This window comes from Anser brachyrhynchus (genome assembly GCF_964034855.1).
Source record: "Anser brachyrhynchus genome assembly, chromosome: 2".
Classification (NCBI taxonomy): Eukaryota; Metazoa; Chordata; class Aves; order Anseriformes; family Anatidae; genus Anser; species Anser brachyrhynchus.
The window spans coordinates 117,818,466-117,890,554 of NC_137695.1; the positions used below are offsets into that span (position 1 = coordinate 117,818,466).

At 38.8% G+C, this 72,089-nt stretch overlaps 1 protein-coding gene and 1 long non-coding RNA gene across 2 annotated transcripts; one reads left to right on the forward strand and one right to left on the reverse strand.

Annotated features, from left to right (window-relative positions):
• The first annotated feature begins 14,443 nt into the window (after nt 1–14,443).
• Nucleotides 14,444–37,041, forward strand: LOC308189931. The gene is made up of 5 exons (XR_013946739.1): nt 14,444–16,163; nt 22,851–22,959; nt 27,514–27,621; nt 31,117–31,301; nt 34,445–37,041. It is a non-coding gene; the product is annotated as an uncharacterized lncRNA (long non-coding RNA).
• Nucleotides 37,042–44,238: 7,197 nt separating this feature from the next.
• SNAI2 (snail family transcriptional repressor 2) lies at nt 44,239–47,888 on the reverse strand. The gene is made up of 3 exons (XM_080583622.1): nt 47,558–47,888; nt 46,450–46,995; nt 44,239–45,512 (listed from the first exon to the last, which is right to left on the reverse strand). Exons 1-3 carry the CDS (start codon nt 47,634–47,636, stop codon nt 45,331–45,333), a joined length of 807 nt encoding a protein of 268 aa, XP_080439748.1. The 5' UTR covers nt 47,637–47,888; the 3' UTR covers nt 44,239–45,330.
• Between the last annotated feature and the right edge of the window lie 24,201 nt (nt 47,889–72,089).

Sequence of the window (72,089 nt, forward strand, 5' to 3'; positions counted from 1 at the left end):
GTCATTATTCAGAGTCTCTGTCCAAAAATGGGAGAGATGGTTGCACTATCAAATTTACATTCCTCTTGAACATGATCTGAATTTGACTTTCCTTTCAAGGACTGTGCAGGGATCAAGGACATGGGAGGCCTAGAAAGTGGGCTGAATCACTCCTTGCTTTCTGAAATCTAGGCACAAGAATCTACTGAAGGGACCACTATGTCATGGTGCTTCCTCACAAGTTTAGACAGTCCTCAATCCTCTGGGCTATAGAAAAATCACTGGAGAAGAAGCAGGTAGAAATTCCTTGCCACAGATCCCATTGATTCACATAGTTCTCACTGAAGGACTGGGATATAATCACGTGTGTTTCTTATGTCAATAATGTATCTCCTGCCCTGTAAGACCCTTTAGTTTACTTTGAACTTTCATTATATAAGATTTTTTTTTTTCAAGTGATAATTAAAACAGTAAGTACCTGTATCTGGATTTAACTTTGGTGGAATTATTTTCAAAGAGATACAAATTACATCCCCCGTTTCTAAAAATAGCATTGGTGGAAAAAGACCTCATATAGTCTCTGTCTAGTATTATGAGGTCTATACAGCAAGCTTTGATTTCCTCATATAGAGGAATAACTTGGTAAAATTCAAGGGATATACAGTCACTGACTGGAGGAATTTCTAAGGCATTTGCCTCTCACTTACTGAAATGTGTTAGTCCTTGAACGTGGTTCCTTCTTTGAATGTGGTAATACTTAGAGCCTTGTGTTGCCTTTGATCACATACTTTAATCATAGAAATTAGAGATGGAGCAGGCATATTCATTCATCTAGTCCATTTCCTGCCGCTGCAGGATTGGTCTGCAGCTTATTTTTGAGGGCTTTCTAGTGCTCTCGTTTCTCCCTGAGATCAATGGGAGCTCCTCACCCAGATCAAGGGCAATGAATGGCTCATAACTTGTGAAACTCATACTGAATTTTATTTTGTATGATGTTATGTTGCATAAGTGGTGGAATAGTGGAGAATTCGTCTCTTACAGCTCAAAGCAAAGCATCTGCTAGAGGACTAGGCAGGTATTAGTTCAGAAATGAAAGAATATCATGGTTATTTTTCCGTGCATTCACCTTTCTAAACACAAGTGGCTTTTTGTATGTATCATGTCTTCTCTGTGCAGAATTTTCAGTCAGCTTTTCATTCTTCCTCAGTATTTTTTGCTACACAAAGATGATCATTTTTTTCCTTTCTCTCTCTCTCTTTTTATTTTTAAATAAAAAAGCTAGATTAGTGTTGCTGTAAGAGAAAAAAGTATTTTTTTCTTTATTTTTAACCAGCTAAACTGGTTTCATTGTATTCCTGACATGTTAGCATTTCAGAAAGGACAGACATAAAGTTTTGCATGTGCTATGGTGAATTTTAAGTTTTGGTCTTTGAGTAAATTGCTAATGATTTGCCTACCATCTATATTAGGGAAATTAAGATAAAAGTTTTACCTTGGGGTTTCTGGTAAAACAATATTGTCTAGGGCAATGATCATGCAGTAGGGGCTGTTTACACTTTTTTTTATTACCGAATTTGTTATAATCCCTGAATCTTTCCTCCACCCAACATTCCCCTCATTAATTGTTGTTTCACCTCAGAAGGTTCTGATGATTTCCAATATTCCCCTGGCTTCCATGATACAGTCTATCTGGCATTTCCTTTCTAGTACAGTACTCTTCAAAGTAATTAAAATATAAGCCACAACATGAAAAAGCCTGAATTCAGCTGTCAGGCATGTCTGCATATCATGGCACTGGTCCGACCATAAGCTTCTTAAACGACGCCCTGCCACAGAGTTCCACAAAATGGAAGATTGCCAAACAGTTTTTAATTCATATAATTTAAACTCAGTGGCATGAATAACTGCAAAATGCAGAAAACTGTCAAAAGAAGTCCAAATACTTTCTGAGCTACAAAATCAAATGTGACTTTTCAGCTTCCTCTGTGGTTTGTAGTTAGCGTTCATTATTGTGTAACAAAACACAGCATCTCTAGTAACTGCTGCTTATTTAATACCTGTAGCAATGAAGCCCTTGCCCTGATCCAAAGCAGTGGCAACAGTGCAGTTTCTCAAACAGCAGCAGAAAAATTGTAGTACATAATTGCAAACATGGAACTGCCCTTGCCCTAAATATATTTTAAGTGGGCATCTAATGAGCAGGACCAAAGGAATTCCATGGAGGAGGAAGTCTTAAAATAGTATGGTTGTGAGTTGAGCTGTACGAGGTATTTGGCTGGCTCTCAACCCGCAGAAGGCAGTGTCACACAACAGCCCAGTGTTGCTGGGGGCAGGTCATTGTTAGTCCCCGCAGGAAAGGGATTAACTAGACAATTGCTTTTCTGCAGAGCAGAAACAAACTTCCCCATTAATTGCTACCAGCCTCTTCCTGCTCCAGTAGGTTACTCTGGCTTCTTTCACTGCTCGGCCTTTGCCATCAGAGCAGACAGTACCTATAGTACAGGATGCCCTTCTCCATTAACTCTTTCTGTGTTTGTTCTGCACTGCAGCCTGCTGCAACACTTGCCTCATAGAGATGACAAAGTATTTTAAGATTTACCATGGAGATTTAGTCATACAAAATCATTTATTATTGTTATGCACTGTGCATCACTATTACAGCTGTAATATAGCATAAACCTATGTGCACCTCCACGTGTAAGAAAAGGCCTTTTATCACACCTTACAAGAAAAAAAAATTAAATAAATGTCTGATATTTAGATTAATTTTCTCCACCTTAGCTTGAATTGCAGTTACAGGAATTGCCATCCTGAAGCAGTCCAGTAAGTTAGCTAAAGTGTATTACTCTCCCTCCAGCTACAGTCTGGGCTAGATGCTTTGCAGGACGGTGAGGCTGCATGCCTGCAGGAATGCATACTTTCTACCTTTTAGCTTGTTGATTATTTGCAGACAGAACACTATGCTCTACCTATGTGCCAAGATAGAATAATCTTGTAGATTAGGTTAATACTATATTATTGCTGCTGAAGAACTGGCATGTGGGCACAGAGGATTTTTGTCTTGTTCCTGTGTTAAACAAACTAACGATGCACATTTGTCTCCATCTGAGGTTGGGGAAGGGGCACCATCCAGTCTAATCTTGTTTACTTTCTTGATTTTTCTCCGTATTCACTTTGGTATAACTGAGTATGTCTGAAACTGATATTATTATTGACATCTTTTCTCTTGCTATCACTTCCTGCAAAACTTCTAGTTACTCAGGCTGGTATCTGGAGTATTTAAATATTTACCTTTTCTGTCCCCTCTCCTACGTCCTTGATATGCACTTATAGGTTTTTGCAAACCCTAAGACTTGTTCTTGTGTAGATGTGTAAAAATATTAGATTTCCCCTTCATCCTCTTATTAAAATTTTCCCTTTCATGGATCCAGGGATTTCCTGCATTTTTGGCTACTTACTGTCATTCTGAGAAGGTTTTTGGTGACAATATCACTCCTCTGCTGCAATGCTACACTTTTTGAATCTCTCCTTTCACACCTTCAGAGATCCTCTTAGCTTTTTTCAATCTTCATGGCAGCCTTTTTCACTAATGCTTATGGTTTTTTACTAACGTTTATGCCCCTTCCTCAGTGTGCATCAGATCTCACTCCTCATTTTCATACATCTCTGTACATCATCTGTGCTCATTCACAGCCTGGAGAAATGTATCTTCCTATTCCAAGAGCATAAATGATGTGATCACAATTACACCTTTGGGGAAGCTCTCCTGGTATTATTTATCAAGTACCTTTCCTTCCTTCTCTCAGAAACACACAACCCACCAAAGCTGCTGGTGTGCCATTCCCTTCCTACTGAACTTATTACTACGAAGGACAATATGAAATAGGAAAAAACGAAAACCCATAGAAAGCTCCTTGCTGAGACTCATTGTACACCAGTCAGACACTGCAAAGTACCAACTTTTTACCTGAAATGCTAATAATAGGTTCAGTAAAGAACACAAAACCTTGACTGTCTCCCAAAAGTGCATGTGTTGCCTGAATTGTGTACACTCAACCTGATATTTCAGAGGATGAAAAATATCCCATTTCAGCACATGTTCGATTATGCAGTGCTGAAAACATTAGGGTATATTTCTTGTTACACTACTATCTATTATTACATTACAGTTCTCTCTGGTAGCAGTGCATATCTCATTTTTAAACCAGTTAGAAAATACATGATAATCATTTTTAAAAAATTAATTAATTACTTAAAATATGAAGTCTGGATGTCTGATAACGCTTTAACTTTCTTGGATTTTTTTCCTCTCAAAATAAGGCCTGCATATATAACTAATATTTTTTCTTTATCTACTTTTCCTTCAGAAACTTTTAACATTTTTAGCTTTTACTTATGACCACATGATCTTCTGAATGCTCCATTTTCTAAGCATGAAATTGATTTTCTACATGTATGCTAGCATGAAGCATGATGCAGACGGAATCTAAACCAATGAGTTAAAAATAATTTGTGAGTTAAGTTTCTGTATCATAACAGCTTTGCCAGTTTAGGGAACATTAGTACAAAAGGCCCAGCACAATTAAGAAATTGTTTTTTCTGCTTTACAGCACCACATATCAAATAATCAAAAAACCCTAATAATTTATTTCAGGTTGTATTTTTTCTTGAAAGATGAAACTGTTCCTAGGTCTACTTATAAATAATGAAATTATTTAATTAGAATAGATATTTAGCTGCTGCTGTGATTTTTCCCCAAGCCATAATTAATTGATTTATTGATTTTAGACATTATACATTTGCAAAGAATAAGAATATAACACTACACTTTGTCACAGGACTTTCAGTGCTAGACTGAGCTATAAATCCTTTCATTCTTTGCTCAAATTTCAAGCACTGGATGACAACATAGGTGTGTCAAGGGCCTGCCAGTTGCCCCAAGCAGAGACTTTATTTCTGGCCTGTCTTGAGGAACTATTAGTCTTGTTCCTATTACTATGGGCAAAATGCTGTAATATCCTTTCATTTATTGTCCAGGATATCCTAGTGTTGAATTCCACATACAACTATGTATCTGAATACATACATACATAAACGTGCACTTATGCATACACATACACATACATATATACATATATTTCTGTTGCTGCTGGAGCAGTAGAAACATGAAATAACACGCACTCCTGAAATGCTTTTTGGAAAATGGCTTTGGATGAACAACTGTGAAAAGACATACACCTCGTGTAGTTGCTGAAAATGTACAGAGGTAAGAATACTTGGTGAACGTGAATGTCATAGGCCTTTCTTCTCTTCCCCAGAACATCAGCTGTAGTCAATTAGACTGTGGGAAAGAGAAAGACACTGTGTGTACGTAGTTGATTTGCAGGGCAGAATTACTCTTCAGACACACATGCAACTGTAGAGAAGCCAGTGTCTTCTCAGTACCCTGTCCTGTCCACTCCAGATGCCATATAAGAATATATATATTTGGGGTTTGTGTGTGTGTGTGTGCCCACGTGCAATGTTCTTGGGTCTCAAGAAATCCCTGTGGTCAGGGCTCTGTAACCTTCAACTTGACCAAGACCACCAAATAAATGCCTTCCACTGAAAGGATGTCCAATTGTCTGATCTTTACTTCTAAGTTCTCACAAGAAAGAAGTGTATGAAAGTAAACAAAAAGATAGTATGAGCTATAAGTGAACTTTTGTTAAAGCATTTGATACACTAGGTCATGAGCCATTTCTGTTGAGATAAGTTCATATTAGCTTATATAAGGAAATTATCACGCGGGTAAGAAACAAGTCTAAAGCAAAATGTGGTAAAGTTTCTAATACTGGTACAGAACAGTTTAAAGTCTGGTTTTCATTTTCAGCTTTATTAACGGATCAGTAGAGAGGCCAAAGAGAAACCATTAAATGCGTTGGAGAAAACTGTGTGAATGTTATTGAGGACAGAGATAGAAAAAAAATCAAACAATGCAAAAAGCCTTCCTTGAACAATAATTGATTACTGGGCTATTTAAATTGATTGTTAAAATGAAGTCAGGAAGGCGGCATTTTTTTTTCTTTTCTTTTTTTGCTGGATCAGATTAAGGGAAAGCTTGGGGTGAGCCTTTGTTTTTTTCTTTTTTATTTCATTTGAACTGTGGGAGTCTGTCAGCTCCTAAGAACTTCCTGTACCAACTTCGCTCCTCTTGTAGGGGACCGAAACAACACAAAACATTCTAGAAATTGTTTTTCATATTTACAATTAGTTTAAAGTTTGTTAGAAGGCAATGAAGCTATTTTATGGCCTATAGGATAAGGGGAATGGGATATGGTATCAGCATTCCGTGGACTTTCCTAAATGAAACAGCTTGGACTACAGAAGGCAGAAATCAGTGCCCCTTGTGACCCTTGTGAGTCTTATGTTCCCATTTCTAACCCAACAAGTCTTACCTTACTGGTAAAGTAAGAAGGTATATTTGCTTTGGGTTAAAATGAAAGTGAGACTTTTTTACTTAAGGGAGTCTTTCCAGCATTAATTAATCTAACAAATTGATTCTACATTTTGGCAAACTTTGAAGCATGTCACAATTTCCTGATTATCTAAGCCATGAGATTCAAAATGAAATAATAGACTTTTGTTCTAATCAAGTCTTATGGAGAATTGTGCATGACCAGCAGGCAGATATTATGTGTCTCGTTCCAGATGTGAGAGAGCTCAGAAAACTCTCAGAAACTGAGCCTATGTTACCACAACCCTAGAACCGCAATTCACCAGACATAACCTTGGACATTGCAGGGCAGAGAGGGAAAGGAGGGGGCAGGAAACTGGCAGAAAGAGTGTGTGGGCACCAGCCTTTCACCACCACTTTCTGTGGCTGCCTTGAAAACTGGAAGGGACAATTTCTGATCTGAATGTACATTTTGTCCTAGACATCTGGCACCAAGAAATCACTAACTTGAGAGAGGATGCTGTCAGCTCCTACCTACATTTCCTATTTGGCTCAGAAGACTGCTAACAAGAGCACTGTCCTGGACTTGCTGAGTCCTGCAGGATAGTGCAAGACCCAGCAGATGCCTGGCACTCTTCGCTGATCATCATTTGTACAACTGTGATGATCTATTATGGTAGTGTACCTCATGACTTTTGATTCTGAGAGTTTATCTGATTAATACCAGGAATTGTGGCCATTCCAACGATGACAAACTTCAGATATATTGAATGTGGTAATAATACTGTATTGCAGTCAGTTAAACCTGCGTAAATATTACAAATATTAAATTCTGAATTCAAACCATTCCACTGCTGAATTTTCTCCATGTAGGTTGCACAGTCTACCATTTTATCTAATGTTTATACACAGGATACAGGACGTTGGAATAAAATTACTGCTTTTTCTGAGGTCTTCCCTCTGTTACAGAGCTTATTGTGGGCACATTCTCAGCACAATCTTTGCTAAGTACTACATTTAAGTACTTCATGTCAAAAGTCAGTACAGCGTACTAACTTCAGTGTTACACTCAAAGCTAACTAAAGGGAATGGGGGGCAGCCAGCAAATTAAAGATGTCTAAACCAAGTTGATTGCTTAAAATATGTTCTTGATACATGTCTAAGTAACAAGAAAAGCTTTGGGATCTTATAAGAGATAATTTAAAATGCCTAGAGGAAATTTAAAATTGTAATGAATAAACCATACTGTATGTATGCTAGTACTTTGACAGGACTGATCTTCTTTAGAAATAATAAAAGGGTTTGATATAGTCATTTGAAATTATTAATGTTATGTGTTGAAAAGTGCTGCCTCTGCCAAGATGCGCTCATCTTTTCTCTCTCTCTCTCTTTTTTTTTTTTCCTAGATAACAGTAAATTCTACCTAGATTCTTCTCCTAGCTAGTCTCCTAAAGTTCACCCTTCATTCTTTTTTTTCCCTCAGAAGTCCCAACAGAGCTTTTAAAGCCTACTTGGAGGGCTAGATTATGATGTCCTTACTCATAGTGACTAATTCTCAATTTGTTACTTTCAAATTCTAGCCTGAGTCTACACCCTGAGGTGTGTGTATAAGGGAGCTATTCAGTATGAATTAGCAGTTTCCAAAATGACTGGGGTTTTACAGAAAATATGCCAATTCAGGTTATCGAAATTCATCAGCTTGGAACACTTACAATTCCAATTGTAGTAAAGAATACTAACAATAAATAGCAAGACACAACAGCATGGAAATTACTATTCAGTGCTTCAAAGGTAGTAAGCTGTGAGGCACCGTGCCAAAGATCAAGGAAGAGTGGGTTTTCTGAGCGTGAATTATTGCACCATAATTCATGGTCTGGTATACAATGTAGAACTTGTAACATCATTAGGGAAATGAGCTTTTAAATATTTCTAAATCAAATGCTGATTTGATAATGTAGCATGGTGCATTAAGATTCCTTCTCCTCCCCTTCAATTTATAGAAAAAACATAGCTTTACTGACAGTATAGCATGATTTTTGGCATCTGGACTTGCATGGTTTAATAGAAGTTGAGTTTAGGTGAAACCTTCAGGCTGTAGAGACTTCTGGAGGATGGAAACTTTGGAAGTCTATTCTAAATTTAGTAATTTGACATCCTTAACATACAAATCCTATAGGCTTTCAGGCTTATATGTAAACAAAAAACTGACAGTGGACAGCTGTCATGGACACTTTATAATTTCAACAATGCAATAGTAGCTGGACTGTTTTTAAAAGGTCCTTTTGGTCTTAGGTTCAAAAGTCTTGAAACCTTCTTCACAGCTGAGCTCTATAGCTTTTATCAATGGAAACATAAGCAAGGGGGTACCAAACCTGTGCCTGCAGTCATATGAGAGAATCTTCTTCTCACTCTGTTGAAGCAAATTCAGACTGTATTTCCCTGCATGATTCTAGCTGGTATTTCAGAGTGTAAGTCAGCAGTGATGTCCCACCTCAACAGATAAAACCTCCACCTGTTGCAGATTAAGTATGTTTACATTGCATATTGTATCAGTGTTTAGGCATAAAAGCCTAGTTTCTGCACAGGCGTGTAATTTCTCACAAAATTAAGCACTGGTACTCTAGAGCTTATGTTTTTCAGTATTTAAGTACTAAAACTGCTGAACCAGGGGCAACATAAAGCTTTGTTAGTGTTTTACTTCACTGTAACTGATCCAGTCTTTAACTGTAGCTTTTATATTGTGGAGATCAAATTTGAATTATATTAAAGAAGAACTCACTTCTTAAAGCAAGGTTCTTGAAGAGGTGGTTATATAAAGACATCATTTTCTCCTGAAAAGATCCTTCTCCTTTAGCTGTTCATGCTGGTAAGATTTTGCCCACATTTCTTTGTGTTAACTTTTCTCACTAAAGCATCCAACAAAGGAGCTCTCAGTGCAATTGGCAACAGAATGACCACACTGTTTGAAATGCAGTATACAGCATCACTGATATAAAACTCATATTTTTGGGTCACATATGTCCTTGCCCAATTGAATGATGTGGACTAAAGTTTTGAACACTCACAGAGCAAGGGGCCATTTTTCAGAGCTGAGGTACCTCTACTTGATTAAATTTAAACGTTTGCATGTGGAAAATAAATGGGTACACGAAGCAATATTTTAATTGTCTTATTCACCTTCTAATTATCTTCTTTCAGAGTTAAAGAGACTGGCAGAAACATTCCTCTTCCCTTCCTTTTCAAAGGGTTTGTGTTTGCCAGAAAAAACAGTATTTGACATTTTACCAATGTAACTGAGGGAGAAAATGGCAAAATTAAAACAAGGCAAGGTTCACTCAGAGGCTACACTGATACTTCAGGGCAAAGAAAAAACTTATTCAACAGGAACTTGAAATACATAAAACAATAAGCCTGAGGTCCTTACCAAAGGCTTCTGGCACTGACAGAGTGTAAATAGTAAAGATTAATAAATGTGATTAATTAAATCAGACCAGATTTTTCTAGAGGACACTGATGTGTTCAGAAAAATTTCTCTGTCCCCTCTTACAAAGTTTTATTGTAGAAATTGAAGCACCTGTATTATTTCAATAACTGAAATATGGATATAGTCAAGCAGGACATTCCACTAATTAAGGCATCTTCTGGGGAACCATGAGACATTTAGACCTGTCCAACTGTTAGCGATAAGAAAGTGAGTATAAAATTGTAGGAGTGATTTAGGTCACTAAATCAGTTTCCTTGTGAAAATTGTTGCCTATAGCATTGTTCACAGTCTTGAGAGAAAATCTGGGTTTCTCACCTCCACAGGTCATTTTCTTCCTTGTTATAGTTAGTATAATTCCTAAAATGATTACAATTGGTATACATACAACTCACTTGTTGAAAGCATAATCTAAAATGCCTTCATGTAGTATCTGTTTCTTCTTTCCTCACTTTTAAGGAAGAGGTAACTGAACTAGCAGCCACTGTAACATTACTGAGTATCAGGGACACTGGGAGGAAAGTGATGTCCCAGAGGACCAGAGGAGGAAAAATATAATGTCTGTCTTTAAACGCAGAGAGAAAGAAGACTTGAAAAATTAAGTCCAGCTGGCCTAATATCAATACTGGGAAAGATACTGAAACAATTTACTAAGAAGACAGTTTATAAGTACTTAAGGATGATAAGAAAAAGCCAATACAGATTTATCAGGAAAAAGAATGCCAAGTCATTCTAATTACTTTCTTTGACAAGGTAACTGGACTTGTGAATAAAACGATGTGGCAAATATGATATATACCAATCCCGCATTTTAACCCATTCTCATAAAACATAGCCATAAGCAAATTAAAGAAAAATGACCTAAATGAAAGTATTATGAAGTGGCTGAAAATCCATGGTTGAGAACAGGTGTGAGTAGTTCACTATTAAAGTGGGTTGTTGGTAAATCTATTTTGGTCAGCATCAGACTGTGCAAACTCTCATTACAAAATCTGATGTTTCCCGAGAGTGGGAGAGATTGTAAACAGTTTCTAAAGTGTAAGTCAATTTAAAAATGATTGTTAAAAATTGGAAGAATGATCTGAAACCACTGAAATGAGATTCAATAAAGATTAGTGTGAAGTGTTGTTTCCAGGGAGGGACAATCACACACTTACATACAGAGCAGAGAGTAAATGGCCAGACAACAGTGCTGCAGAGAAGTAGTCAAGGGTGATAGTGGAGCACAGACCAAGTATGACTCAAGAACATAATGTCTTTTTTGGAACAGCAACATTATTCTGCGGTAAAATAAAAGAAAATGCCTTCTGTCAGACGGAAGTAGGAATTCCATCCTGCTTGGCACTTTGAGCTCTCAGCTGGGGAACTCGACCCAATTTTGGGCACCACTTTTTCAGAAAGATGTAGACAAATTGGCAAGTGTCCAGAAGAGAGCAACAGGAACGATAAGCGGTTTAGAAAACATGACCTATGAGGAAAGACTGAAGGAATTGGGTTTGTTTAGTCTACAACAGAAGAGCCTGAGAGGGACATGATAACAGTCTTCAAGTATGTAAAAGGTTGTTGTAAAGAGGACAGTGATCAATTATACTCCAAGTCCACTGACAAAACACAGAAAAAGTGATTGCTTTAATTTGAGGTAAAGAAGGTTTAGGTTAGATATTAAAAAAAAATAAATCCATAAAAATAAAATCCTTTTTACTACTCTGAGGAAAACTAAGCACTTAAGCAGTTTTCAGGCATTTTAAAATAATTAAGGAATAAAATAAATATGGGCCAGAGAAAACAGAGGTATTTTCAAAGCACAGGGGTGAACTAGGTAAATTACTGGGGTTCCTTTCTTGTTCTGTATTTCTGGTTTCTATGAAATATGTGCATTAGAGTTTTCTTTAATTTGCTCTGCAAACAAGCTACCTGGCCCTGAGCTTCAGGAATGCCAGAATTAATGAGTTTCCTAATTTATACTAGAGTCATTTACTTTATTTTCATTTCTAAATTTGTCTTCTCTTCTTGTTTTTGAAAAGGGGAATACAGTGATTTGAAAGAGTTGCGGGTACTTAGCTAAAAAACAACCACACATGATTGTGTGTAATAGGCATTGCAACTATTGTTATCAAAAGTTTTTATAAAGTTTTTGTTTTACTGAGACATTTGAAGTCTAAAGTTAATCTCTTAAAGAACAAAGGGCATCAGTGACCTAGTGGGTGTCTTTATTTCCCAGAGAGCATGAACTTACTGTTCTGTTTCTGATATGCTTGTAACTATGGAATTATCTGTATACAGAAGTAAATATGAAAGAGACATTATCGTCTTCTGATCTTTGCAGCTCCTTAGCAAGGAAAATACTAGAGAAGGTGAGTTAACTTAAACCCATGGTCTGTATATTGCAGAGACCAACAGGCAGATATATTATTCATTTCTGCTGGTTTTGCTTTGAAATTGATAATTTGCATCAGAGAAATGGCAGGACAGGTGAGGGAAGATAGCAACTGAAACCACCACAGGAAGATCTGCTGGGGTTAAGCTTTCAAAAGCTTATAGCTAAATTCTTGCCATAGGTTCAGGTAGTGTAAAACAAGGTGCTTAATTCTTGTCTACTGCTATTTTTACACCATTTGGTGCAGTTATTTGTGATTTATAATATTGGTGTTACTTTTAACTCAGGTAAGCTGGTGGAAAGGAGATGCTAAAATTGTTGCAAGGTAATACCTACACTTGTGACTGAAAGAGACCTCCTAGGTCACAGAATCCATCCCCCTATTCCTACAAATTATCAGATCATATAACCCTCATCTATTTAATTAAAGTTGCCTTAAAAGTCAGTATGAACAATTTAAGAAGCTGAGCCAGGCACATGTCTTGTATTTTCAACTGGAATTGTTGGTCAAAAATAGGAAAGGAAGTGTAAAAAAATCAGCAATTTACATGTTAGTGGGGCATAGTTACAGTCTATCCATAGCAAAAGAGCACAATGATATTTTATGCTTAATCCGGAGCCACAGCCTTAAATTTTGCTCATTTTAGACTACAAACTCCACAGAAACTGTCTACATTTACCTAATATATTACAGAGTGTTGTAAAGCTAGTACTCATTGCATTACCAGAAAAGCTGGCTTTTCAGCAATATGTAAATCAACACACGACATCATGATCCTAACATACCACACTGGTGAACTGAATAGGTGTTCTGGTGAACTTTCAGCTCTCACCTCTCTGACCCTGATTGAAACCCCTCATCGGCTCAATTATTTCATTTCTTTTCATCACCAGTTCCTATCCTACAGCCCCCCTTCTCTGCATGTCTTTATTTTTCATTGATCACTTCCCTAGTAGGTACTTTGTGCTCCCTCCCAGTTTAGCTGGTTATTCCTTACCTCCACATGGACTGCAAAACACTTCTTCCTTTAAAGAGACAGCAACATATCCCATAGCTAGATCTGCTAGACCTCATCAGATGACGTGGTGAATGTCTAGGCATCAGAGTTATTACTGATATTCTCCTTTTACAATGCTGTCTCTCATGTTATAATCTCCTCCTCTCCAAGAAATAGCCAGAATGTCAAGTATCTGAGATGGCATAGATACACTCAAGCTGATAAATAAAGCATGGACAAGTACTGTTCTCTTGTACGTGTTGTACAGCATTGTGGTGCTACATTTCCGCTAAGCAAGTGGTTTCCCAGTGGATCTGAGATGTAATTATTACTTTGTGTTCTTTTCAGGTACGTTCAGTAGCATGAGGGCTATGTTTCTGCCTGTCAGAATCAGGTTTTCATAACATGAAAACTGTGGGGTTGTGTTGTGTTCCTTGGTGCAAAGGTGTATTTGAGATGTGTGAATGCACAAAGCATATGGGATAGTATTACAGGACAATACAAACTCTAATCTGTTGTGGTCTCACTCATATAGCCTGCTGGGTGAGCTCCCTGCCTCATGTGCTCTCCCATCAGTCATGCCTGGGCATTATTATTGAAAACTGTTAGTCAGCACAGGCCAAAACTGTGACAGAAAAGGTATTAATAACTAAGCAAAATGAATGTTCATAGTCCTGTAATCAAGTTCACTCCCTGGCCCTGTTTTATTTGGCAGTGTAGATATAGCCCATGCTTTGGACATGCTGTGCAAAGTATTATCTGTTTTATTTTTGCTGTAATGCACTAAGGCAATGTGTAACATATCAGATGCTTCCATTTTTGAAGATATTTTCAGCCATGAGATTTCTTTTAATGGCAATAATAACAATAATTAAGAATTGAGTGCCAAAAAGTAGTTCATGTTTTGCATGTTATAGCTATTCTCTGAAACAAATGTCCTGTGCTAGGAAATAAGAAGCAAAGGGTGGCAGAGTTCATGGACAGTAACTCTTGCTTTGAGCTGGAGACCTCTCTTCAGACATGTTTATTATCATTTTGTACTGATTCAACTGCAGGTTTAGCAGCAAAATGAAAAGCTGTCTTGTTTAAAGGAAGATGTAACTCATTTTATGACCAAGAACTGCAAACAGCTGCTTCCATATGTTGCTACTATCTGGACAAATTCTTTGTTAAATGGCATCTTTAAGATTAAACTGGTGCTGAAAATAAACACAACAAAAGCGTGAGATGATTGAGGAGAACAGTGACCCATTCCAGGAGAAAATACACTTTGTTTCAGCTGATGATGAATCTGCATGACCCAGACAGAGCGTTCTAACGTTGACTATCGCTGCATTCTGCATTACTTTGACATATAATATAAATGTCTGTGATAAGGGGTAAAAAGCACTTTGGCCCATCTGTGCTAGTTTTAAACCTGTTTGTCCAAATTTACTTTGGGATGTTCTTCCTTTCTTTCTTTCTTTTTTCTTTTTTTTCCTTTTTTTAAAATTTTCTTGTTATTTTTTTATTTTTTAAGTGAAATTTTAACATAGTTTGGGCCTACTTCTGCTTTCTGCAGTATCTCTATTAGAAAATATTTTAAGTGCAAACCTCTGCTATCCAGATTGAAACACAATTTGCAAAGGTGTCATCGTGCTCTCTTTGAAGTTGAAGGGAGACACATCTGCCTTCAATGAGAGCAGGATCAAATCACCTAAGCAAATGGTTAACTATTCAAAAAGTCCCTTGGAAGCTAAGTATGGTTTGAAGCCCTCTGTAAAGGAGACAGAATTCTGACTTTAGTTTTAATGATGAAGTATTTTCCCTTTGTGACAGCTAAAATGTGAATCTCCTGCCATCGTCTTCATGCCCCCGGATTTACACTTAATCTTATGGATCTTTCTTTTCCAACAAATCCATAGAGAAAAGTGAGATTTGCAGGTCCTGTCAGGGACTTCTCTTGTTCTGGAAGTCTCCTCCCAGGAAGGCCTACCTCTAATCACCTGCTTCTTGCTATACTTTCCTTCTTTGAATTTCTATTTTTTGCTTCAAAGTGTTTTCTTAACAGAGCCTAAGGAAGCATATATGTTTGGCAAATAATGTGATATCACTTATAGATCATTAAATATCCTTTATATGCACATATTTTACACACTTTGTTTCAGAAGGGATGCTTGAAAATTAATTGAAGAAGGTGTGGAAAGGGGAGTATACGATTGTGGATACTTGTCTAAAAACACACACGTGTCAGGTAAGTAAGTTCCAAGTTTTTTTTTTCTAGACCCTTTTGAAAGAGAATTAAGCTTGTTTTTGCATTACTATTTTGCAATATTTTCACTATATAAATAACATTTTTTCACTTTGGAAGGCATATATTTACTTTTTGTTGTCATGGATGAAGGGGAAATCTTGAAAAGATGAGCCACCTACTGACAGTGCAGAGAGTCTGAATTAATAGCTCTCATGGGTCTGGGCTCCCATTTCGGCATCAAATTGATTCCTATGGCCTAGCCTATCTCAGCGCAGTGCTGGATGATTTCTGCAGGTCCCACCCAACCATGTATTTCTATGCATCTGGGATTTCAGAAATGACTATGGCCACAGCTTGTCACTGAGTTATAGGAAAACCCTTCATGGGTGTGTTTAAGGCACTACCCTGCAGCCATTAGGCTTTACCCAAAGAATTCAATCATTTTTTCTAAGATGATCACAAACAGCATATTAATTACTGTGGACTATGTCATCTGTTGTCTTCTGTTTTGCAGGAATTTTTCTTAATCATGTCAGTCTTTCTGCTTGTCATATTTCTGCAATCAAACGCATGTCATTTACACTCATCCTATCTGAATTGAGAACACACATTTCAGGCTTCTATGTATTCAAGCAAAGTGAGCAGAGGAAAAGCCAAATGTTAGTAACTACTGCTTTCTGTGTCTCATGTGGAAGACTTATCTTGATGTACAGTTCTGTGCTGGTTTAAACAGGGAAGTGACATTTAAAAAAAATCCACTTTGGGGGATGTTATTGAAAGAACTTAAATGCATGTTATGATTAACTTGCCAAAGCTACTAGAAGTAAACACATCCTTAATGTAGACTAGAACGTCTTCACATAAAACTCTTTCCCACATCCCCCTCCCTCCCCTTCACCTCCCAAGTTTCATCCTACCCTAAGGCAGTAAAATCTGTAGGGTGGGGGTTTCCTTAAACACATTGTATATGAGAGTATGTGACTTATCATCTCTGTGCCTCATTTACAGTGAGACTTAGCAGCTGCTTCGCAACCATGTGATACATTGAGCTTTGTATAATAGTTCACTTGAAGGTCTTTGCACAGTTCAGGCATGTCAGCTGAGTACCTTCAAGCAGTGCAGGGACTTGTAATTAGAGTGGCCCGAGGCTGCTCGCCTTTCTGAGGGGCTTTGTCTTCCCCGTGGATCCCCGTGGCATCCTGTTTCCAGAGGCTTGCCATCCGAGTGCTCCAGCGCAGGCTCAGCAGGCAGTGGGGGGGATCCGAGGTATGTCAGGAACTGCAAACAGGTATGAGAGTTCAAGCCTAGACAAAGGTCTTGTTAGTCATTTTAACACAAAGCATGCAGCACCTTGCCCCTCCGCTGGATTCAGCAGCAGGTAAAGAGAGAACCACCCTGTGCTTTACCTCAGAGGAGTTATGCCCCAGTCCCTTTCCAAAATAAACAATCCACTGTGTTTATCTGTAATGACTTTTGTCACTTGAAGCAAGTTGGCTGATGCAGACATTCCTGGGAGGATGTCAAAAGAAGAAACATACTGTTTTTCCAAGTCATCCTTTTAAATGACTACATCACTTCTGCAGCACTCTGAGCACTTTATACCCTGCCTGCAACTTCCCATCCATTTTTCCCTGAGCATTTTTGGAAGGAGAAATTGAGCAGTTTGGAAGAGATAGGCTTGAACTTCCTATTTCTGCCTTTCCATTTCTGCCATGCCCTAGGACAGAGAGAAAAAAAAAAAAAAAAAAAAAAAAAGAGAGAGAATGAAAGAAAACGAGAGTTTTATACAGAAGAGTACACTTTTGGCCACTCCTGCTTGCAAAAGCACTCTGTAACACGGAGGTTTTCAAACAGCAAAACAACAAGGCATTGCTGCTCCAGGTAATGGATAATTTGGTTTTACCTCACAAAAGGGTTACTTCTGATGACTGTGGTTGCAGGAAATGTTCCTCAGAAGGTAGCACACTTTTCATCTGGCTCTGTAGAAAGTAAAAATCAATGTATAAGAAATGACAGGCACGTGGGTGACCCCCTTTTTAAATAAAATTTAAGAGCTGCCATTTCTGATGAATGGAGAACAGGTACCTTGTCCCAGGACTCTCCTCCTTCTGTCTCCCTAGCAGAGCAGGGCTGAGGACATGCTCACATCCACCACAGCATATAGCTATATAGTAGCTATACCCAGTAGCTATATATTACTCTAAATAAAAGAGGGCCATGGGCCACCCTCTGGCTCCAGGCCTACTCAGGCTCAGCTGTCCCCAGAGCAGCAGAGCCTGTCACTGGCAGGCCGTAGCTCTCCTAGTAAATTAAATGGTTGGAATAAAGACAAGTGGAGTGGCTGCGCTGCCACACTGTGAGGCTGGTTCTTGGCTCTGAGTGGTGCCAGAGATGGTCCAGAGGTCAGCATGGCCCCGAAACCGTTCCCAGTAAGCCAGCTGAGCCAGCCCCCACCTTCTGGTGGGAGTCTTCCAGCCAGCTGGCCTGGGAGCCTGAGGCCAGGCCCTGGCATGCCTCATGACCAGCCTAGCTGGAGTTTGCACCCCCATGACGATGAGAACAGATCCATGTTTCCTCTGGGCTGTGGGGTATCCCTAAAAGAGAATTACCATGTCACTCAGTTCAAAGCATCTGAAGCAGTTGAGGGCTGTGTGACAGGCAAAACAAGCATTTCTCACCTGAGACAAGACTTACACTGCTGTTTTATGCTGAAGCACATGTCTAGCACTCAGAATAACTGCTAGGTTTGCTTCCACTCCTAAGATCCTTGCAGCCAATGATGAATTGCTTGCTAACATAAAGCTCACAGGTTTCTTGTTAATTTTTGTCTGCATTGTGTTTTAGTCATGGCAGTCTAGGTAGACATGGGAAAGATTCAATGAGCCTCCATGGGTTTTTCTTCTGCCTCTAGAAATAGCAGACTAGAAACAGCCCAAATACTGGGACTGTTTAGCTAGACCTGGGGTTTGGATACTGTGATTCACTGATGCTAATACTGTTACTTATACCTGCCAATTATACTCAGTAATACTGAATAGATTTTGGCCTGGTAGGTCCTTTGTATGTTCAGAAACAGGGAAGCCTGATGAAGAGATTTCCCTGTCTGTCCCTCTGGGTTTGTAAGTAAAAGTTATGACTTCAGGCTTTATATTCTCTCTAGCATTTTGAAATCAGTATCTCATTTTATTAACCTGAATGTTCTGGAGCTTACCTAATTACCTATGACATAATAATATTGTCACTTGGCCAGTTTTTCTTTTAGAGATAATATTTTATGAAGTTCTACATATGCATCGCTGAATTGCTTCATGCGTTTCAGTGCTCTTGGAAATGAGCACTGTATGAAATTCATCACAGAGTTAAACTTGCAAGTTCCCATGCACAGGGCTCATCCAGCAAGCTTGCATTCAACTCATGTTAGTTTAACACTGAACATGTCTGTGATTGTGCTTTGGCTGGTGTCAGTGACAAAGTCCCATTGATTTAAAGGAAAGTAGGATGGGGCCCAAAATGCTAATTCTGTTGACTTTCTTAATGGGCTTTGGTTTAACCCTACAGCACTGAAGACTGTTTCGTTTCCTATGGCCCAACTTTATCTCTTCATCTCAATACTCCAAGTTTACATGACTCCCTTTTTCATCCCATCAACAAAGAATTATGCTGAATTACGGCTTTGTTACTAAAGAGGAATTGTGTGTTTGAGGTATATTTTTCACGAGGCATTTTGGCCAAGTGGATGAGGTATTAATATGAGAAACTATAAACAAATCTCGGTTTTTTAAACTGCAGATAGAGTGATTGGCTTAATTTGTTTCTATACACTGCCATCTTGAAAACTAAACTGAAGCATCCAAATTAAACAGGAGATGTAAATATTAGCCAGATGTTCCCTGGTGTCAGAACTCTTTTTTGTTTCTTTAATTCTATTAAATGGGTACACTTTTTTACATCTAACATAATGACCTATGTTTTAGGTTTTGGTCCTGGCCTAATGGCTTTTTATCATATGATTATGATATCATCCAATCATGTAAGCGTCATGAGATGCTGTTCAGCTTTGCTGAAGCACATGAGTGTCAAACTGCTTAGTTTAGGCTGAACCATTTGTCTGACTGTCTTAATGTGGGGAGTGAATGTGCTGTTAATTTAGGAAATGCCAGCTGAGGCTGAGGGCTTAGTGAGCCAAGCAAAACAGAACACTGACCACAGATTGAAACATTACAGAGTTCCTTAATGGTTCTGTCAAAAAGAAATATAACACTTTTTTTTTTCTTTTTCTTTTTTTTTTTCTTCCCCCTACAGAAGTTGCAATAGTGTTCTTGTGCAAGTAGCAACCAGTAGGGCTTTAGCATTGACAAACATGGATGGAAAAGACAGGCACTTGACTTAGGTTTTGGTTCATGCTTTTTCCTAAAGGCATTTGTTTGAGTTTGAAGATAGTGAAGCTTTTTATTCTATTCTTCACTTTTGGTATTACCTGGCAAATTGCTGCAACTACCGGTCAGCAAGAATTTAGCAGATACAGAAGGAAGATTTATAAAGTGATTAAAATTGTAGCACTCACCTGTTGGGTTTGATGCAAATGAACAAATCAAAATGACATCTCTTTATTTTTTTTCTGTTACCTCAAGAACTTTGCTCAGAAATATGGTCTTCTTCAGTTTCCCTCAGTGTAGGTCTGGATTTATGAGATACTAAGAATGCTTGAAGATTGTTGAATATCCTGCTAAGCACTGACAGTTAAGCACTATGAAAACTTCCCTGTATTGGCCCTAGAGCTCGAACAGTTATGAATTCTGCTGAGAAAGTTTGCTTCAACAATCCTTACTATAAGACCCTTTTGTTCCTGAGCTGCACATCTGCTAGGGCCCTTGTCCTCGCCTGTCTTTTGTTTTATTGTTATTTTTTCTTTACTGATCTCTTTTTAACGTTGCTGGTCTTGGTTGGGACAAGAACTTTATGATGGCTACTTAGCACCCTAAGTACTTTGGTGGGTAAAAGAGAGAAAGCTTGATAAAAATATTGTTATTATTCTTTATCTATTCAGAGCTTTGTTAGAGGAGAGAGGGCTGCCTGTGAACTCTCCTCTGCAGAAATTCTCATCACTTAGGCCCTTTAAAAATAGACTGGACAAAGCACTAGGGAACACTCTGCAGAGGGCAAGTCTGCAGTGTTAGTGAGGGGGACTAGATGACTTTCCCATATCTATGTTTTTTATTGTAGCAAGGTAATATTTTAGCAGTGTCCTCTAAGGCAACAAAACAGAATAGATTAATCTCAAATGCACATCTGCCCTGGGGTTTCCACCACAGTCAAGCAACTACAGTGAAAATTTCAGCTGTAAATGACTGAGTAAGAATAACTATTCTTTTGCTGTTGAATTTCAAGATATCCTTCACAGTAAACAACATGAGTGTTTCAAAGTAAGGCTCTGAGGGTCCTTCCAACTCATGGGAAAGCACTTTTCAGATCATCCTTGTGAAAATAATGTAGATGTTCTCTTTTTCCCCTCTCTGATGAAAGGTGTGAGTTGCCTCCAGTGACATCGTTTCCATCTGTCTTGCTGCTATGTGAAGTACCCAGTCCTGTAAGACAAAGGAGGTGGAGGCCACTTACACTCCCAGAAGGCTCTCATCACATTGCAATATTGGGCTTTATTTTGGTTTATTAGTTTATTATCTGGAGAATGTGAAAGAAATTGGGCTGTGTTTCTCACAGAGGAAAGGCTATATCTGTTGAAACAAGTGCACCAGAATGAATGGATCAAAATCTAGAGAGGCCTTTCATTTCAGTTACTGAAGCCACTTTCTATTCTGTAAAGTATGTTTTATAGCATTTTAAATAAGCAGAGAGAGCCTCTAAAATCTTCATGTTTGTTTGGTCTCATATGTAAGCCAAAAGCCTATCAGTGTATTTTGTGAAGCTCTTAATACTGCTGATTGCAAATACAGTTGATATACATCCATAACGATGATTTAACAGTTCTTAACATGTATATATATATTATGAATATAACAATTTCCAGAGATGCAAGATGTAAAACACCATAGCTGAATTCATGACGTGCACATGATAGAGATGAATAACTTATCACCTCTCACCACCTCCCTCTCTTTGTTCTCATAATTTGTATTTATTTGATGTCTAAAATGATATTTTAATACCTTCATGACTTGGGCCCACCTCTTTATATGCCCCAAAAGATTTTCACTCCATTACTGGGGACTATTAAGTAGCAGATCCCAGATCCTCAGTATGTCAAGAACTGTCATTCATTGGCTGACCAGAAGCATTCATAATTCATATTTAAACTTTGTTTATGGTATCTAGAGAATGTTTTCTGATATACCATGTTGCATCTTCTAAACCTGGAGTCCCCAGCAACCCAAAATATAGCCTCCAGTCAGAATGTGTTTTGTCCTGGTTTTGTTAAAAAATGCATACAGAGTATGAAGTACTTGGTTTTGTCTTGCATGTAAAGGCAGAGTATTTTTTTTCTTACTCTGCATTGTCTGTCCAACATAATTCTTTTGGTTAAATATTTTGTGGTTCTTTAGTCATTCAGAAATACTTCAAGAATCTTCTTGTGATTAAAGTGAGATGAGAATTTTTGTTTAACTGTGTCTCTAGTCTATCCTTATTTCTGCAATGGTAATTTTTTTAAATGATAGCACTTCTACTATCCCAGGTTTGTAATCACAGTGGTTGTATATCAGTGTTTCACTTAAGTGTTATTAGTAAAGAATTGCTGCTATCAACAGAACCTTGTGATAACAGAAGTTCTGCTACAGTATCACTACTTCCACACTAAAGCATTTACAACTCAAAGATAAACTACTGGGTGGGAAAAACAAAACTGAACAAATCAAGCAAAAAACCCACCCACCCAACAAAATAAAACAAACACATAAGAAATGCAGGTCCTGTGAGAAAAATTGCATGGATACGAGATGGATTTAACACTGACCCTCATAACAATGACAGAACACTTGTGCATATCACCTTGGGTGGCTTCACAACTGCCTAGAGTAGAAGATGTAAAGCAGTCTCACTTACACATCTCCCAGGAGTGCCCTGAAGCTGAAATGAGTACTGTCTGGGCTATTTTCTGAACCTATTCAAGATAGGAGTTGAAATTTATGCATGTGCAAAAGGCCATAACCACTTCAATCAAGATTTTTGCATTCTCCTGGCAGCATTTCTTCCATGTGCTGAGTGGTTCTAGGTATGAATGCTGCAAAGGAGACAAAGGCCACAAGGAGGACTGTGAGCTTGTGACTTACCTTTATCTTCTAGTTTCAACATGTTGGAGAAATGGTATGAATTATCTACTGTTTTTATTCCAGACAGAAGCTGCGTTGCTTCCCACTGTTGCAGTCATAGCTTGGAGACTGGATTTCAGAGGATTCTAAGTGTTTTGGGAACAATGTCCTGGAATGGCCTTCCAAGCAGGTGGTGAGTAGAAAAGACTAAAACATTGCTAAGAGTAGAGCTTTTCATGTTTAGAGAAAAGACAGTTCAGGACTGAAAAGTGAAAGCTCGGAAGTAGGTGATTTATTGGTATTTCCAAGGGGGTGTGTGATTTCTGTTTGTTGATCGTTTGTTTTATACCATATTTATACTGGCCAGGAAGGAATTCCCACTTCCTTGACTGCCTTGATGTATACCTTGGCCTCTAGGTTGTTTATTTGTTTGCATTCCTTTGAAGACTGGCCGTGGCTAAAGACAGGTGAATGGGTGCAGTAATAACAGCTTCCAGGTGCTTGTGTGGCTTCTGTTCCTCACACACCATCAAACCCACGTGCTGATCTGGCATCAAAAAACACTGCCCTCTTCCCACAGGTTGCACTGGCATGGCATTTTCAATTTTTATGTTTTGCTTTTCTCTGTAATGGATTTAACCCTACAAATCACCTACTGTGACGAGGACTACGGACAATAGCAATGCCTTTGTTTGACCTCCTCATTCCCTTGTCACATTAATCATCATGACTTTCAGTCCTTTTCTGTTGGTCTTAAGTTTGCTATAGAGTTATAAGAATTATTCAGAAAGGATGAAAACATAAAAAGGCCTTTTGTTCGGCTGCAGCTTCTGTAACCACTTTATGTTTTATGACCATGAAATCTGTACAAGAAATCCTTGTCATTTGACTTCTTTATCTTAGAGCCTGCATCACAGTATCTCCAAATAAAGTATAAACCTTTTCCATTTTTAATAAAGGAAACTTAAATGTATTTGAAAAAATAAAAAAAGAAAACAAAAACCACCCAACAAAGTCTCTGAGAATCTCTACTAGTCTGTTAGTCTGTTAGAGCACAATTCATGAATTCATTATTACTACTGATTTGGCTGTCTTACAAAAATATAACAAACACCATTGACCTTAAAGCCAAAATGAGTTCAGTATGAGATACAGCAAACTAGGAAAAACTGAAAATGTTTTGTTAGATTTGCATTATATAATATCATTGATCATATCATTGATCATGGCTGCCTAACATGGAGAAACATCATGGTCTCCTAACATGATCTCTACCTGGAACTGCAGTGTCAATCTTCATGACGGGGGGGCTGCAAAAAAATCCTTCTAAGAATAGCTGGGGTGAGTAGAAATAGTATCATCATCTCACAGAGAGGGATACATAGTCTCAGAAAGTTTACAATTACATTAGCCAAGTTCACAGAGACCCCATGTAACAGGGCCACAAATAGACCCACAGAGCTCCCAGATTCCATTTGCCTGCTACAGCCAGAAAACTACACTTCCTCTGACTTAAGCCAATAATTACATCAAGGATATGTTTATCAGCAAGAGTTAGTCAAGGCTTTTGTGAGTTTATGTCTCTGTAGCTACTAACCAACATTTAGAGAATTTCTGTGGTCAGTTGCTGTTAGGATTTCATTGAAAAAAAAACAAAAACTTTAAAAAGTATGTACTAATAGGCACATGTATGCACATTAAGGTAAAACAAAAAAATCCTTTTGCAAGAAAGAAGTGAGGAGCTTTAATTTATGTTAACTGAAGGAATTTGAGATTACTACTGACAGGATTTCCTTCTTTAATAAGATCACAGTAGTATAAATATAGGTGACATGTTGCCTCACTGAGAACTATAAAGTCCAGGTCTGTGTTATGCAGACTTTCGCAGCAGTTGTTTGCAGATGGGAAAATGTAGGAGTAAAGTAAGGAGCTGCAGACAAATCTTAATGTCTGCACAAGCTTCCAGGCCTTAAGGTTTAGGAAGTCTATTTTTAAACCTAGTTTCTTTGAAAAACTGAGACCTGAGACTAATGCTCGTCATTATGGTGTAATGATCTATCTTCTTGCCAGAGTATTTGGGGATTACGTTTCACAGAGAAGTAGAGTTATCTGCCAGTGATTATTCTTCATGTTTGTGATCTGTTTTCTCTCTCTTCCTAGTAAGGCGTACAATCTTCTATATTTCCTAAAGCGTTAAAACCAACTGTGCAAATGTCTCCTCTCCCAGATTTCAGCAAAACTGCCTCTGTTCAATACGACTTCTCCCAGCAGCCTGCTCTGGAGGTTCTGGGTGCTGGCTGCTCTTGGAGCTGCCGGTTCCCTGAGGAAAAGTATGCAGGAGCTGGTGTCCTTGAGCTGTTGCTGCTCAAATGTCTCCTTCCTGGGTAGCTTGCTTAAGACTGTTCTGCTTAAGACTTTGTTCAGCAAAGTTCATTAAAAGACTCAACATATACAACCAACTTCAAGTGAAAAACGGGAAAAAACCTCCTGTGCAAGGATACTCAAATGGTATCATTCCTGCCCCATAAAGGCCTCTGAGCAAAGAAAATGGATCTTCTGCTCCAGTTTCATGGTCCCCTTCCAGGGCTGAGTGGGGAGGAGGTGTATGTATATATACATGTCCTGCACAGTCAGTGGGTTCTGTGACTTCTGGGACAGATCACAGCCCTTCAGAACCTCTGGAGCAGAGAGGGAGAGAAGCTCTGTGATTTGCAAAAGACCCACGTAAGTTGCATACAATCTACATATTGGGTTTATGTTATGGCAAAGGTTAGTGCATGATCTGCCTGCTGGCTATGAAAATATTTGGAAAATTTCTCACATATGGGAGTTTAGCCTTTTTTGCAACATAGATTGCAGCATAGTATGACCAGTTAGAGATGCCTGGGCACTGGACAATTTTTGTTGCCATACTCAGGTGGATACTAGCCCTGAGGTCTCAAATCTTTTCCATACGATGATATATCCATCAAACTCTGAAGAGTGTTCCAGTACAATTCACAGGCCTCACAGTCATGGAGACCTGTTTTCTGAGGGTTTATCTATAAAAGGGAATTCTTGTATCCCATGATTTATCAGTCTGTTATACTGGTTGACTAGTTTTGTTGACTGTCCTTTCCATCCTGAAAGATTTACGGTCTCAAATACGAGTTTCTCTTTACTTTTTCTCTATCTTGCTTGACATACAAAGGCTTGAGCAACGAAAGGGGAGGGAGGGAGAAAGAAACACGTAGACAAGGCAAAGATTTGTGTATGGTACAATCATTGTAGGTTTGCTCTACCCCTTATCTGCTGGAAATAAAACAAATGCTAAATGGATGCATGCTAAATTTGAAACAGGGGTCAGACTCCTTCTGATTTACAAGAACTGTTCTGAATGCTATGGTCTGTTCAGGCTGAGAGCTTACTTTGGATCAGAAGAACCAGATAAGGACTACTGCTCATTCTTTAAGCATTGTTAATGTGTTGGTTTCAAAACTTAGAAAGAAAGCTGAAAATACATGTAAAATATCACTCAAAATATCTTAACAAGCCAAGTGAAGTGGATCTAGCAGTGATATAAGGTAATCATACATAACAACTGAAAGAATGCAAGGGGAAAAAAAAGTATACATTTTCCTTGTCTTTTCAAGCCATCTTTTAACAACATGCTTAATGGTCTGCCTACATTTACGAACATGATTTAAGTGAATGGGTTCTAAATTAAATATATGACAACAAACAGCAGTATGTTTTCAGATATACTCTGGCAGTTATCTAAAATGGTTGCTGTTAGTCAAGGCGAGGTAGCTTGCTATATATCTTATTTTGGTCTGTTTATTCTTTAGCCATGGTTTGATTCTGCAAAACTCATTGGGATCCTCTACCTGCTTTCCCAAAACAACAGTTCACATACTCTCCAAGTTTTGCTCTTTTTCAGGTGAAGATGGGAAACTCAAAACAACTGCAATTTCATACAGTGTTAGTACAAAACTTTATGGGACTGGGACTAAATCTGCACTTTTGCAGTCAACTGTGGCCACATCAGGGCCATTATCAGCTCCAGCAGTTACTGAAAACACCAAAATAAAGTTTCACGCTCTTAGTGCTGCTGATGTGTTTACCAGGTCATATTATCTCCTCTGCATGAATCCAGAGATTGGGGGTGCTGTTATCTGGTCACAAAGGAGGAAAAGCGTGAGAACAAGAACTGCCTCATTCCCCTCTACCCCACCCTCACCCCAGCTCTCCCCCTCTACTCGTTACTAAGCTTCTTTTAGACAGGGATTGAAAGCCAACTTTAGTTCTCAGTTACACTGGTGTGTATCTGAATAAACCCACAGTCATCATGGGAGAAATTCTGGTTTTATACTGTTATAGGAGACAGCAAGTTTTGGCAACGACCTTTATATAGCAATGTCCTAGAGTGTAAACAACTTGATTTTATGCAAACAAATTACAAAATTGTGTATAGAGTAAGAGAATCCCTGCTTTTAAGCTGTCTTGCGCAGGAAAATGAATTAAGTTGTCCAGTTTGGATATGTGTAATCCTCTTGAATTCTTTGAATTTATAACTTTCTATTGCTGTGTAAACTTGAGTTTCCTTGTGGAGATGCTGTTCTCTCTAATTGTTTGCTTCTTGAGGATATAATTTTAAAAGATCATACTGTATCTAGTCATCTGAACCATCTGATGCAATTTAAAAAAAAAAAAATCACTAAATATAGTTAACACAGCTTGGTTCTGTCTTCTTGTAACTCCCCTACAGGCAATGGAAAAGGAGCCCAGAAAACAATTTGTTTATTATAAGCAGGTCAGTCCTCCGGGGGATTCATGGAATCATGCAGTGGGAGAAGACAATCACGGCACTGAAATGGTGGGTAATTTTATTTGTTCCACTTGATGGTCACAGTGGCATCATGCTGGCCAATTACTCTTGAGTCAGCAGGTTTCAGAGGTTAAGACCCCCTTGTGGGTTGCAGCACTGCAGGCAAAGTATTCAGGCCAGATTGAAACCGTTTCAACAGCAGAGACGCCAGCCTTCTTCTCCCTTGGAGATCTCCTTTTTCAACTGTGTACGAGACATACATGTGATAAAATAGGCACGTCTCTAACAACTAGACAGCTTAATTATTGAGAGTGGAAAAAATGCCAGCTTCAGATAAAGAAAGGAAGAAAATCAGCCAGAGAGACAGGCTACACAGAGGAGGCATGAAACGAACAAATACTGCAAACTTCAGCTGCAGGTTCCAAAGGAAAGATCATGTCTGGGAATAATCCTGGTGTCAATAGCCTGCTAGTGTTTCAAGGCTGCTGAACCTTTAGCAATTTCATCACATTTTTCTCAAGTGGAAATGTTTTAAGCTACTTCTTCACCGATCTGTAATTCTAAGGGGAAAAACAGCAGCAGAGCATTTGCTTTACCACTAGAGCCTGCCACAAACGATTGGGCAGAGGCGGATATGAAATTCAAGCTAGCAGAAATAACGTGTGTGAGTGTGTGTATGAGGGAATTGGGCAGCAAGGTTGTCCAGGACAGGCTGGAATTATTCCATTAGGCTTTGCCATAGATAAAATTCATGAAGTGACTCACATTTCATTTGGAGAGGGGTATGGGAAGCAAGGAAGTGGCATTTTATCCTCTCAATTATAATATTAGTGTTATGATCTTGGAAACAGGGGAAGCTGTTCTCAGGCTTAAGCTCCATTGTGTATGTGACATTTCAAGCTTAAAACATCTCAAGTGTATATTTCCTGTCAGAAATATTATGCTGTGAGAGCTATGCAGTTTCTGAAGGATTCACTGGAGACTTCAGACCTATGCTTTAATGTTTTTTTGGCTAGTATCATGCCAGTTTTCAGTTTCTGGAAAACATCTCAAGAATCTCAGAACCAAGACATAGATGTATTATTATGATTAATAGTGGTGCTAATTCATCCAGAGCCTGTTCTTGAGAGGCACAAATGATCAGTGGGACTCTAAACTCTGATGTCTTGCTCTGCAGAACTGGATCCAATGACCCTTCCAGCTTAATATAAATGTCAGACTATTTGAATTTACAAAGCACATTGGGATGAATTGGAATGAAAGAAAATGTAAATATCAGGGTTATTTTTTATCATTTTAGTCTTAGGAGTCATTTTTCCATTCTTCACCAATACGAGCTTATTAGGTAACTTTGAATATGACAAACCTCACAACTGTTTTTTTATTTTTATTTTTTATTTTTTTCCCTCTACTTTGGCTCAAATATCGGAGTATTGCTTTTTTGGAAGTGATGTCCCAGGAAAAGGAAGTAGCCAAGGTGGGAAGTTTTCCTCATTTTCATTCCTTTAGCATCACTTTATCTGACAGCAGACACTGGAAAAGCGTTGCGCTGGAAAGTCCATACCATGGTCAGCATTGACTGTTGATGTTATGTTTGTATCTAGCCCTGTGTCTGGGCATCAAAAGCAGAGCAAAACCCATCTTAAAGCCTGTTTTAAATCAGTTATAATTTAAGTTGCATTGATTTGAACACTAGCAGAAAGTTAAGCACATACTTGTTTAATCAGCTTTGCCAAGCTGTGGCCACTATGAATATGTACTCATTGCTACAGATGTCTAATGAATAAAGGGCATGCCATAATTCATTTACAACTAATAATAATAATAATAATAATAATTTAAAGAGCTTAATCTTTTTAAGAGACTGGCATTATTTTTATTCAGAAGTTCAGAATATGAATCAGAGCTTAAGAGAAAGACGAGAACCAGTCTTTGTTGGTTAGGTTTAACTGCTTGAGCTGAACTTTTGATTCTTTTGCACAAACACTTTACAATGAACCCCTGCATGACATTTGCAGAGGGAATAAGTACATCTTGTCTAAGGTAGTTCTATGTGGACCAGGGGAATAAACTACATTGATAAGAACAAAGTCATTTTATTGATTTAACTGTATACATAATTCAATCATATATGCATGGTTGGTAAATACACAAATTCATTTTGATGGCCAATAATTTTCACTTTGGTTGATGTAGCTCTCTGTATGAGAGAAAATCCCTGATGCAAGAAGTGATAACATTCTGCAAATTCGTAAATCAATAAATGAACTTTCTTGCTGCTTATAAACATGCATACTGGTCCACTGCAATATGTTTAAATAGATTGTGTCCCACATTAAAGGAGAAAACGAATGGTGAATTTGCCTAATGTACACAAATCAGCATAATAAACTGCTTTCACAGCTTTTAAAGGTTTTTGCCATAAATAAGTCATAATTCTATATAAATAAAACATGGGAATATATTTTTAATAATAATATCCTGTATTTCAACATCCACTGTGCTGTCTATTCCCAGTGCTTATTTATTAATTTTACCTAACATTATGATTTTTACAGTGTCTGGAGGATCTGGCATCAAAAAAATGGCAATGATCAATTGAAAGAAGAAAGTGCAACAGTTTGTGGGATTTCCAATCTTCTCATTGATACATCTCATGAAAGATTATCTAAGATTTTATCATTTGTTTCACCATAATAAAATAGTGATTGTTTGATTAAAAATGTAAACAACACTTTGAGGAACCATGAAACTATGTTTCAGAAATGACTGTCCAAATGTCATTGCTTTTTTGAATGGCATACTGTACATATCATTAGGGCAAAATCTGTCATGAAGAAAAGATATTTCAGCCCTTAGGTGTATTCATGAATATGCAAAGATAACCTTAGATGTGGAGACTTTCAGCAAATTGTTGTAAACATTTTTCATTGCATATGGATCTTCATGTATGCACAGGTAAATTGATAAAGATCTACTGAAGCAAATGCTTTAAGGGAAAACAATTCAAGACTTTAAGAAAATTCAATAAATCTTAGTTGGAACACCTTTATATCTCAGATTTCTTGAAGCCAGATTGATAATACGTGGAATTAGCTCATCTACACGTCTCAGGCAAATTGCACCTATTTCCCTCAGTAAATATCACTTATTAAGGACTTCACCATGATGATAATTAAAAAAAAATAAAACATGCCTTGCAAATGAAGACCTCTGTAAATAGATGCTGAAGGAAAAATACATTATTAATCATTGCTGCAATGCTTCTGCATGTGAGGGGAAAACGGATGATTTCACATCCCAGTCACAGTGGTGCCACACACATCCATCAATACTGTTGTACCTCAACAGAGTCAAAACAAGGTCTGAATATAGCAGGGTTCAGTAAATGGAATTAAGACTGTAATTGAATTTGCAATTCCATGGCTAAAACAATAAATGCATTTCATCAGTCAGATCCAAAATATTTTCATTTTTATCTAGTGCTTTTTGCTCACATGAAAAAAAATTTTTTAAAAATGTTTTTTCCTCCCAAAACTGTAGAATCACAGAATTCCTGTGGTTGGAAGGCACCTCTGGAGTCTATCTAGTCCAGCTCTTCCACTAAAGCAGGGACAGCTAGAGGAGGTTGACCAGGACTGTGTACAGTTGGATTTTGAGTATCTCCAAGGATGGAGACTCCACAACCTCTCTGAGCAACTTGTTCCGGTGCTCGATCACTCTCACAGGTTTGTGTTTAGTATATGTTGTAATTTGTTCAGTAAATTTAAAGTGTATCTTTGAAGATGCCTGCAGTAAAAGGTAAGAAAGTATAAGATAGCATTCACAGAACTTCAGAAAAAAGTCATCCTCGTTCACTGAGTCATGCTCTGCTGCAATCGTACACGTCTGGTTAGCCGCAGGAGCTTCCTGGTTTAGGCATCCCCGCCTGGTAGGATTTGAACCAGTTTTGCACCTCCAAGGGGTCTAACCACCAGTCTGCAAGGTATCCAGGTGTGAAAGGGAAAGAGAGCAGGACGGATCATGACTCATAGCACAGCAGCCCAGGCGTGGGCCAGGGAGAATGATTTAAGCCTATTTTCTACTAGACAGAGTAGAATTTACAGTATGACCTCCTTAATGGCACTTTCCAAACTTGCCGCTCAAGTCAGAGTGCACAGGCCAGATTTTAAGCAGGGCAGCATCTAAATGTGCTGCTTTTTTTTTTTTTTTCCTGAAAGCTCCTGTCCCTTTTAAAAGTAATAGTACAGGGGTTGGAAGCTCTTGCCATTGAGCCACTGCCTGCAATTATGTACAGGTCTGGTGTCCTGTGAGTTTTCCATGTAAGCTTTGCAGTGCAACAGCTACCTGTGGAACAAAGCAGCCTGGAAGGCAAGTCACAAAGGCATACAAGGCTGTCCTATAGTTTTTTCCTTTCACTGACATTCATCTGACATGTTGCATAGCATGCCATGTCCATGCTGCCTGTGGAATGCACCTTCTTGATAGAAATGTTTTTGACCTTCGGTCAATGGAAAGTATATATAATGTTAAAAAAATGAGACATAATAGTTCTAACTAGTCTCTGGAGGAGATTCACACATTACAGCTCTAGTTGTTCCCTACTTGAGGGTAGGGAACCTACTGAAATGTACCTTGCTCGTATGCCCTAGCTTCCCTCCAAAGGAAAGTGAGGTTTCTCCCGGAGGTTTTGCCCTGAAACACAGTGAGAATGTAACCAGATGTGCACCAAGAGACCAGGACCGTGGGCCACACTGGGAAATGCACCCACCCTATCCTGTGGATAGAGCCATGAGAACCAGCTTTCCTGTCAGCCATTGGCCCCTGACCTTTCCAACATTTGTCTGACGTATTTTGCAGGCATTACTTAGTGGGGAGCCAAAAAAGAGAAGACTGTGTCTATTCACTGGAACCACGCTGTTTGAAAACTCCAGCATAAAACTAGCTCTACATTTGCGAGCTGAGCACTGACTGTGTGCAGTACAAGGTGAAAGGATCTGTAGCTCCTGGGGTGAGGCATGGAAAAAGTAGAGTTGGATTTGTGCTGCATATCCTTTGCATATGTAGGCAGTCTTATCTTTCACCCTTATCTGCCTTAAGAGGTGCAATTCTCCACTGTGCTGCCTGGCACATGCAGTTTTCTCAGATTTTCAGAGCATCTGTGTAGGAGTAAGATTGATATATTCTCCTTGATATTCCAGAAGGCTCCTGAAAGTATAGAAAATGTAAAAATTTGGAGATGCATCTGAGTTCTCACTGAGGTGCAGATCAAGAGTTTGTGTTTATGCAATAGGTCTGATGTGATGCTGTGAGTGCTCTGCACAGTTGTATTGCTCACACCTGGTAAGACCAGTGTTTCCTGAATACATCAAATTCCCTGACCAAGCGTAACTGATACATACATGTACACAGGAAGATACCTGTCTCTTTATTTTTGGTCTGATGGGATTGCCAAATATACAGGAGAAATCCAAATCAAAAACCTCAGTTGTGTACCAAAATAATTTCTGCTGGAAAAAAAGGGATAACACAGGTGCATGGTGTGTGCACCTACACAGGAACATTATACTGAAGTGCTGCCTATACAGAGTCAGAGAAAAGTCTGAGTAAAGAACACCAGCTGCCTATATTGCATAAGCATAAAGATTTCTTGACTACTCTGAGAACTATGTGATTGAGTCTCCTTTGCAGATGTTGCAAACTGTAGAAAAACATGTCTGAGTAAATTAATACAGTGCATTCCCTTTAGGTCTGTTAGCCAGCCTTCAGTGTATTGGTTTATTGGCTCTGGAAGACAGTTTGTGGGCTGGTTCATTGTGCCATACTTTTTATGCGGTACAAAGGCAGGAACTGAATGGAAAGGAAGAGTGGAAGCAATCAGATTTTTCCAGTTATTCCATTCTGAGAATCTCAGAAATCTTCCTAATAGGTGCCATTCCCATTTTCTATACTTTTATGAATGTGATCCAGTAGGATCCAACAGACTCCATATATTTGTTGCATGCAGCTAACGTACAGTTGGGTTTCAGGTGTACCTGTTAGCTTTGAAAGGCTCTCTGCATGCAGTTTAACTCCTACACTCCATTTTTACCTGCTAAGCTGTTTTGTTATCTTTTTTACTTTCACTCATGCTGCTTACAACAACAAAGTAAAATTCTGGTCAATAAATAGTAAAGATCTTCACTAGAGTGTTCTCCCACACTTTCCTTCCACACTTCGGTCAGCCAGAGAACTAGTTCCTCTGCTAACAGTTATCATCTCCTTGGGGACTGTCCCCATTGAAACCTCTCTGAGTGAAGAAGAGCCAATATACTACCTGAACTGTGCATCCCTGAGACTGGTCTTTGCACTATGTTGCTTGGCTCCCTGAAAGTTGCTAGAAGTGTATTGGTTTCATTTGGTTACTTTAAAAACTTTTTTTTTCTTTTGTTCTTTTTTTTTTTTTTTTGGGGGGGGGGGGGTTGGTGGGAAGGTAACTAGGAACAACAGACTTTTTTTTTTTTTTAAATAAAAATTGAGATTTCAGAGTAGAAAGGAGGACGGGGATGTCCCATGTATTAGTAGTACTGCTCAAAGAAATAGTATCATTTAGGGTGCCATTTTGCTCTAATTCTATCTTTGTGTAAGTACAGAAAGTGCTTCTATATATTCAAGTCTATATGTATGTTCACAGTTGTATGTATATATGCGTACATACATACATATGTTTAGAAGGACTTGTAATTTTATAAATGGGAAATGTAACATAGCTGGAATAGATTAAAATAGAAGAGTTTTAGTGGACCAGAAAACATTGTACTGATAAGGATTTTTTTGTTTTAAATTCAATCCTACCATAAAGTCATTTATTACCCATTGTTTGTTTTTCTAGAAAGGCCAGTGCAGCACCAGTTCCTGGCTGATTGGCAGTGCAACTCTCTTTTTACAACTTGGAATTTAAAACAGGAAGGCTGCCATTCACATCAGTTAAGAAGCCTACATTTCTGATCACCTGGAAAGGTTCATCTTTGGCATAAACAGATAGGAGGTTCAAATGGCTTTAAAACAAAACAAAACAAAACAAAAAAAGTGCAACATATCTATTTCCAAAAACTAAATCAGGTGGTTTAATTAAAATAAAATGCATTTCACTATTTCACTTCAATTTTCCATTTCCAATTTCCATCAATTTATTACTTTTCTCTTCAAAGAGCAACAGAAATGATCACTTTACATTCCTCAACAGAAACTGCAGTAGTACAAACTCTGCAAGCCTGGCCTGTCCGCCGAGTTTCATATATCGAAATCTGCAGCTAATCAGTCCTGGTCCAACCTGATAAGGTCACAGCAATCCTGCTGAACTATTACGGAGGTGTTATGAGACATGGACATTATTCATTCTCACTAAAAACGGGCAGGAAGAATATAAAATGAAAGCAAACCGATTAACACAAGTATGTTTGCTGTGGTCTCACAGTGAGAAGAAGTGGTTTCAACTCTTCTTCTGCCACCATGCATACAATTTCCCATCCCTTCTGCCCTTCACATGTCACCTCAAAATCCTGTCACCTAAGCATTAATGTCCAGGCTATACTTTAGGCACAATCCCGAGAGGAAGAAGGTATGCAAGCTGCACTGTCTTGAGACTCAGATCAGGTCTATGTCAGAAACTTATGCCAAGAGTGTAGTGCTAGTGTCATGTCATGTCATCCGTCCCCTTTATTTATTTGTTTTCTTACGGCACTTCTGTACTGACAAAGCTAAAGTCTGGTTGCAGCTTTATTGGCCTACAAGTGCTCTTGTGCCTGGGGAACCAGGAGAACTTCTGCTGCAAAGCACATGTTGTCAGTATGATTTGCACGCATTCTAGGAGAGTGTGCTGCACAGTTACATCTGTGAAGTTTCTTGTAGAGAAGGCTGGTCTTTGGATACCCGGCTGAATACTTGCCTCCTTTCTTCCCAGCTGCACCAGAGCATAGAGGATCCTGGCAGCACACTAGGCACCACTATCAGGATGTAAACGAACAGGAGAAGACTAAAGGAGAACCTCTTCCCATGTAGTGAGCATTAATGTTCACAAGAGATGGTTCTTTTTCAAAAGAGAAGACAGTCCTGTTCTTTGATGCCCTGTTCTTTTGACTTGGTCATAATCTATCAGTGGAGGAACAATGCAAATGCATGGTTTGACTTTACATGGCATCTCTTCAGAATATTACTTCCTCCTTTCAAAATGAAGAATTGCATGGATACTTGGCTGCATTGTGCATCTGTATAGGTAATATATATCTTAAACTTCAGGTGTGGGCCCCTAAAACCCACATATAATAATAAATTCTAAGATCTTTCTCAGAAAACAACTTCCTTTATGAGGAACCACAACAAAACTTCAGATGTCAGAAGGAGCAAAGTATTAGGAGGAAAAGAAAATTAATCTGGACTAAAAGACCTAAAAGATATTTCCTGTTTATAGTGGGAGACCAAAATCACATGCAAGATGCCAGCTTTTTGTGTTTTTGGGAGTGCTACATAACAGAACTTCTCTATTATTGACCTAAGAAGCAAATACACTGTGACACTTCTGCTTACAGAGTCAACATACAACAGCAAGCTTTTCATGTGCACGGTTTCCCCTCTTGAATATGAGATCTCAAAGCACAAGGAGAAGACCCAAAAATTTCAAGCTGTATTCAAGAAACCTTTCATGAAATTTTTACATTGTGTTTAAAATAGGCAGATATAAACAAGATGAAAAGGCATTTACCACAGATGAATAGAAAAAGCTTCTCAAACATATGGGAGCTCAGATTTAATATCATGTCTGCAATTATCAGAAAATTTGTGAAGAATTAAGTTTTCAAAAATCACTTGAACTCAGCCTAAATAATAAGTAAATAAGTTACATTTTTCCTCCAAGTTACATAGGAAAAAGCATGGAGAAAAATGTTAAAAAAACACCTTCAAAACTTACCACAGAAACTCAGAATTGCAACCTTGCTTTTGTTAGCACAGCAACCTGACATACAACCTTCAGCAAAGCTGGGAAATGTAAGAGCTCATTACAAATGATTCTGATTCCTCTCCAACCTGAGTGATTACACAGCAAGAAAAAAATTAAAAAAATCTGCCTTGAGAAGGGACCCGTAGAACTCCAGGCAGGTCAGTGTTTTAGGAAGAACAAGATGCCAGGCTTACAGAGTCCTGGCTCTACTTCCTCCTTAACCCTGCAAACTGAAACAAATGATGCATGTGATGTACATGGGATTGTACTACAGCAAAGGTTTATTGAAAATTGACCTTTCTATTAGCAAATGTCCTGATAGATATGAAATACTGTTTCTGACGGTGGCAAACAGAAAGTTTGCTGGGAGAAAATCACAGTATTGGGCAATCCCAGGATAGCCTATGCGTAGAATTTTTAGCACCAAAATGACAGACATAGACATAAAAACCAGAAAGAGCATATTTTCATAATTTTCAAAATAACTCAGTTCTGGGATCAGAGCAAAGTTGGTAGACAACAGGAATACTACCCCCCCCCCCCCCAACTTGTTAAAGAATGCTCCGAGTGAAAAATATCAATAACCCTGGTTTAAAAAGTTGGTAAATGATGGGAACATTTTTAGTTAAATGTTTTAGTTAAAAACAAACAAACAAAAAAAAAGGTAGAGTTGTAGCTGTGTTTTTTCTTAAAATATTTTTCCAGTATTAATTCTGTGCATTTAATTCTATGTGTTTTACATATACATAGTTTTATATGACTCTGGATTTTCCTGTTTTCATAGTTTTTATTTGTATAATAATAAAACCCCCCTACTATGTCCTTCGTTACTGCTCTATTTTGCGTCAATAAGAATAGCAATCTGACTTACCTGATTTATCTGCTGCAGTGCTAGCTGGAGCCAAAATCTCCTCTCAAAGCTAAACAGCACTGAGATTCTCCTGTTACAGAAGACTGACCTGGAAGGTAATTTGTAATTGATATTCATTGCCTGTAAATACCTATTAAATACTATGCACCCCTGCCCCCCCCGCACTGTATCCCGCTCCATGAAGGCTGACATTTTAACAATCTTTAAGACCTCTTTTTTGTTCCCAGAACCCATGTTGTCCTGCCAATGCAGCATAGTGAAGCTTCTTAGGACAGAGTGTTTGGGTTCAAATATTCAGAACCTGCCCTCGGTCATGACTCCCTGCTGTGACCTCTAAACCATTGTTCTGCTAATATCAGGAAAAAGGGGGACACAGAAAAGGAGTGGAGCAATTTCTTGAAATTACCCAGAAACAGAAAGCCATTTCCCTAAAAATGTGATTTTCTGTCAGTAAGACATGGCTGTCAAAAAATCCTGACTGGTTTTGAGTGTGGGCCTTGTCCAGTTAGAGCTAGTTACGAACCGGACTGAGATGCCAAATTGTTTCACAAACACCACCAAAATGTCTATCACGAGTCACAAGATTCTTTTTTTAATTTCCCCAGGACATAACAACCTGGCCCAGTTTCATGTATTACGGATGAATAGTGAACACTCTGCTATAAATCTTGGTGAACTGTCTTCCAAAATATCTCTTTTATAACATCTAAAAAAGGGGGTGGGGGAGGAGAAAAAAAAATGATTTAATGCTCAATATGATGTAGCTTCTGCAGAAATGAAGGAGACTTTTATTAGTCTTATGCATAACATTATGACTTTATATTGTTGATTATCATCATTCAATTTTTGCTGTAGTTACTTAATAATTGTCAGTTCTCATTCTTGTAACTATTCATTGTCAGCTGCGGATAATCTGCCAGCCCACATGAGAGGGCAGGTTACATTCAAAGGAATTTACTTTGGTTTAGGGACATGTGCAAAATCTGAGCTAATTGTAGTGCAACTTTATACTTTAACTGCTTCTTATTAGCAACTTAACAGATGTCTGTGACTTCGCACTGTGATGTTCAGCAGGTGCTGAGAACCCACAGGAGTTAGTGAGATGCAGGCTGTTCTCTGTGAAGGACTTGTTAGAACCAAGCTCCTGTGATCCCAGATCATGCCTTTGAAGAAGATATGAAAAGGTGATGGTCAGGAGCTCTTGCCATTTGATGGATGTCATTTGAAGGCCCAGCACATGACATGTATTTATTGTTTAGACCCACATTTATGTCTGGTTAGAGGGAGTGGCAATGCCTGCATCTATCAAGTATTAAAAGATCCACTGACTCTGATCCAATGTCAGCCTCATCTGGGAAAGAGATGACTGCTACGTAAGGCAGAGAAAGCAGTAACAGAAGAGGCAAAAACATGGGAAGCAGGGAGAATGGAGAGGCTTGGTAAGGTACGGAATGGCTTTCTGTAGTCTTCTTTGGCTATACAAAAAGGTCTGCTTTATAGCATATAAGTAATATAAAGCTTAACTACTAGGAAAATATTCTGATCCACGTTTGAAGTGTAGTGATCCTTCCTATGCCCAGTGAATGGACATTCAGCTTAAAGAACACTCTTCATTTACTTCCACGAGTTTTGTTCTGCTAGAAAACACTCTTGTGCTTGCATTTAAGTGCACCTTTTTAATTGAAGGATTACTCTACCAGAGACAAAATGAGGGATCTATCTGTGGGTCGTTCTTTAGCAGATCCAAATTAGGATTGCAGTGAAATGATTTGTATGTTTAAATGTGCAGTCTGGTTGGCTGCATGTCCACCTACATGAAGGCGACTTATGGATGTCTTCATGTACCACTGCTGCTCTCCAAACTTACAGGATGAAGGCTACTAAAAGATGACAGAGGCCATGTAAATTTGAGCTGGCATTCCTGTGATTGTTCTATTTTCTGTGTCTTCTTTGAACAAAATAAATGACAGATTTAAAAAGGGAAAATTTAAAAGGGGAAAAGGAGATTTAATTCCCTTTTGGCAAGGACTGCCAAACTATGATCCTCACCCACGTCCAGGCTACCTAGCATAAACACTGGACAAACTTCTGGTGATGCATGTAACACAGAAAGGAACAAAGACAAGAGACAGGGTATATTCAATGCCCAGTCAACAGGGAGAGAGGAGATAGATGTAATAGAAAACAACTGGAGGGCAAAATTGCAAGTTACAATAACTTTTGTCTTACTGAGACATGGGGAAAATATGAGAAGGGAGGCCATTAAGGAGCATTTCCTTTTTTTTTTTTTTTTTTTTTTTTTTTAATCCAAGATGCTGAGTGAACCAGAAGAAGAAAAAATACAAAAATACAAAATACAAAAATAGAAAAAAAATGTTGGTTTGGATGGTATTCCTGAAACACTGAAGAGGACTAAAGGTGACTAAAATGCTGAACAAGTAGAACACCACTACCACGCATTTGTTCTGTTATTCTCTTTTTTATTCTCTAGCCTGGTTTGGCTATGTCTCCCTCAGAAGGAACAACAGAGCAAGGATGTAAATAGGCTGCACCATGGCCTCAAAGACTTCCTTAACACTTTTCTAAGACTTTGAGACACTTTCATACAGTGTCCCAAAGAGGATATATATGCCTCTGCAACAAGATATGCATTCCTGGCATAAACCTGTATTCACCTGAGGTACTTGTGCTGCAATCTGCCACAGGACAGGGCAGCCTTCCCTCTCCCAACAAAGCACTGTTCCACCCTCCACACCCTTCAAAGTTCCTGAAGACTTTGTAGAGATTAGGAAAGAATTCAAATTCTGGGAAAGAAGGAATAGAGAAAGCAAGCTTTTTTTTTTTTTTTTTTGTACAGGTTGTGATCTAATGTTATAGTTCGTATGGTTGCCACAACCTTTATGCCTCCATGCCAACAGAAACTGAGAGAAAGTGTGTGCTATTTCCACCTCTACTCAGCAGTGGTGAGGTCCATCTGCAGTGCCCAGTCCAGATCGGGGCTCACTAGTACATGACAGGGACATACTGGAGTGAGTTCACTGAAGGACCTCAAAAATAATTAGGGGACTAGAGTTCCCATATGAGAGTGGCTGAGACAGCTTAAGAAAAGGCTCAGGGGGGATCTTACCAATGTGTGTAAATATCTGATAAGAGAGAATAAAGAATACTGAGCCAGACTCTTAGTGGTGCCCAGTGACAGGACAAGAGGTAACAGGCACCATCTGAAATACAGGGAATTCCACTTAAACATTTAAAAACTTTTTTACTGTAAGGGTGATTGAACATGGGCATATGTTGCCCAGAGAAGTTATAGTCTTCATTCTTGAAGATACTCAAAATCCAGCTGGACACATGGGTAAAATGTTCTACTGACCCTGCTTTGAGCAGTGGGTTGGACTAGTCAATCTCCATCAGTGCCTTCCCACCTCAACCATTCTGCAATTCTCAGATTTCACTTGCACTCAGTCTGTTCTCATTTCTTGAAGCCACCATTTGATATTACAATATATGCAGGTTCGATTGTGCTTCTCACATTCCACTCTACATTTCTGTGAACAGGAATTACAATTTATATATTTTAACTGTCAAAATACCTACAAAAAAAATCAAATGTCTAGGACAGCTAGTAAATACCAGCATCTTATTATATATTAAAAAAAAAAAAAATGTTTAGCATTGAAAATTCCTTATTCAAAAGTCAAAACATTGTAACATAAGATGAAATATTGACTTTTTTTTTTTTTTTTTTTTTTTTTGCCATGGGAAAACAACCAGAGAACAAGACATCAGAATTAAATTACCAGGTTTCCTATTGTCCTTCCTTTTTTAATTGAAATTGTGGGATCCTTAGGGTGCTTCTTATATGATTTTATGGAGCTTAGAGTAATAGGCCCTGAGCTTGTTTAAAGATAACAGCAACTATAATAATCCAAATAAGAGAGTAATAATACAGATGACAGATTTCATGGTGCCTTACTCTGAGAGGCACTCATTTTAACCCTTTGGTGAGTGCATAAGATGCTTTTCTGAACTTCATATTAGTTGGTAGGATAATTGTAGTGCTTTGAGCATAAACATATACTTTGTTCTGTCTTCATTTCGTGCACATATTGCTTCCTACTGCATCTTCTGAGGTGAAAAACACACCCAAATGGAAGCTAGGGAAGAGAAAACCAAAGTGAATCAATTATTGCCTTCAGCCTTGAGAAATTCACATATTCAACATGTAATTCAACATGTAATTGTGCTTGTGCTCTGGTGGTTCAGCTCTCCTCCACACACTGAAAATACACTCAGGAGGTGAAAGTAAATTGCCAGAACATACTAAATGAATGATCCTTCATTCCCTATGATGGGCCATCATATAACCAAGCAGGTATGTATTTAGAGTAGTTTGAGTAAGCTCCAATGAAAAGTCCCTTTCCAGGATCTACTGATTTTAAACAACTCATTAGTGAAAGGTTTAAAGAAGATATGAATCACATTGCATATAGGTTGCTATCATGCTGGTACCTTCAGTGGAGAGAATGGCCTTTTGATAGCTTAAGTTTTCACTTAAATGTATTATGTCTAACAGTGATGTTGAAAATCAAAAGTCAGAAGTGAGTTCAGAAAAGAGTGGTGAAGATATTAGGAGTGTGGGGAGCACATTTTCCTTATAAAGGTTTGAAAATTTGATTATGCGGTTAATAGAATCAGGTCTTGCAAGAAATGTAGCTATGGTCAAAGGGATTCAGTGAGTAAATTCACCAGGAAGGGAGCTTTTCAGTCACGTTTTGAAAAAGTCAAAGGATTCATCAGCCAGCTGCTCAGAGCAAAATTCAATTTACATTGATAAATAGCTTGTGCAGGTACAGAAGGGCATTTCTAGAGTAATGAGGTAAAACTATTAATGGAAAATGTTTTGGAAAAATGTTCTTACAGCAAATACAAAGCAGTCTCACAGGAAAAGCAGTGAAATTCAGCTGCCTGGGAAGTTTATGCTGCAACTGGACAGAGAGCTAGAAATCTTTGATAGAGCACTCTGCTTCAATTAGAGAAATGAGCCAGAAGAGCTTCTAGCCTTTCCCATCTTTGTGTTTTACGAGTACAGGTGTTACAGGCATGCAAAGTAGCATATCTTAATTGTCATCTCCAAATCAGACCAGTTCCACTTGTGTTTGGTTTAGCATACTGTATTTTGATGAAGTTTTCATCTGATTTCCCTTAAGGACAACAGCAGCATTTCCATTCATTCAAGAAGTCAAGTTCTTATGCTATTTCATTTACTATGGGTGTACAGAATTTAAAGTGCGAATTAAAACAATGGAAAAGCCTTTATAACATGAGGTAAATAGTCACAGGAAAGCAAATCTAGAACTTTGACAGTACAAATAGCTGTTGACTGCCACAGCTTTACTTATACACTGGTAAACTTCACTCTGGGAAGAGAAAGCTGCACAAAGAGCTGCTGGAGCCTATGAACTTCAAAGTGAATAACATGGAAGTGCAAATCAATAGAGTAACCACATGAAACTTTTCAAAGGTATTTGATACCTTCATATGTTCGTTTTAAAAAGTTACCTTGCAAATTTCCGCTAACACTATCTTTCTTGAACTCTCTAGTTATTTCCTGAAAAAAAACAAAAACAAAACAAACAAACAAACAAACAAAAAACTCCTACAGAATTGTTCCTATAACGCTGAGATTTTGTCAGAATATGCTTGGAGAATATGAAAAGCTTCATTTGAGATGTTTTTTTCAGTACAGTCTTTCCCATGGAAAAATGTTGCAAAACTTCTGTCATGCACTTATTGCCTAAGTTCTTCCAATGCAGTCCTGCAGAAGCACTCCTTGGAGGGCCTCCACAGGAGGAGACTCAATGCAGGTATCATTTGTAGCTTTTTTTTTTAATCTTTTTTAGAAATGTACTCTTTTTCAAGAAATCTGAAACTTGTGTATGTTCTGCTGTAGTCTTTTCATTCATTGGTTGGAATTCTGGTTTTGTTATCTTTTGCTTCTGCTAATAACATAGTGCAGACATAATGCTCTTGAGATTGGACGCCAACTAGTGTTTATTTGTTTTCTAGCTATATGCATGGTTAAAAGTTGAAAATACTGTTGTTTTACACTAGTCAGTAATAATGAGACATGATTTGCTGAAGTTGTAATGCTTTTATGTAGTTCAGAACTTGGATTCCTTAGTAAAATCATCCGAAGAAAAATATTTCTGATTTTTATTACTAATTATTTTCTGTGATATACTAGCTGTTATACAGTCATAATACATTCACTTGACAGTTCTGATATGTAAGATACTTTAGCAAAATAACTTTACTCTTTCCAAAATGACCATGTAAAGTATATCATCTTGTGACTTAAACACTACTTTAAAGAAGCATCATGCAAATGCTGCTGAAATCCTGTAAGGCTCTAATGACTTTAATGAACTTTTAATACGGCCCAAATTTTCTAATGTTAGTGTCTCAGGAAAAGTACTGTAATAAGGCTGCTCTAATAGCATTCTTTAAACTGTTAAAATGCAAGATTTTTTTTTTTAAATACTTTTTATAAAATATATTTCACAATGTGGTCATACCGTTATAAGTAAAAAAAAGGTAGAAGTGTTTTAAAGTAGTGACTCCATAAGTGACTCCATTCTGTACTGTTCTAAATGTTTGAAAAATACAAATGAATATATATTTTTTCTAAAGTTGTGAACTAAGAATTCACTTTCATCTTCATTTTGTCATGTAGAGACACTTGCATTTTTATGTATTCCATACCCTTGCAAATCCAGACATTGTCCCTTTATTTAATTAGAACAAACAACAGAAATCTTATTTAAAAATGTTTATTGTAAAAAAGTGGCTAGAAAAAAAAACATAAATTTCACTTCACACTTTCTTCAAGTTATCTATAGATGCTGCTATAGGCAACAATTCACTTTCATTCATAACACATTTGGTCATATAAAAATAAAAATATTTACATTATGTCCACATACTTTACAAAATCATCAATAAAAAAGGCACTTGGAGGGGTAATGCTGAAAATATTGCATTTCCTTTGTGCATTTAAAAAAATAATTGTCAAACTCCCATGAGCCCCCTCTCTTGCACTTATTCCCGTTTTTAAAAAAGATTAAAGTTTAGAGGAACTATTCCATATTCAAAGATGGTCAGGCATGCACCAGGAATGTTTGAAGCTACAGTATTTTTTTTAAAAAGGCACATGCAATTAATTTGTGGCTTACAATTTTTCATACATTCTCTTACATGTTTTCTTTTTCCTCTCTTAATTATGCAGTTTTAAAGCATTTCGGATCATTAATGAAGGCCTTGGCTTTTAATAAAATAAAATTAAAAAAAAAATAATACAGCAATGAATAATATTAAACATTTACTAAGGTAAACTTGGAATACTTTTTAAGGCACCTGAGATAAATGGTGTCTAGCAAAATTCACTTGGGTAGTATTTTTATCAAAAGTTCCACTTAAAATACTGTTTCTTTGGTTGAAATGGCTTGGCAGGAATGTATTAGTAACTTTGCAGCCTTTTCTGAGCAAGAAAAAACTACATGCATTTGGCTTCATTTCTAAAGAAAGCTGATAATGCTTTTTCCTTTAGATCTACTTGAAATGTCATGCATCGTGTCTTTCCCCATATATCAGAGTTCACACTTAAGAATGTGAATGTGTGACTGAACAGAACTACTTAAAGCTCATTTCTACTGACATTCTAAATTCTCCCACTATTTTGTTTCTTTGCTTGCTTTTTTTTTTTGTGAGTGTTATTTTTTTGGTGATTTTATTTTTTTATTATTTTTTGGCTGAAAAGTAGAAGAGAAAATGCCTTTGGATTTCCACTTATCATTTGGAACAGGAGTGGAGAAATGCATTGAGTCCAGGTAAACATTGACTGCATGACTCAGTGTGCTACACAGCAGCCAGATTCCTCGTGTTTGTGCAGAAGAGACATTCTGGAGAAAGTTTTGGAGCAATTTTTGCACTGGTATTTCTTCACATCCGAGTGGGTCTGCAGATGAGCCCTCAGATTGGATCTGTCTGCAAAAGCCCTGTTGCAGTGAGGACAGGAAAACGGCTTCTCTCCTAAAAAGGAAACATTAAGTAAAAATACAAATAAAGCTTTAAAAAAGAAGTACATGTTTAGGACAGGTATAACTCACTTTTATCCTAAGAAACAAGCAGACAGAAATGATTTGTTATCATAAAAAACGTGTGTAATAAAAAGTTAGTCAGGCCACAGATACAACAGCTTTCAGCACTGCTGACTGTACTTGCAGAACTCAGGCTTTCAGAATACGCTGCTAAGCGCAGTCTCCAAAGGCAAGCTGCTGACACCTTCTGCATCTGCAGGTGCAGGCAGTATTTCTAGGTTGGGCTCCTCCCAGCATTTTCAAATATTTTCATGGAGTCTTTTCTACTTAGCTCTGTGTGAATAACTTGGAACAAGACTTTGACTGAAAAGCAGCAAACAGCTGTACAGACATTACATTGTACCCAGTGTTATACTGAAGATCATGTTTTTGCCTCAACACAAAAAAATGCTTTGGTGATGATGTGTTTCTAATTTTTAAGGACTTGAGATAGCGCATGCAAAACTTGCCGTTTGCTTAAGGAGTCAATGATTAAACTCTCATGCATTGCCTTTCTGTTTTGTTACTTCAGAGTTAGCTGAAGCCTTCTTAAAGTTAGCATTTTCCAAAGCCTGAAAGTTAACGTAAAATCCTTAAAGCAAAACTTTCAGCTAGTGGAAACAAGCTAAATCATCCTGGGATTATCAGAGGAGCGATGCTGATCTATGCCAGAATATGCCACACAGTTGTGAGGCCATGCTACACTTCCCTCTCACCGAGGCCCCCAAAAGGAAGAATGTGCCCATGTAATGATATATTTGAAATTGCACATATGCATTTCAAGGTCAGACAAGCAACACTGCTGTTTTTTCTACCTTTAAGGAAAAAAATCAGAAAGGCATTCTGATGAGATAGCAACAACAGCCTGCAGTTGTAATGGTTGTTCTTACCAGTGTGGGTTCTGATGTGTCCTTGAAGTAGCCATGGTCTGGAGAAAGCCTTGCCGCAGATCTTGCAGACACAAGGTAGTGTGTGGGTCCTGATGTGCATCTTAAGCGCTCCCAGGCTGACATACTCCTTGTCACAGTACTTGCAGCTGAACGATTTCCTAGACTGGGCATCACAATGCAGCTGCTTATGTTTGGCCAACCCAGAGAAAGTTGAATAGGTCTTGTTGCATAAACTGCACTGAAACTTTTCGGCTTCGATTGCATGGGGGTCTGAAAGCTTTGACTGGATTCTCTCTTCTTCATCGCTAATGGGACTTTCCGAACCACTGTGATCTTTGGAGGAGGTGTCAGAAGGTGGAGGTGGGCTGACTCTTCCCAAAGATGAGGGGTATCCAGAAAGTGGAGAGAGGTCATTGGGTAGTGGAGATGGTAGCAGCCCGGTTGTAGTCCACACAGTAATGGGGTTGTAAGCTACAGAGCTCAGGATCTCTGGCTGTGGTATGATAGGGACTGGATAGCTTTCATACAGGTATGGGGATATAATCACTGGAGAAAGAAGAAAATTTTAAGGTAAGAGAACTGAAAAGTATTTCAGAAGGCAACAAAATTAACATTTGTAGGATTAAAAAGTGCATAAATCAAACACTCAGTATGGTTATCTGAATATAGGGAGGACTAAGGAAATACTATTTGATACATACATACTGATGTGTAGAGACAGCATTATAGTTTGAATTATAGTTTGAGAGTCTCTTCAAAGCAGCATGCTCTTTCTAAACCTATGCAGCCTGATACACTGAAGCAGTGAAACTTCCTGAAGGATCTGCACAAAAGTTTCAATTCCATTTCCAACAGATGTAGAACAGGAAAACTCCAAATCCACTTTTAATAACTGAGTTCAAGTGGATGAGCAAACTTCGTGATTCATTCTGAGCAGCACTGACATATTTCTCAGAACTCCCTCATTGTAAGCAAAAGATAAAAGAGCTAGCAGTGAACTAACCCATGCTCCAAAGCCTGTAAAAGCAATCCCACCCCTCCTCTTTACCACCACGCCATAAACACAACCTCAGAAGCAACGCGGCAGCCGTCGATCTCATTTTGTTACCTGTATGAGTGTCCAGTTCGCTGTAATTTGGCTTCTTGGATGAATTGAAATGCTTCTTGACCAGGAAGGAGCGTGGCATTTTGAATGCAGGGTTTCTCCTTCTTCCAGAGCCTCCTTTCAGGTTCGTGTAACGGTGCCTGGCTGGTGTGCAGCACGCACGCACACTATCACTGCTGGTACATCGGTCCCTATCGCATTGTCTGCCCCGCGCCGTCCATGCACTCTGCTTGTGTAGTGGCAGTGCAGAGGCGCCTTGAAAAGTGCTGTAAATACCCACAAGTCAGGTGCAGGGGGGAAGGGTTTTCTGCTCCTCCAATCACTTCTGGATGTTCTCAAGCACTTTTCCAAACAGCCTGTTTTTCTGGGAGGGCTGCTCGCAGGACGGATCCAATCCCTGCTTGGAGGGTTTGCTTCAGGTTTCAGCTCCTCCCGCTGGAGACAGCTGTGAACAGAGGAGCAGTCTGTTGTCAGAGCACATTATCCTTCTGCAAAGTGTACGTTGCTCTTCAGAATTTCTGACTAGAAAAACGTGTCGGTCAAAGTGCTTTTTTAAATTTTATTTTATTTTTTAACAAGGTCAGTTTACTGATTCAGTTGAATCCTTTTTTTCTTCCTGGATAAGTCATGTGTACCGAAAGTCTTTTCTTTTTCTTTTTCCTTTTCCTTTTCCTTTTCTTTTTCTTTTTCCTTTTACTTTTTTTTTTTTTTTAAATCTATCTGGTGTGTAAAAATTTATCTGTCTGGTTTCCAGATGCTTGATGTAAGAATTACAATGGAACAAACTGTTCATTAAGGGCAGAAGGGGGGGACATTACAAGATAACAAGCTAGCCGGCAGAGCTAATGGAAGGTTTTGAACAGACTGTGTGCCTGCTCTGTTTGGGAGCTGCCTTTGAAAAGTTGCGTTCAGGAAATGCTGGAGACTAGCAGCATGCCTCCCTAACCTGGCCCTTCCAGGCAGAAGGGCCAGTAAGATGCTTCAAATGAGTCAAAGCAGAGGGAGCAGCCCATGAAAAGGCAACACATTTCAGATCTGGGTGATAGGTTTTACATGTTACACATATGCATATTGCTTCAGACTGTTCATGTGAAGGACACTTTCATTTTTTATTTTAAAAATCTACAGAATGCAAAACCTCGACCTTTCCTTCCTTGGGAGTAGTTATGTCACTCTTTTGCCTATCCTCTTAGAGCATTGCCAAGGAAATTTTCCTAATTATCCAAAGCAGTTAAAAGATGCACAGATAAGCAAAACCCCCAAAATTATAGACTGGGTAATTTAAATGTCTCTTAAATGTACTTCTCCATTAGTATATTTAGGACCTCTTGATTTCCTATGAAGGTATAATCTGAGTTATGTATTTCATTTAGGATTAAAGTCTCTCAAATGTGCCACAGAATTTTCTGGTTATCTAGATTGGTTTTGAGAAGCCATTTAGTCACAGATATGTTGTTTTAATTTTAAAACATTTGCATTTTGAAAATGTGGATGGCTGAACACTGGTGGATTTCTAACACAGACCACACTCTGACTGAGTCCTGCTCTGTCCTCCCCACCCCTCTCCCCCCCTTTGCGTCTTAACTCCACCTGCCTGGGCACATATTGGTATGCCGTGCCGGTGTGCCGCTAGGGCTCTGTCCTGTTGGGAGGGGTGTTGCACAGAGACCACCCCAGCCCCCTTTTTTTATTTTTGCAGCAGGTGTTGGAATAGAGATGTGAAAAAAAAAAATCTATCCGGTTCTGTTAAGACACGTAAGAGCAAAGTGCTTTGTCAAGCTGCATGACTTCTTAATCTTTGGGATGCCAAAACAAGTGCAGGGAAAGTTAGCCATTTTCAAGAACTGATTAAAAAGATTCAGCTGTTCACTGTCTAGCTCTGGTGTGTGTCAGTGAAAGGTGTCACATGGATTTCCAAGCTGCGGGGAACACACCCAGACTAGGGAAGGAAAGGGAAAGTGGCAATGAAAGGGACTTCCAAGTTACCTGCTTTATAGCTGGGGTGGAGGAAGAAATGCAGCTCTTCACAGCACAGAAAGCAATGCTGGCCAAAACACAAGCTGTTGCTTTCCTCCTCTCCACAGGAATGAAGAAATCTACAACACGTTTTTGAAAGGGGCGTTTGTGGCACCGGTCCCCTCTCAGCTCTTCCATCTGAGAAGTCCCCGTCGCCCGCCAGCTCTGGGAAAGCATTGTATTTCAGGATGTGAGGCATTAGTCTGTATCTAAATAGTCTGTTACATGAGCTGTGATTCAGACCTTGAGCTGGTTTAAGTTTGTGTGTTGAAATGAATGGAGCCATGCAGATTTTCACTGGCTCGAGATCTGTTCCTTTGTATATTTGTTAAAAGTAAAGGGTCTGATTCACCAGTGAGGTACTCCCTCTCGGGGCATTTTCACCAGCATAACACTGTAGTGATGCAGTTTAAATTAATTGCACTTATATAAATCACAGAAGCGTAAGCAGTTAGCCCACTGGCTGAGCTGATTGAAGGATGTTAGGAATTGGATAGAAGGCATGTTATTACACGGTTCTGAAAGGATATTAGCAGTACATACTACCTGAGTGAGGTCTGCTGTCAAAAAAAGGGAGAGTCTGCATGAGGGGTGGGTGAGTCAGAGTAAACAGGTGTTCTGGGTGTTTACAGCAAATGTGGATGAGAGGGCACTCGCCGACGTGCAGCATCCATCCCTGAGCAAGAAAGGAAACACAAAGGTCGAGCACAGAGGGTGGGTGGGAGGGTACCCCTTAGCCGGGGAGGCAGGGAGGTGTGGGGCTGGTGGAGGGCAGCAGATGCTCCCCGATAGCTCCTGCCGCCTGCGGGCAAAGCCTTGCGTCCACCTACAAAAAGTCGGGCCGAGTGCTTCCCCTGTGCATTTTACAATTAGTTGGTCTTTCTGGGCTTCTTTAGGTTGTCACTTTGAAAGCTGGTGTAAAGCTGTCTTGCTAATGCCACTGTACTGCTAATTGCTGCTCTGTGAAGCGGGTGGGAAGTGACCTGAGCACATCCGCTGCCTGAAAGCTTGGTATGTGCTTTGCTCTGACAGCATGGCTAGGCCCAAACATTCAACCATCTAGCAGATTTTATTTTTTTTTGAAGACCAGGACACTTGTTTATGTGTCTAAATAAAAAACTGTGAGCCTCAGTTTCTGACAGCTCCACTAAATCCCTTTCCTGTCAGGCTTTCTGAGAGGGACAGCAACTTTTGTTACACAGCTTTCTGGAAATGGAAGGGTGCCAGAACTGTGTTTGTTATCAAAGAGGGAAGAAGGACCCAAGCTAAGCCATTACCAGCTCAGTTTTTCTCATTAAAAAGTTTATGTCCTTACCAAGCATCAAATAATAACAAGATCGTGGATCAGAAAATAGTAAATATCTGGATAAGTCACAGCAGAATCATGAAAAGTAGTTTTAGAATGTTAAATGAGTTATGCTGGAACACTGTTCCTAGAGTAAACTACATTTGTCTGGAAGCAGACACAGCAGTGTTGAGCATGTTTTGCCTGGGCCTGCCATGGAGCCCATGGAAGGCAGTGCAGCGAGGTTCAGAGGAACCCCCAGGAGGCACTGAGCCCAGTGGAGCATAGCAAAAATAGCTATGGAGGGTTACTGATGCAGGTGACGGCTTCATCCCAGGTGGGGCACAAGCAGAAGTAACTCACACGTATGGTGTAGCTCTTTCAATTTATAAGCTTCCTACAATTCAGAGGAAAGGATGAAATGATTATTATGGAGGAAGAAGAATGAAAAGGGGAGCAGTTTTCAATAGCCAATAGTATGTGGAATATATCGGCTATTCTTCAGTCTTATTCTGTGCTTTCATATTTCTCCCTTAGTGCCAGCTGGTATATCCTGGGAAAGTAAAGCAGAGGTGTAACTTGGAGGCAGTAAAGGTTTAGTAGACCCAAAAGGTGAGGAGTACCTCATTTGTAATTATGTTGAATGGCTGAGAGGGGTAAGCCTGAAATTAACAGAGTAGAGAGAAACAATTAGGGAATGGTATTCCTTCCCATTGCCTTGACACATTTACCTTAGTAAATTTTTTCTGAAACACGTTTTTAGGAAAATTTTTTCTTCATGTTTTACTTCAACCTTACAAATTCTGACCAGAACTATGATCAGAAATGGCACCAACTTTAGAGGGACTGGTATGAAATTATGTGGAACACCAGTCTTGTATGCTTACTGTTCAGTGGGTCAGAAGAAATCTCTGCATTTTGGAAAATTTTTTGAATAAGTTAAAATTCTTCACATTTTGAAGGTTTCACACCAATTAACACACTTTTTTTTTTTTTTTTTTTCTAAAATCAGTAGCCTTAAGTCAGAGTTATCAAGTTCAGTTATGTAATAAGATCTATACTTCTGAGATTCGGTGAGATTAAGAACCAAATTTGCTTTTAGGACATGTTATAGAACTGTGTTCCTCTGTGTTTCGGTTTATTCAGGTTTGTAATTCCAGTTTAAGCATATTAAAGAAACGATTATTGAACCACAAAAGTCTGATTCAGTCTCAGCTTTCAAAGTTTTCAAAGTCAAGAAGCTTTGAAGAGGGTGCCTTAGAGGTCTAAGCCCATGTGCAATGTTTTCTTTTTTTTTTCTTCTTTCTTTATATACTTATGTAAAGAATGTTAATTGTAAGGAAACTTACCTTTATTGATAAGATGCAAAATGGTCCCTTTTGGACCAAGTAGTTCAAGCAAGGCCAGCTTCTGTGTGCTTTGCTTCACACCTGTGGAACTTCACTGACTTAAGAGGGTTCAATTTAGAGTCAATTTAGCTCATAATGAAGGGAGCTGGTCATAGTTCAATTTTCCTACATTGTTTCTACATGAAGATATTTTAACAATGGGCCAAATTCCCCTGTCATTCCCATCTGTAGTATCTCCACCGGCTACAGCTGAACTATTTCAGATTTACTCAAGCAGAACTGAGATGTGATTCTAGTCCAATAAATACAGCTCTGTTTATGCATGTAGTACTGTGACAAGTATTTGTTAAACGAAAGCACGTTACGTCCCCGCTAAACTATCGCACTCCGAAAAGGGATGCTTTGTGCATCGCACTCCGAAAACTAAAATGCATTGCATTTTACTGACCTTCCAGTGTGCCACTGGAATAATTCAGGCGAGGAACAAAGGCTGTGGGGCTGGGAGCGAGCTGGGTGCCGAGCGAGCTTTGTGCGGGGTTAAGGAGCCATCTGCTGGGCGCCGCCGCCGGGACAGGCACCGCGCGCTCCCGGGCCAGAGCCGTGCCCGCCGCCCCACCGTGCGGCCGCCGAGCGAACCGGGCGCTTCGAATCACCCAGGGATCACCTCCTGGTGATCTGGTAACCCCGGCTTATCATGGTTTGGGGATTTCGATCTTAATTTTTATTTATTTTATTTTTCGGGGGGGGGGGGGGGGGGTCATTATTGGTTGTTGCCTGCCTCAAAGTGAGACGCAAAATCTCATTCAAGACTCCCTCTGCGGTTTGCGTGTCTGCGTGTCCGTGTATGACTGACGCACACACGTTTGTCATGTATTTTACATGTGCACATACATTTACATATGTACATATGCTTGTATTTGTACATTTTCTTACTTATAATTGTGAGACTATTTCAAACATGGACATTTCAATCACATTACAAGTATTTGTAGGAGACAACGTTTTGTTATCCCTATTTTGAAAATTACTAAATGAAGCATGAAGAGATTGACATTTTCAAAAGCTTAATTCTTAAGTCTATTTTTAACTATGCCTTGCAGTAGCTTCCTCTCCAACAGCTTATGCTCCTCTCTCCGAATGCTGCACAAAATGGTGTATCATTTTCTTTTGCAGCAAATATTACTACATTTATTTAAAGATAAAATAATAAAGGATTACACACACATATAATGTATGTATAATTTTTATTATTAATTTATCATTTATGCTGAGGATATGACCTTTATCCACGGTCCACTGCAGTGTCATAGATTTTCAAATACAATAAAAACTCTTTCCTTTGTCTGTTATCTGCTTGTCCCTCTACTCTAGTTGGTAGACTACAGTGCTTGGATTTGGCCATCTATGTTTTCCCTAGATGCCAGTTATTATGTTAATACCAAGTACTTCATACAATGATTGAGGTGTTTTTTTCTTGTCTTCCCAGAGACACTTATGGTCCTCTCCAGTATGCCCTACCTTGCTGATCTCATCTTCAGGTTCCCCACAAACTTGTTTTCTGATTGACTGTCCTTGAGGTAGTTACTGCCTGCCAGAAACTGCAAATGTAAGACCCATCTTTATATACTCTGATGTTAAATTGGCTGGGTCAATATCAACATGTTCCCACCTTCGGACTGGGTTTAAATGTCTATATGACACCTCCTCTTCTTGGTCACTCTTCCTCCATACCTACCCAGTCAGCTACTTTGCACTTTTTCTGATTTCTTCTTTAAAAGTGCAGGAAGTTTCTTGTGGTCCAATAGGCAAAACTGGTTCACCTCCCTCCCTGCCAGCTGTAGCATGTGTAGGAAGAGACAGTAGTTGTTGACGTTCAGTTTTATATCGTGGCTGCCTGGCAGGCATGGGGCAGCATGCTGTGTTCTGGGGGACAGCAGAGATGTCTCCTCTGCTTCTCAACCATCTGTTCAGTACTCAAAAAAGCATGTGGCATATCTGCCACAGAAGGCAACTTTCCTGGGCTGTATCTTAATTTAGTGGATAAGTGACTGTTTCTTATCATTTATTTATCAATTTCACATCTATTTGTTCATACAAGTCAAACACCTAAGTTTTTTTCTACCTCTATTTAACTCTTGGCATCTCGGTGGTATGCACTAATTAACAGTTGGGACATTTGTCTTTGTGCTCCAAAATGAAATGATGATGTCACTTCATAGAGCCAGCATCTCTCTTTCAGTGTAAATTCATTGTTTTGCTGTGGCAACAGAAGGTGAGATATTGGGATTGTTTCTGTGTTGCTTCTTTGTCTCATCCTAAGGCCTTCTGTAACCTATGTTGCTCAAAATCATGGTAGTGTTGTAAGGCTGGTTCTCTATCTGTACTGCCTATTCTTAATTTCCTTGTTTAATATTATGTATCACTTGTACACGGAATCCCAGGCAAATGCTGTAGAAGGCTACTCTTTTAATTTCTTGGATTGCCCTCAAGAGCTTGGTCTTTTCATTTCGTGGGGGCTGTTCAGAAGTTCCCAGGACCCCAGAGATTTCTGTTAGTGAAGCCCTGTGTTCTCCTGAGCTACAGCTTCTTAGCTTTCAGACTAGTACTCTGTTTCTGGCTCTGTTAAGCTTGATAAAGACATCCTGCACTACCTTCTCCTATCACCTTATACAATAACTGTTGCCAGCTGCAGGCCCGATGTCTGAAAGTCCCGTTCTGTCTTTATCTGTTATCACTGGAATAGCTTTGGGGATAGGCTGTTGTCTGGAGACTTTTGTTTTTGCAATGGTACCTGGCAAAAGGCACAGTACAGACTGTCAGTGGCTGGGTGATTCAGCACACCAGAACCTATTTTCGACATCACAGTCAGTGACCTTTTTAGTCCCAGACAAATCAAGCAATATATCTTCAAGATTACCAAGTAGCAACTCCTTTGCTGTGCTTTGTTCCTTGATGGGAGGTTTCCCAAACATGCAAGATATTCTTGAAGGCTTTTCACCACTGGAAAAATGCTCAAGGCTGTAAAAATGAAAAGGCACAGCTGCCAACTCTGGTTTCCATGAGCATGAGGATGTCTGGGCTTTCTGCTCTCCCTGGTTCCTTCCTCAGCAGCTCCACCAGGACTGACAGATCTCTGCATTTCAGGTTTCATACTAACTTCTGTGAGAGCCTTCAGCTGATTACAGCATGTACCAGAGGAATCGATCTCATTACAGTATGTCTCTGTTTGGCAGCTGCTGCTGCAGAGAGCCTAGAGTGACTACTACCTTATTCTTTCATGGTGGGGACAGTCAGACGTATTACATTGTATTTCAACCAAACTGGTAGATCATAGAATATCCTGAGTGGAAGGGACTCATGAGGATTATAGAATCATAGAATGGTTTGGATTGGAACGGACCTTAAGGATCATCTAATTCCAAACCCCCTGCCATAGGAAGGGACACCTCCCAGTAGAAGGATCATTGTGTCCAACTCCTGAATCCAGACAGGGCAAACTAAGAGATAGACCATATGTCCAGAAGCGTTGTCCAAATACTTGATCTCTGGCAGACTCAGTGCCATGGCCTGGGAGCCTATCTCAGTGCATGACCACCCTCTCGGTGCAGAACCTTTCCTAACATCCAGCCTGACCCTCCCCTGTCCCAGCTCCATGCTGTTCCCTCGGGTCCTGTCGCTGTCCCCAGAGAGCAGAGCTCAGCGCCTGCCCCTCCGCTCCCCTGTGAGGGAGCTGCAGGCCGCCATGAGGCCTCCCCTCAGCCTGCTCTGGGCTAAACAAACCAAGGGACCAGCCACTCCTCATACGTCTTCCCCTCTAGACCTTTACCAACCTTTGTTGCCTTCTTTTGGACACATTATAATAGTTTTATGTCCTTCTTATATTGTAGAGCCCCACATTGCACACAGTACTCAAGATCACTTTAATAATGTTCTCTGGCAATGGTCTTTGCCTCAACTCCTGTGCATTACAAGTGATCAAGTGATGGTGTTTTTTTTTTTCTTTTTCTTTTTTTTTTCCTTTCTTATGTTAACAGCCCATATCTGCCTGTTGGCTTCAAAACTGCTTTACTGCATATTGCCAGCACTTGGCCACACTTCTTCACTCCCATGTTGTGCTGCCTCTTGGTATTGGTGGGAGTGAGCTGCAGCTGTCTCAGCACATTGGCTGGAAATGGATCCATCATTAATCCCAAAGTTTAATTATCGCTATGGTAGTGTGGCTGATTTTAAATCAACTGAATTTTTGCTGAACTGTCTCTAACTTTCTCTTCCATGTTCCTGAGTGTTTTCTCTGCAACAGCGGCTGTCATTGCTTATGCATTTTTCCTGCTCTTCCTCTTTAGAAGCACTTGTAAAATGATCAGTGTTTCCCACAGTAGTCATCTCTGCCAGCTGGTATGAAGTGTACTGTGAATTAGTTGATGCATTAGTTCTTGCTCATGTAGTAGTTCTTAGTCAATTACATCTTTTGGTTTAACTGCTATAAGAGAGAGGGAGATCTTTCCTGGACGGGCTGCTGCCACCAGAGTTTATAAATAATTTGCAGGATAGTAACATTGAGAAGACTGCATTTCCATAGATTAAATGTTACTACATGAAGGAAGCTATGCCTTGAGGTGCAGCATCACAGTTGACTCATGTCTACATGTGTAAACTGATGTTTTTTCCCCAAGACACGTTGGCTACAGCTGAGCTGACAATTGGAAACAGTCATGGAAAATGCCAAACCATGCCTAGGCCTTAGTTGGTAGGTTGCTGATGCTTACATGGCAAAACGGTGCCTGGGAATACACTTAAAAGGGAGCATTGTAGACATCTGTATGCCTGTGCCTTGGCTCTGTTTTATCTAATAATCCAGGGATGGCTCATATTCCTGAAATGAATCTGATTCTTCATTAAAGGAAATATTTGCAAAGATACTGAATAGTAATATTAAAATACTATAAATCTTTTCCCTAGTGTTTCTTCTACACTCATCTTTCAAATAGTTCATTTCCTCCTCCCAGGTTATATGCATTGTAATGCCTGTTAAATCCTGACATACATCTGTCCAGAGGGTGAGGGGGTAGTGGAGAGGGAATGAAAAAAAATATTGTGTTTTACTCAAATTATGCCATAATTTTATTATGTGTAATTTCAAAATTTCTAAATCTGTCAGTGAATTTCTAAAGTCCAGGTCATAGATTTTCCCAATGCTACCTTTGCTTTTCAAAATTTTGTGTCAGCTTCATTTACTCATAATGAAGCATCCATTTCAGTTTGTTTTGTACCGGTTTGGTCCTAGTCTCTTGTCCAATGCTATACTCCTATCCTCTTACCCATGCAGTTATCATAAAAGCTCTAAGTACTTAGAAAATGACTTAAAGAAGATTTAGATATTCATGATGTCTGGGAAACAACTATTGTTGATCTCAGATATCTCACTTTTCTCCATTGCAGACAAAATAGATTAAAATGTTGAGTCCTGTATTACAGCCGTCACCATGAAGAAGAATGAGTAACCGTTATAACCAGCTGATATCTTCTGAAGTGGAAGTAAAACCTTACAAGAGGAGATCTAATGCAAAATTAAGACTAACTTGCATTCTGTGACTGATCCTAATTTAGTAAACAAAACAAACAAACAAACAAAAAAACAGGGATGCTGGTAGCCTACATTTCAAATGGAGATATGTTTGAACCTCAGCAGATTCACATCCTTAAAAGTCTAAAGATTACCTTACATCCTTTTCACTCAAGATAAGGCAGGAGTCCAGACAGTAGAATTCCAAGATGAAAGGTAACTTTGTGGTTACTGCTTGATTCACTCCATTCTTAGAAATGCGTTGAAATCCCAGTTCTGCAGCAGATTACTTCTGCTCGTGCTTCAGCTGCTGTTTCCCATTTGTAAAATGGGGCTTATGGCATTTCCCTATCTTCTGAGAAGGTCTCAGAACTACTGCTTTAAAGCACAGAGGATATTAAAGAGCAGATTAGCAGTGTGTTGGACTGGATTGAAGTCTGGAACAAAATTCTGAAACGGAAGACAGGGAAGCAGAGGGAGGACAAGGAGGCAGATGCAGCTGGAACATATGTCCTGGAAATTCCTTCAAGGCTGCATCATTTCCCACTGCAGAAGCAGAAGGTAGTGCCACATTGCCATGTGCTTGTCCTTTCTCTCAGCTCAGCCATTCTGCAGCTGTACCTTTTGAGCACGTCCTTACCAATTTGTAAAATAATCCTTTGAAGTACCATTTTGAGAGATTTTATGCTAGACCAAAAAGAAGTCTGAAGCTGAAACTGAGGCTTTTTGTTAATTTGCTTCATGTTAAAAGATATTAATGAATTACTCTTGTCATGGGTTATTGTGTAACTCATAAGCAGAAACAAATATGAAATGCTTTGCTGAAATATTGAAGATCTACAAAGAAAAAGGCCATTGCAAAATCCAGTTTAGAGAATTTACAGAACACAGAATATAAAAAAGAGAGACCTTCAGGGCCTTTAAGAAAATTGTTTTTCACTTTTTTTCTTTATTGCATTTTTCTTTCCTCTTACTCTTTCCAATTACTCTTAATAAATGAGTCAATATTTGTGTGGGTGATAGCACTGGCTATGCTAGCTGCTCAAAATTGCTTATTTCAGGCAATTACCTATTCTGAATTTGTGTAATTCCCTGTTTATTTATGTCAATAAAGGGTAGATTGCTCTGATTTGACTCAGGCTTTTTCAGTGACATAAACAAGCTGCAGAGGCTACCCCTGTGGGAGGTGAAAGGTAACTTTACCTGAAGTTTGATTTGGTCTGTGCCCCCTTCAGCAGTGACTGCCAAATTACCTACGTTCCACATGCTGTTTTTTCTCACTTGTTCAATTTTTCCTTATGGAATGAGATGAGGTACCCAAAAATAACCTTGAGGTCTAAAGCAGTTAAAAAGAAAAAACAAAAACAAAAACAAAAAACAATAAAACAACAACAAACCAACCAAAACAAACATAGAAAAAATACACCTAATACCCAAACTGCTTTAAAGCCTTCTAAACGTCAGACTGAAAAGTATAGTGTATAAAGCAAACATTTGCTGTTCTGTGGAGCTCCTAGCTACTACAAGGGTTTGATGTGCAGATCAGATATTTCTTAGGTTTATTGTTCGTGGACTGCTTAGTTGCTCATGCAGCCTTTTTTGTTGGGGATTCTCTGTTAAATGTATAATGATAAGAAGTTTCATGTAGGGGAGTCAGAAAAAAAGAAGGCAAGCATATCTGTGAGAGAAAAAATGAGTGAACCAAGTAAATGTCAGATATTGATCTCTCAGAACATGAAAAGTCTTTGAAAAATATGAAGTCTCTTTCAGGTGGCAGAGAAGCCCTTTCAATTCTACTTTACTGATCTCTAAGTGTCAGCATAGTGCTGCGGTACCTGAAAGGACTATTTGCCTCCTGAATTGCTTTAGGAGCCCTGTCTCAATTTCTTCAGATTCTTCCTGAGAATCATATATATATATATATATATATATATTTAAAGAATCCTTTTTATTTAAGCTTCTTTTGTCAAGAATTTTCCATGGCTTCTCTACCCTAAACCTTCATAAACTTTTTAATGCATTTCCTTGATTCTTTACATTCTTTCTCTTCAAGGAATGCTAACATGTTTTCATGTATGAAAGAGATGACAAATGAATATTCAGCACTGTCTAAATCAGTAAAACCTTTCTTGAGAACTTCAGTGACCTTCTTCTGCCAAAATATCCAGGTATTTCTGCAAAGTGATGGGAGGGCAAATGCAGAACTGTTTAGGGCTGTTTTGCAGATGCCTGGCAATAATGTCAAACATGTGCAGTAAGTGACTAAATCTGGCATTTCTGAGAACTAGGGTGCATTGCCGTGCCAGCACAGCACAGCTGATATGCATGTGCACTGCAAAAATATCCAGGATTGTCAGATGAATTGCGCAATTTTTTCTTCACCAGCTTGGAGGTCACTGATAAAATGTGAAGTCCTCAGGTTTCATCCAGGCAGAGCTTCCTTTTGAGAGAAGAAACTGTATCTGAGAGGAGATGCAACATCTGGTAGGCAGGGCTGGAAGTCAGCTACCTCCATTTTAGTGATGGAGTACTGAGGCACAGGAGAGCTAAAAGACACACTCAAAGTCATTGAAAAAAAAAAAAAACAAACAAACCAAAAACACAACACAAAAAACCAAGTCTATTGAGAACAAGACCAATTATGGAATAATCTTTCCTTCTCTCAGCATCAATTCTGAGCCATCACTGAAAGAAGGAGATTCCATTAGCAGGCGCTTGGATTGTGAGCAAGATAAAAAGTCCCAAAGCATAAAGGCTGGAGAGATGAGCTGTGACTGAATAACACGTTTTGCTGTATTCTGCCATGGAACCACTTAATCAAGTTATTTCTCCAGCTACATGCTGTGTCAACTGAAGTTATACCTCATGTCTCGTTAAAATCTAGAGAAGTATGCTACCTGGAGAATTTGAGTAACATTTGAGAAGACATAATAATGCAAAAGATCAAGGGGATTCACTGCTAAGTACTGTCAGGGTTGTTAACAAAATTACCAGTGAAGAAGAAAAAATGAATCAATGATGAATAATCATGTACTGTATCAGGTAAGTCAAGCTATTGTCTCTGCAGTAATTAACTATTCCAATGATATGGGCTGGCAATGTAATGAGAAAGCAGCAGTGAACATGCACTCATTACATTTGCTTTCAAATTCAGCAGCAGCTGAACAGCTGTTTGGTGCAGTAGGTAAATTAAGTGTACTAGTCAGATCCAATTTTGGACTGAATCCTTGATGTCACTCCAAGATTAATGTATAGGCTGAATGTTTAAGGGCATGATTCAGTTAAAAAAAAAAAAAGTCACTCAGAGTCTTATTACCTCTTGCTGCCTTGATCACACCTTCCCTCCATAAAAGTGCATTTGTGTGTGTGTGTGGAGGAGGAAGCAGCTGAGGAAAGCAGCTTCTGTTGTGCTCATTGCAAAATTTTCTTGTCAGATATTTGGTTGTGTGGAGCAGAAGGACAGAAAAGGATTTCTCTTCTCCTCCTGAGAAAACAGCTGCTAGGACAGTTTGTAAAGCTTGCAGTTATAGCCTGTGCCTGGCATCTACTGGATTGGAGGTAAACTGGGGCATTCATCAGAGGAAAGAGCTGTCCCACCTCATTGGATCACTTTAAGAAGGATTTCAAGCCAGAAAGGAGAATTTATAGCTGGACTTTGTTATGGTTACAAATGAACTCCTCAGGGGGTCACTGTGTGGCTCCATGACTGCACTATCGCATCTTCCTAGCTTTTCTATTTCACAGCCAGCACCTATAGTAAGGACTGGAACCTGGGGCTGGCGTGATACATTATAACAATACAAACTTTTCTTGCTCTGTTCTTGCTCTCTTTCTGACATACACATTCTGTACATTCTGGTATTGCATTACCTTCTTCTCCACAAAAAATCCCCATCTCGAGGTATGGTGTGGAATGGGTTGGCACTGATCTATAGAAGCTGAAGAAATACCACAGCTTCTTCTCCATGTAAAAGTTGATAAGGCAGTCAGAAATCAAGAGAAAACACATTTACTCTCAGCCAAGTGTCCTGTTATAGAGAAACAACCAGGATTTACTTATTTAAGCTCTTTACTTATTTAAATTCAGGTTCTCATAATATGCAAGGGCTGTTTTGCTTCTTCAATCTTTTTGAAACTCAGATTTGTAGGAAAAAGCTAAGTTTAATAAACAGGATAATCTATTATTATAGTATTTTCCTGGTGAGTGACAAATGGAAAGTCATTGCATTTTAAAATCTGAACTTTAGGTCCTTGTCTTTCCATGCCTTAAGTAGCCAGTCCACATCCTTTATCAATTTACTTCTAACACAGCTGAGTTCTGCTAGGCATAGTGGTAGACTACCTTTGGTGGCATAAAGTATTACATTTAAAAGGAAAGAAAAATCTGTTAGTTTGGTCAGTGATGTTTTTGAAAATGAATTAGTCTTTCAGCGAAACTCCTCTTCTCAGTGTGGGGAATATGTAAGGAGTTAGGTTCAGCTTTCATGCCGGGATACCATTTCCCTCATATCTCATCAGCAGTCCTGTTGTGAAGCAAGGCTTTGCTGACTTTGATTTAGATGAATGTGTTAGCTGCATACAGATGAAAATTAGTTTTAAAATTATTAATGAGTCTACAAAGACAGAATCATGGCAGTGAAAGACAGAAAACAGCTTGTCATCCCCCTTTCCGTGAAAGATTGTATGGTTTTCAGAAATGAAGCAACTTGGGTGAGTCATATAATCCATACCCACAGGGTCTGATGCAAATTTATGGTCTCTAAGATCTTTCTAAATGCAAATACTGGTGCTAGAACCAGTACTTTGCTAAATAATCAGATATTGGCAATTTCAGCATAGGCTGAAATAGACTTAACAAAAACACTTTCAGTGGAACACTTTTAAACTAAGGTTGCTGGGGGAGGGGAACGTCAATCCATCCCGCTCCTCCCAGTTTGGTGCCAGTGTCTGTGGTAGATGCCCTGAGCCTGGAGAAGGGTCACGGGTTGGCAGAAGAGCACATGAAGAACAGCACAAAGGGATTCCAGCCACTCCAGCCAGTAAGCCAGCTTCATCAGAGGCCCAACTCAAATGTTTCTATGTTAATGCATGTAGCATGGGGAATAAACAAGAGGAATTAGAGATGTACACACACCTGCAGGGCTATGACCTCATTGGCATTGCGTAGACATGGTGGGATGGCTCCCATGACTGGAGCAGTGGAATGGAAGGATATAGGTCCTTTAGGAAGGACAGGCAAAGAGGCGAGGAGGGGGCATTACCCTCTATGTCAATGAGCAGCTGGAGTGCATGGAGCTCTGCCTGGGGCTGGATGAGGACATTTCTGACAGAAAGCTGATGGGTCAGGACTAAAGGGAGGGCAGGGACAGTGGACATAGTGGATGTCTGATACAGGCCACCTGATCAGGAAGACCAAGCAGGTGAGGCCCTTTATAGACAGAAGCAGTCTCACATTCACAAGCCCTGGTCTTCATGAGGGACTTCAGCCATCCCAATATCTGTTGAAGGGACAACACAGCAGGGCATATAGGCAATACAGGAGTTTCCTAGAATGTATTGATAATAAATTCCTTCTCCAAGTGATAGAGGATCCAACGAGGAGAGCTGTTATGCTGGACCTCATTGCCACCAACAGATAGTGGCTGGTGGGGAGTGTGAAGGTGCAGTTTAAGATCCTGAGGGCAGTGAGGAGGGGAGCACGGGAAGCTCTCTACCTGGACTTCAGGAGAGCCAACTTTAGCCACTTCAGGGATCTGCTTGGTAGAGTACCATGGGATAAAGCCCTAGAGGGAAGAGGGGCCCAAGAAAGATGGTTAATATTCAAGGATCACTTCCTCCAAGCTCAGGAGTGATGCATCCCAACAAAGAGGTTTTCAGGCAAAAAAGCCAGGAGGCCAACATGGATAAACAAAGAGCTCCTGGACAAACTCAAGCAGAAAAGGGAGGCCTACAGAGGGTGAAAGTAAGGACAGGTAACTTGGGAGGGATACAGAAACATTGTTTGAGCAGTCAGTTAGGAAAGCTAGAATTGTTAGAATTAACTGTTAGAATTAAATTTGGCCAGAGATATCAAGGGCAACAAGAAAGGGTTCTATAGGTAAATAAGTGCTAAAAGAAAGACTGGGGAAATTGTGGACCCCCTCCAGAAGGAAACAGGATACAATGTCATGCAGGATACGCAGAAAGCTGAGGTACTCACTGACATTTTTGGCCTCAGTCTTTACCAGCAAGAGCTCCAGCCTCATAGCCCAAGCCCCAGAAGGCAAAGGCAGGGACTGGGAGAATGAAGAACTGTCCACTGTATGAGACCATCTAAGGAACCTAAAGGTGTACAAGGTCCATGGGACCTGATGAGATGCATTCATGGTCCTGAGGGAACTGGCAGATGTAGTTGTTAAGCCACTACCCATCTTATTTGAGAGATCATGGCAGTCTGGTGAAGTTCCCACTGACTGGAAGAGGGGAAATATAGCCCCCATTTTTAAAAAGGAAAAAAAAAAAGAAAAAAGACCCTGGGGACTACAGGCCAGTCAGTCTCACGTGTGTTCAGCTCTGGGGTACCTGGCACGAGATGTAAGAATGTATTAAAAGAAGTCCAGAGGAGGTCCACAAAGATGATAAAAGGGCTGGAGCACCTCTCCTGTGAAGAGAGGCTGAAGGAGTTGGGGTTGTTCAGCCTGGGGAAGAAAATGCAGAAAAAGAGTTCAGAGGTTATGGAGACTTGCTCAGTAAACCTAATGTTGTAGTCAAGATAGGCAGTATTGAGCCAAAATGGTGTCCATCTGTGAAAGTAACTTGCAGTTGTTTTGCAGAGCTCCATGAAAGTTAAACTAAAGAGATATCAGCCTACAGAACTGATCAACAAGCATAACTGAACACAGCAAAAGCCAAAACAAAAACAAAAACAAAACAAAACAAACCACTATACCCCCCCCTAGTAACTAAAACACCCTCAAACCAACAAACAAACAAATAAACTGCAACAGCAAAAGCTAAAATATAAATATATTGTGAAATATATTGTGGTGGACTTCCTCAGATGTGTTCATCTATAGTTAAGTGTTTGGGTGGTCAGAGAAAACAGACCTTGAGTTAAGAAGGCTCCCTGAATCTATGGTCACAATCCTCAAGTTGGGATTTCCACCTGAAAGGCAATCTTTCTCTGAAGAAGTGTAAGAAAGTATCTCCAGCCATATCTGGCCTTGCCAAAGTACATTAGTTCTGTCACTTTTTATCTGTGACATAGACGAAGTTCCCTGTGACATTCCCTGTGACACAGGGAAGAATGTTGGCAACCCAGTCTTAAGCCATGTGTAGTGCATGTGGAGGGAGTGTAGGGAGACAAGAAGGCAAAAGCACCTTCTTTTGCTTCACTTGCAATTAGATCATTAATTCCATCATTTTTCTTGAATCATCTTTGGATGTTATATTTCTAGTCTGCCTTAGAACTATTTCTGTTATGTGTTTTCTCATTCCTTGTCTATTATTTTGTCTCAAAATGTTGTGAGAAATGGCATTCACCTGAGTTGGTAAAAAGCATATGTATAATTCTATATATTACTTGTCACATCATTCAATAATGAGGAAGAATAACATCTCTGTCAAAAGAAAAGGCTTTTATGGACATCTCAGAAATCCTTCCTTTAATGCCAACATTAATGATTAAGAGAAAAAGATTTAATTGAGATCAGGATGTAATACCCACAGTTTTGCATTAATGTGCACAGACAATACACAGACCAAGAGAGAAAAATTGGAATTCAAGGAGAAGAATGTAGCATCTGTAAATCAGCAGAAATCTCTCTACTTAACCTCTTTCTCAAGGGCTAGTCTTTCTTACTGATGTTAATACACAGTTTGTGAGGGGAAGTAGCTATATAATATTGTTTAATGAACAGCTATGCAACAAACTTGTGTATATGCAACAAACTTTTGTATATATATATAATTATACTGCCTTACTTTAACAAACTACTGACCTATTATCACCAATTTGTATAGTGTTTACCTGTTGAAACCTGATGCTAAAACTATTACTAAATCCAGCAGATCACACTGTAGATTCTCATTAGCCTTGAAATTTACATAGAAATGTTGATATTTTGGCTTAAAATCCAAGGTAAACATTAAGTTAAATGAAAAAAAAAAAAGTGAGCCCTTTTAGAAACAGTTAAAATATCCTCATGTATAAAGGTATCCCTTTCTCCTTCCTCTCCATCAAAATTAAGCTGGAAAAAAAATATCTGAAAGGAACAGAAAATGGACTCTGGAAAAGATTGGATGAAACAGAACATGACAATTCAAATGAGCAAGGTGGGTAAAATTATGTTGGAGGGAATGCAAATAAAATTAAAGGAAAATATAACTCAGGTAGATAGGGGACATGAAATAGAATTATGTCAAATGAAAAATATAGACAAAAATGTAAAGGAGACAGAGTGCTATAATAAGAAAGTGATTGAAAATGGAGCAATGCAGAAGGATGTGAAAGGGGACAATGACAAAAAGTAAATGAAGGGCAAGGAGTAGGCAAAGAAATATAAAGAAGCTGATGCCTCATGGCATTAAAGTGAATAATTTCAATCGCAATGTAAAAAAAAATCTATACATGTACACTACTGGAATAAAGTATGAAAAGGATGTTGGGGAAAAAATGTTTGCAAAAATGAAGTTCTGATTTGTCTCATCAGAAAGACAGAGGACAAGTGTAAAGAGATCAAACTGATCTTTAAGTTTCTCTTCCATTAATATAGTGATAAGCTTATATTTGTTTCCTATTTTGTCAATGATCTTTGTTACTAACCATTATATGTAAAATTTTAAAAGAAAAAAATGTATAGCATATGATATTGTTAATCATTTGACTTTGTATTATTGTACCTCACAGCTTTTAAGTAATGTAAAATTAATTTTGCAGTCCAAAGGTACCCAGTCATGGATGAATTCTGAATCGTGTAATTTCTATATGACTTTGACAACTCATTACACTTGGTACATGCTATCTTTATCAGACTTTTTTTTTTTTTTTCCATTTACCATGTCACATTTTACATATATTCACCATAGAAAAATAACTCTTTCAGTTTGGAAGCTGTTAGTATTGGAACAAAACATCAAAAAGTTCCAAAACAAGTATACAATATTGAAGAGAACGCAGTATTTACATGACTGCATGTAACATCAGCCACCTTGAATTCTTGATACTTTCGCTTTTCAGGAGACAATGAGATCAATTCTTTACATTCTAAGTAGCATTGCAAAAAGAGACAAATAAATCACATTGATGAGTCACATATTCATATATAAAAATGCAGACAAATATTTTGCTTTAAAATGCTAAAAGAATGATAAAGAAATAAAATTTTCTAAGCTACTTAACAACATTCATATAGTAAAAGCCATAATCTGTCAAATTCATCATAAATTTGCTTTATGCCATAGCTTACAATGTAGAGAGATGACTAAAACTTATGTTTGCTCACTGTCTGCCTGTCTGACTTTCTACTTTGATTGAGATATAAACAGGTATATGTTTTGCAAGAAAAAAAAAAGAAAAAAAAAAGATATGAAATAGAAGTGTGCATCAGCTTATATTATTGATGCAACATTGTCTGAAATTCTGAAAAAGATGTGTAGTGTAATGTACTTTGTTATACTAATACTATAACTTCTCACACTTGCCAGAAACAATAATTTATTAATCAATTCCATTGTTTAACTACTATTTTATACTTTTCCTTTTTTTTTTTTTTTTTTATTTTCCTAACTTTCCATTGTGCAACACTGAAATTTAAGTTTGCTGCCAACATTTTGAGGTCTATCAGTATGTCTCTGGATAAGGCTGAGGAAAAGCAAAGTAATTCTCAAATGCTTTTGCTGTTTTAAGATTGATTATCTTCCATCATATGAGAGGAGAATGTAGGATTCAGAGGAAGGGACCTCATCCATTTGTGCCTTTTGAGCATAGATGCAATTTATTTTTGAGACTACAGTTTCATTGGTAATTGTGACAAGTCTGTTCCCACTTATGCTTGCTGCAAGGGGCTCTAAAATAGTTGTCATCAAAGAGCCAATTAAACTGGATTTAAGGGATGAATTGTATTCACAGCAAAACTGGAGCCTAAGATTTTATTAATCTTGTAACCAAGATATCTGAACTGCAATATTTCTGAAAATTTGTGGTTTGAAATGCTAAAGATACTCTTAGAGCTCTTTCATATTTATATCACCGTTAAGATGTTCCTGCCTTTCAAAAAGTGCTGTTTGAAAGCTATCCCATCAATTTTGGTTTTAACAATGAATCAAAGGGACACCAAATAAGAAAACCAAGAATTACAAAGTGTGTAGAAACGTGATGTCATTTTTTAAGACAATTGGATACAAAACTTGTAACTGGAACACAAACCTATTAGCGAAAGGATGATTTACTACATTAAAGCTCACAGTAGTTTTATCATGTGACTTGAGCAGCTGCTGGCCCACACCTAAACACTGCACAGCACACCACTGTATTAAAAAAAAATAAGTTTAAGTGACAACAGTACAGTCTTTTTTGTGGCTCAGTCAATGTAATTCCAATGTGCTTAAACAGTAAAATCAAATATATATATATATTTTTTAATGTTTCTCTTCAAAGTCAGCCTTACTCTGAATTAATAGAGTGAAGTAGTAAATACGAGTATGTTTAGCATTTAATCTATTAGGAAATATTCTTAGTGATGCTATAACACGTTAAGTAGTAAATCGTTAAGGAAAATATTTTTATGTTCTTTGTTTGACACTTTGAAACATCTTTTTTACTTATGCAAGCTTACAGAAGATCACAGTGTCTTTGAAATAAGTATATCTGCTCTGTGAAAACAGAAGTTTGGTACTCCAAAGAGATAATAATCTCAAGGAAGAACTTTAAGTCTCATACTCTGGTTTACGCTTGGTAATTTGACTATTGTCTGTAAAAATTAGAATTTCTTACTCCTCGTTTTCTGTTTCTTTATTTTTCAAAGCAATTGTTCACTGATTGTCCAATAGTGATGCTAAAATTACTTATGCGGTAAGACAGAGGAAGAATGTCAAGGTTATTTATGAACTCTGAAGTCTTTGAAGGGCAATTTAAATTTAGAGGGAACAGAAAAGAATCAAGAAGAGAAAAAGGGTTATTTCCCCAAAATTTTCCTTCTGAAAATTTTGTACAAAGCAGACAAATATTACAATAGATGCATTACATCTTATCTTCCTTTGAGCAATTGTTTTTACACTACTAGTAAAGTTGGTAAAATAAAACTGGATATTTTGTGAAAAGAAAATTGGCCAAATCAGTGATAGATGCTAATTAATAACTAGGTTTCCAGTTCAGATTTTTCTGCCTGTTGATTCAAGGTTTCCTTCCTTCCTTCCTTTTCTTCCTTCCTTTTCTTCCTTCCTTCCTTCCTTCCTTTCTGCCTGCCTGCCCTCCTGCCTTCCTTCCTTCCACCTTCAATTTTTCTAATTTAGGATGAGGTTGAATCTGGTAAAAATAAAAATGGCCTACTCTAATACAGAGATTCTTTTTAAGCTATGCCTTTACAACTGAACCTTTTTACTGATCAAAAGAATATTTGAAAATCACCAACAATATTTTGTTTTGTTTCTTCCCTTGAATGCCTGTGAATCAATGAATTAGGTTATGAAGGTTATGAGAACTTGAAGTATCCTTCCTATTACTATGTAAACATGTAAAATTTAATGGTGTATGCTTATATGGAAGCGAAAACTTTGGATGAGACACCACTCACCTGCAGAGTTAGGTATTTTCTTTCTGGACCTACCACCTCAATGCAGAGAAACAAAGAAGGGATTTCCCACCAAATTTATCTGATGTTAGTGCACACATGAGCTTATTGGAGTATTTTTCTCCCACCTTTCTTTGCATATGAGGTAGACTGGACAGAGAGAAGATGAGCAGGGGCTTCTGGTGCCTTTCTCAGTGTTGCAAAAGCTATTGTGTGACTGCAAGGAGTAGGTAAATTGGGCAGCCAGGCCGTGAGGTGAGTGAGGGTTTGAACCAGCTGGACGAGGGGCCACTACCCAGAGCAGAAGAAGTAACTGCCAGAGATAGGTGGTGGTTATGAGGCCTAAAAAGAGGCAGAGGGTTGGGAAGGGGTGAGAGGAGCCTAGGGTAGGGTCATACTGGGAACTTTGTAATAAAGGGATGGAGGATCTCCAGCTGAAAGGGAAGGGAGGAAATGGAGTAGCTCCTGGTCAGGAGGCTGGGAGAGTGGAGGGCGGTGGGAAGGGCTGGAAGATAGCAGGCTCTGCTGTGGGATGCTGTACACCAACACAAGAGCATGGCTGTCATCAGAGTGCAGCTCTGTGGGTATGGCCCCACCTATAGCCCTGTCATGGCTGCTTCACACACACTCCCATCTCCCACCTTCCCCACATGAGAAGATGCAAGTCTACAGATCTTGTGCGGTGCCCATTTGAAATGGAAGGAGCCTGCAGGTGGATCTGGGCTGAGCACACACTGGCAGGATGAAGCAGATTTCCTCCACCCTAGCTACGTTTGTATCTCAAGGAGATTTGGTGATATATCTCGAAACCTATAAATCATAGATTTAGAATCCATGCTAAAAAAAAAAAAAAAAAAGAGGTCAAATGGACAGGAGTCTTTTTTTTTTTTTTTTCCCCCCCCCATGGTTTTCAAATACTTAAGTCTTTGGGGAGTATTTCTGATAATTTTACAATTTATGTAACTTGCTGTGAGGGATGAAGGGGGTGGGGAGAACATCTGTCACTAAACCCATCTGTTTTGGCAGATGTCTGTAGCATTTTGTAGGATTTTGAGAGTGACCATAGTAGCCAAAAAGACTAAGGATTTAGGGCGGCAGTATATTATTGGAGTGTAGGTACCTGATGTGGCCACAAGAGAGCACTGTAAACCCAAGGAAGACCAGTTTCAGCAAATGAAGTTCATGAGAGCTGAATGTATTGCTTTTTCCCTCCTGTTGCCAGAAAGCTCAAGAAATGATGACTATGTTTATTGACTTTAGTACTAGACAGATAATTAATTATTTAAGGTTTTTCCTGAGAAGTGAAAAGGTCACCTTTATTACACATAACTTTGAAAAATACCGTGGTATTGCAGATCATGAAACATTAAAATGCAAGCAGTGATTGAGGTTTTCAGAGCCCATATATTTGTTTTACTTGTTATTTCAGGTTTAAAATGTTTTCATTACTGAATGGTGTATTTAAAAAAAATATATATATCATTAAGAAACGCTGCCTTGAAAAAGAAAAGACTGACATATTTACCATTTTGATGGCAAGAGAAATGGGAAATGCTGGAAAAAAAAAGTCTATGAAAGATTATGCAGTGTTTTTTCAACATGAGAGAGCGACAGAGAAAGAGCAAGAGAGAGAGAGAGAAAGAGAGAGAGAGAGAGAGAAGAAACTTAGAAAACAAAGGGTCAAAGAAGTGGGGAAAACGGAAATCAGGAAGTAACAAGGAGAGTTCTTACAGCTCTCTCCCTGTTTGGCCTTTGGAAATCCCACACATTGCTTTTCACGTGCATCTGCTGATGCTGCATGGCAAGGTTGCTAAGGGAGTCTCACCTTATTTCTCTTCTTCCTTGGATGTCATTTACAGATAAGGCATTATTTCTTGTGCCACTTGAAAAAGGATTAATACCCTTTCTCCACATTGCCTTATAACCCTCTTTTCTACTTCCATGATAAAGCAAAGCTGTAGGGTCCTGTCACCACCTGCAGGATGGCGTCATTCTCTTGGAGATGTAGTGTCCTGCCTGGCCTCGCAGCTCAGAAGCAGACGTGCAGCAGGGGAAATTGAATCAGAGCATAGTGCTACAAATGCGTCTGATCAGAGTTTGTGTCAGAGGGGCATCAACAGTTTGGGGTGGAATAAGGTGATGTAACAAATGGATTGAAATAATAATGGAATGGAATTAAGAGAGATAAAATCATACGTATTATGTCTGCCAGGTTAATGAAGTCTATTTAAGAGGGTTAATGGAGAGACATTTCAATGAGTGCCTGCCAAACCTGACAGCTGCAGGATCTTCCTGCAGTGAATTTAGTAAATGTTTGAGTGTACAAGTGGATTGATGTTTTTATCCCAAAACACATTCATGATACAAACTTCTGAAAGTCACTGAAAATAAACAATTAAAGAGCAATATGTTTAAAGGAATGTTTCTATGATATTAAACAATAGCATTAGTTCTGTAGTAATTATATTTCAGCCATCAGGGACTAGATTAAAATAGCCTGCAATTTGCTTCATATTTTGTTTCTTCTCTGCTGGATGACTCCAGGCCTTCAGAA

What these genes read in the sequence shown, in the direction of transcription:
- SNAI2 (XM_080583622.1), bottom strand. Translation starts at nt 47,636, where the DNA reads ATGCCACGCTCCTTCCTGGTCAAGAAGCATTTCAATTCATCCAAGAAG. An exon ending in CGAACTGGACACTCATACAG is followed by an intron (nt 46,996 to 47,557) that starts GTAACAAAATGA and finishes TTCTTTCTCCAG; the next exon opens with TGATTATATCCCCATACCTG. An exon ending in ACACATCAGAACCCACACTG is followed by an intron (nt 45,513 to 46,449) that starts GTAAGAACAACC and finishes TTTCCTTTTTAG; the next exon opens with GAGAGAAGCCGTTTTCCTGT.